We start from the raw sequence: 70,888 nt of genomic DNA, 5'->3' as shown, positions 1-70,888 counted from the left end.
TGTCGACGCAAAATGTTGTTGTTTAGTCGTTTAGTCGTGTCCGACTAAACAACAACATTTTGCGTCGACATGCAATTTGTTAGTATGTATGTCGACGCAAAATAAGAATGGATAAATATGAAGAAATCTGGAACAAATATTTAAGCGGTAAGGCGGATAGTGGTGAGAAGTAGGGGAAGGAAAGAGAGGTGGGAAAATATTGTTTAAAAAGGTGTAGTCATAGGTATATCAGTTTATTCAAATCTGAATTGTCAAATTGTGTTATTATTGTTGTTATGGTTTTTGTTGTATGTGTTTTTTGCAGTTGTTGTTTGTATCAAAAAATGATCAAATAAAAAAAAAAAACAAGACAGAGATTGGAACACAGTGGCCCTTCAAGATTTGCACATTCAGAAGCAATACATGAACCAAAACACAGCCATCCTTCAAAAGTCACATTTCTCTTAATTTTGCAGCACAGTTCTCCAACCAAAGAGGTTGTACAAAAATGCATGTGACTGGGTAAAGTGTGCACAGAAGTACATAAATTAGTGTGATGTCTACAGTCTTGGAGACATCTGCACACCTCCCCTGTTTATGCACCCATTCCAGCCGTCTTCCCCAACCTAATCCAGCTTTTCTGCAAATATGAATTTAACAGTGACACAAAGATTTCAGGCTCAAAAGGCAAGAGACGTTCAGAGTGATGCGTAACTCACTTGTGCTTCATGTCTTCAACGTTCAGGTGATTGTTGTCAATCTTGATAATTATACTGTTGTTCTCCACCGTTGTACATACAATCTGGGTTGGGGTGGGAGAAAGAAATGGAATTTGTTAATTTCTCCTGATCTATACAAAGACTAAAGAATGAAGTCCAGAGCTGAATGATGAAAAAGCTGGTTTGGGTAGATGGCTTTCTTTGCCTACAACACAAGAACTACAATGCACACACTGGCCTGGTTCACACAATGGGGTAAGCCAAAGAATGGCTCACCGGGATAGCAAGAAGGGGTGGGATTCCCCAGAGCCGCTAACAACCATTTTGTTCCTCCCCAGTCTTTTTTGCTCTCATGACATACTGGGCTAAGCCATGGTTAAGAACTGTCCTCACCAACCACGAGCTGTAGCCAAGAATGTGGTTAGTGAGAACAAGGGATGGGGCAGCAAGTTGATTAGGTTCCCTTTTTAACCCAAGCCTACCTCATTTCCACTTTCTGAAACAACACAAGAACCAAAGCACAGCCATCCTTCAAAATTCGCAGCTCTCTGAACTTTGCAGTGCAGTTTTCCAGCCAAGTGATGGGTCTTAAAATCCATACACTGGGGTCAAGTGTCCACAGAAATGCATATACAGTGGTGCCCCGCAAGACGAATGCCTCGCAAGACGGAAAACCCGCTAGACGAAAGGGTTTTCCATTTTGGAGGTGCTTCGCAAAACGAATTTCATATGGGCTTGCTTCGCAAGACAAAAATGTCTTGCGAGTTGCTGCGATTTTTTTTCGCTCCCCACCCCCTTTTTCTAAGGCACTAAACTGCTAATAGCCTTTTAGCAGCTAATCCACTAATCCCTTAAGCCTTTAATAGCCGCTAATAGCCGCTAAACCGCTAATAGCGCTAATCCGCTAATCCGCTAATGGGGTTGCTTCGCAAGACGAAAAAACCGCTAGACGAAGAGACTCACGGAACAGATTCTTTTCGTCTTGCGAGGCACCACTGTATTGCTAAAAATAACATACTGAAAAGCATTATTTTCAGAGAAATTGCTTTACAAAAATGTGTGTATTTGACAGAATAACACACACAAACGTGTATATTGGGAAAATTTACGTTAAAATGCTGCTCGGTTTTCACAAGGGCGTTTTATTTATTTATTTAAATCACAGACCGATATGGAAATGTGAAGAACTGAGATTAAGACTGGGGAAATGAGCAACAGAGAGAAGCTGAACTTGACAGATTTGGCCATCCCTGGTGAGGAAGGAGCTTAGCCACAAGTCCCCGTTTGTACCACATGCTAAGTCAGGCATAGGCAAACTCCAGCCTTCCAGATGTTTGGGACTACAACTCCCATCATCCCTAGCTAACAGGACCAGTGGTCAGGGATAATGGGGATTTTAGTCCCAAACATCTGGAGGGCCAGAGTTTGCCTATGCCTGTGCTAAGTCAATCCTTGGCTTAGCTCAGCACAGCACCACAAATGACTGTGGAGAAGCAAAGAGTCCCTCTCTAGGCATCCACACATCCACATGACCCCAGCAAGCCATCATTGGGCTTATCATGTCATGTAAACCAGGCCACCAGGAATGCTTTGAGTGTTCCTGAGAGATGACATTCCTACCTGGTTTTGAAGCTCCTCAATCTGCTGGTAATAGTGGCTGTAGTCCTTCGGTTCACCAGCCAACTTGATCTTGGCATGGAAATCACTGATCTTGGACTGAAGCTCAGCATTTTCAGCCTCCAGGCATCGCACTTGGTCTATATAACTGGCCAAGCGGTCATTGAGGTCCTGCATGACCGCCTTTCCATCAGTAGAAGAAAAGACAATGCCACAAGCTTCGGGATCACCGCCCATCCCACCAGTTCCATCGCTGGCTCCATCAGACCTGACTTCAGCTAGCCCATCCCCATATCCAAATGGAGGGTAACCGCCATGGTTACCACCGGGGCAGCTTCCTGTACTCATTCTCCTCCTATGGCCACCCCTGATAAATGCACCACTACAACCGCTTTTCAGAAGGTTGCTTTGGCCAATTCCATAGTCATAGGTGGAACGACCTTCAAAGCGGGAGGAATTGCCTCTGGCACTACCAAGCCCACAAGAGGTGTGATAGCTGGAAGAGACAGAGGAAAACCTGGACTTCCCATTCGAGCCAACACTTGCGCTATTTCTTCCCACGATTACTGGACTGTGCATGGCGCTACTTCTCATAGCGAGAGCAACTTGGAGATCCAACCCAAAGCAGAAGCCAGCGCTCAAGGTTTGACACTCAGTAAGAGTGTTCCGCGTTTATCCTGCAGGTCTCGATTTATACCTTTTGCTAAGGGTGTCACCATTGGGAAGGAGGGTTGATTTGTCTTTTCGCAGGTTTGCTGCTGGCTTCTCCTTCGTCCCACTGGCAATTTGCCTCCAGATACCCCACCAAATAGGCAGTTTCTTCACACATCAACTGCTCGTTTTAAACAAGGTTACCACACCAGATGTTATTAAAGTTGTAAAGAATCATCAAAAGTTTGCCTTGTTTTTCTTAAGGAGAGGAAACGGCAATTCCTTGAAGCAACTGGGGGGGGGGAAGCCTTTTGTTGTCCATATTATGAGACGGAATCGATGCTGGCCAAAGACATTTCACTACCTTGGGGGTACTGCTGGATCCATTGCTGATAATAATGATGATGATAATAATAATAATAATAATAATAATAATAATAATAATAATAATAATAATAATAATAATTTATTACTAATACCCCGCCCATCTGGCCGGGCCTCCCCAGCCGCTCTGGATGGGTCCCAACAGAATATTAAAAACACAATAAAACATCAAACATTAAAAACTTCCCTAAACAAGGCTGCCTTCAGATGTTTTCTAAAAGTCAGGTGGTTGAGGCTCACATGGCCTGGCTGTTTCAGAGGGCCTTCCATCAGCTTCAGCTGGTGGCACAGTTGATTACTGTAGTGTGTTATACATGGGGCTACGTTTAAAGATGTTTCAGGAACTTCAGCTAGTGCAAAATCCAGCAGCCAGGTTGCTTACCAGGACAAGATGGTTTGAGCATATAACACCAATCTTGCCCCAACTGCACTGGCTGCCAATCAGTTTCTGGGCCCAATTCAAATGGCTGGTTTTGACCTATAAAGCCTTAAATGGCTCAGGACCACAATACCTCAAGGAACCAATCTGGACCCTGTGATCATATCTAAGGCACTTTTTCAGTGCCCTGTCAATAGAGGGTCCAGAGGGTGGAAACATGACAACAGGTCTTTTCTACAGTGGCTCCCCACTTATGGAATGCTCTCCCCTGAGAGCTTGCCTTCATTACTTATCTTTAGGTGCCAGGCAAAAACATGCCTCTTCTTCAAGGGCTTTGACTAATTAAACAATATATGAGCTTTTAAAGTGGGGGAGATGTATTGTATTGTTTGTTATTGTGTGTTTTTATTATTTTTCTATAGTAAAATACCTTGTGATTCTCAAGTGAAAGGCAGTGTAGCAAATAAATAAGTAAAGGCGCTTCCACCAACCTTGCTCAGGCCAATACCTTAAAATGTCTTGCTTTACCATTAAGGATTGGAAAGTACATTAATTTCAGTTTCTCATTTTCCCGATCTCAAGTTCGCTTCTCCACATTTGCATGCCAATTTGTGACACAATTATTTAAGCCTTCATGAAAATTCATCAGCATTTTAGTGCAAATTTCTCCCAATAAGCATGTTTTTGCAAAGCAGTTTTTGCCTAATACAATGCACCTTTGCATATTATTGTCACTGATAGATGCATTTATGTGCACGCTTTCCCACAGTGTGTCCATTTTCATATGCATCACTCGGCTGAGGGATTCTGTGTGAAATTCAGAGAAGCATGAATTTCAAAGGATGGCTATGTTTCAGTTTGTGTATTGTTTCAGAAAGTGTGGAACTGGTGAGTTGGTCTTCAGATGCAAACTGAATTACATTTCTCCCACACCCCTATGCACCCTGGGGAATGCACCCTGATTATGTGATGAGACGGACAAAAGGGGAAGCAGCAATGTTCTCCAATGGGATTGTGGGTGGGGAGGGAGAGACAATTCTGGGAACAGACTCAACTCTGTGGGAGGGGGAATGTTGCACTGCTCAAGGCCACACACCAGTTCTTCAGTTCTCCTTGCAATTCTTGTTCCTTATTCCATGCTATCTTGAAATACAAATGAGAGAGCCCAGTTCTTCCCCCATCTCCTTGCCTTGCCCTACTAAACAACTCAACTTCCCCAACGGGAAAACAGCATCCCAGCTTCTCCCTAAATGCAAGTCAGCAAAGACTCAAAGACCCAGCTCAAAAGCCCCTCTGGGCAAGGAGGCAGACCTATTACTTTAATTGCAGCTTATACAGAATGCTTGTTTTCTTTAAAACATAAGATAATATTATTCATCATGGGATTTTACTCACACTGTTCCTTCAGGACACTTGTACAACTTTTATTTCAAGGTAGGGATCGGGGGGGGGGGGGAGTTCGCTTTGAAAGGCAAACCTGACAATTCCACGCTTTCCGAAGCATTATGTGAACACAGCCATCCTTTGAAATTCCCACTGCTCTGAATTTTGCAACGCAGTTCTCCAGTGAAGTAGTGTGCACAAATATGCATATACTAGGGTAAAGAGGACATAAAAATGCATATATATTTGTGAAAATATTGTTTAAAATTTGTTACATTAGGGCAGGCATGGTCAAACTTGACCCTCCAGATGTTTTGGGACTACAACTCCCATCATCCCTAGCTAACAGGACCAGTGGTCAGGGATGATGGAGATTGTAGTCCCAAAACATCTGGAGGGCCAAGTTTGGGGATGCCTGCATTAGAGGAAATTGCTTTGCAGAAATGTGTACCTTGGGCTAAATTGCACAGAAAAATGTGTTCATTCAGAGAAATTTGCACTAAAATGCTGGTGAATATTCATGGGGATTTTGTTTTAGAAAAATCATAAATGGTTGCAGAAATACGGAGGACTGAATTTAAGACTGGGGAAATGAGAAACCAAGAGAACTGAAATTGACAGATCCCTCCCTCCCTACTGAAGGAGGCCTGTGAATTCCAGAAACATCCAGTTGTCCACTGTGGCACACAAGACCTCAAGCTCTGATGGGCTTTGAGACCAGCCTTTCCCACGTTGTGGCAAACGCATCTCCAGCTTGAGATCATATGCTGCAGAGTATAGAAAGAGCAGGCGCAGGGAAATCATCCAACAATTAAGAGGGCTTCATTTGCTGATCACATCGTCTTCACTGGCTTCACTGCCCCATGAACCACGAGTCACTTTCCTTATCCTTGTCACAAAAGTCTGATCTTTGGGGGAAGTGTGTTTGTGGTACAAGACCACCCAATCCACTGTAGTTGGACAACCTGAACCGACCAGTATGTGACTGAATCACACCTGAAAACACTGACCATCTGGCACTGTCCTTTGTCTCTCTCTCTCCCACCCCCTTTTACATTCACATATTCACACTTTCCTCCTGTTCATTCACACATTCTTCTGGAGTGCTTAAGAATTCAAAATTCCGTGACTCACTTGGCTGTCACAATCGGAGTATGTTACACAAATTGTGTGGTTTGCATCCTTGATTCTGGGTGCAAGGTTTTGACAGTCCCTGGTGCAGAATTTGGACGGGGAAGCACATTCTCCTGCATCACCATCAATGAAGCTATGCTGTTTCCATATATGGGGCCACCTCAACTAATGGCTAGATGGTACATTTGTCCTGGAGAGGACAACCAGCTACCCAATGCCCTTGCTTTGAGGCAAAAAAAAGAGACAGAGGAAAAAGCAGCCCAGTTGTAAGATATGGACCTCATCTCAGGTGCTCTGAAGCCCAAGAATTGTGCTCTCTGCAAGATCTCCCCCACCTTTCTTTGCCAAGCTGAGGTAGCAGTCATGGTAGGTAAAGGGGACCCTGACCATTAGGTTCAGTCATGGCCGTCTCTGGGGTTGCAGTGCTCATCTCGCTTTATTGGCCGAGGGAGCCGGCGTACAGCATGGGGCCAGCATGACTAAGCCGCTTCTGGCGAACCAGAGCAGCGCACGGAAACGCTGTTTACCTTCCTGCTGGAGCAGTACCTATCTACTTGCACTTTGATGTGCTTCTGAACTGCTAGGTTGGCAGGAGCAGGGACGTTTAGCTATTCTTCCCATTATATATATTTTTTAAAAAGCAATCAGCCAAGCCCAGCAAAATATCCTAGCTGCACGTGTGAACATCTCCACGTTGTATGTTTGTGAGCATTGCTTTTGACCAAGATGCTAATGAGAATGTCTCATAGCTAATTCCACACTTATTGGCAACCAAGCTGATTCCTCCAGGAAGCGCACAATAGGAGTGATGGTTATCTGATGTAAGAGAACTTGTGGTGACCCCGGGAGTGCATCACACAGAGCTGGATTGTAATCCTTTAAGAGTATCAGACATTCTTAGTACAAATACCTGCATCCTCCAACTGGCATTCCTCCAACCCAAGCAGTCACGGCAGACTCGCCCTACTGTTAAATAATCTCCATGACAGAATAGAAAAGTCTCGTGTTAGCAGAGGGGCGGTAAAGTGGAGGTTCTTTAGAGGAATGCAGGGCTGAGATATGAGACGATTCCACAGTTTACAAATGTCTGTTTATAGCAAGGGTGGGTAACTTCAGACCTGGGGGTCAAATGCGGCCTTCTAGGCCTGATCCCAGGCTGCACACCCTTCTCTAGCCCTGCTTCACCACACCCTGCTTTAGATCTTTCCCCTGCCTGGCCTATGTCCTTCAGGTGTCCTAAGGCCTCTTGCTCGCCTGCATGGAGAGATTCAAGTGTAGAAACTTCTGGCTTCCATGTGGTGGCTGGCCCACGGCCCACTGTACAGAGATAAGGGCTGTGTACACATTATACCTTCAAAGCACATTTCCCCGCTTAAAGAATTCTGGCCACTGTCATATGTTTTTGGTTCCTGGGAACAGTAACTCTGTGAGTGGTAAACTACAATGCCTAGAATTACTGAGGTTTAAAGATATGGTGCTTATCCCTCAACTGTCCCAGTAAAACCTGGACATCCTGGGGGGTTTTTTCCCTCACAAGAGCATGGTGGCCATTTTGGGCACCATGATCTCGCACGATTTTGTGCCCATGAAATATGTGCTTTTCTTCAGGGCTGCTATCTTGCCTGGTACTCCCAAAATGCCTGTTTTGGGGCACCATGCACAAAAATGCTTTTTCCAGGGCTGTGGTCTCGTGCAGGTCACATGACTTGCATGGGAGCGGGGTCCTAGAAGATGGTGTCCATGTTTTTCGTCGCAACATGTTGGAGGGTATGGTAGTGTGTACGCAGCCAATAATTAAATGAGTAGCTTTGCACACTGCTTGCCTCTGGCCAATGCCATCCCTGGGCAGACAGCCCCTTGAAGACTGTCTGTGACACAATGTGGGCCCTGGAGAAGCTTCTCTGTTCTTGGTGTATAAGTATCATAAATGGATAGGATGGAGATGTGGCAACAACAAAAATGGGCATATGTTGACATCCGAAGAAAAACAAGAAATCTGGTTACTTGGCATTTCAAGAGATCACTTTTGATGAGCTCTTCCTTAAACGTAACTTGGAAGCTAGCAAGATGCCTCTTTTAGGGATACTGAGAGTTGGTTCACAAGACAGTATTTATCACATGGTAGGGTGAGGGCTCTTCCAGAGTATTCATAAACTAGCCATTGCTCAGTTATTGTGAAGGATCGAGTACCTTTCATCCAAGTAGCACTGTTGACACATTTTGCAAAGATATCTGAGAGCTTGCATGACTAAGACAGAGCCTGAACTGTCAATCTGGAAGCCCCTTCCAATCAAATCATTGTTGTGCACATGCTGGACGAGATGTCTGAGATCCAGCCAGGCTCTTCTGGAGGATAAATTGAAGGATTTCCTTGGAAGAAAAGGAACATCTCAATCTGAGTGCCTGATACTTGTATGAGAAGAAGCACTCATGGGAGCTTGGAAAATTCATAAGCTTCTCAGTGAGGAATGAGACAATTAGTCACTCTCTCTTAGAAATTCTGAAGTCTGCCTGATCTGTTTTGGGAGGTCTATCTTGCTTCCAGCTGGAAGCTGAACCAGCTAATGTAGGGGCAGTGTGTTGTTGTAGCACACCTACACTCAGGGACGGACATACACATGCCTGTGCAGTCATACACACATGCTTCCATTAACACACAAGCATGCCTATTTATACACATTCAAAAACACACACTTGACTTCGTACCATTTGAGACAGCGATAACTTTAGTCCAAGTGATGAATGTGAAGAATATGGTGACTTAATGTGACTGCTGCCTGCATATGTTGTCTAAGAATGTAAGAAGAGCATTGCTGGATCAGACCAATGGGCTATCTCAGGTGTGGAGAACCTTCCCCCCCTGATGTTGCTGAGCTACAAATCCCATAAGCCCTAGCCAACAAGACCAATGGGTAGGGATGATGGGAGTTGTAGTTCAGCAACATATGGATGACTACAAGTTCACCACACCTTACCTATCTAGTTCAGCATTCTGTTCTTGCAGTGACCAACCAGATGACTCTCGGAAGCCCAGAAGGAGGACATGAGCACAGTAGCCTCTCCCCACTCTTTCCCCCAACACTGTATTCAGCAGCATCCTGCCCCCCATAGTAGAAATAACATATACCCATCATGACTAATAGCTAGGGATGGTCTTATCTTCCATGAATTTGTCTAATTCATCCAAGCTGGAGGCCATCAGTACATCCTGTGGTGGCAAATTCTGAAGCTTTTGTGAACTGTGTGAAGAACGTACTTTTGTGTGTCCTGAATCTCCCACCAGACAGCATTAACTGTGTTAGTCTCTTGCCGTAATGATTTCGTTAGTCTCTAAGGTGTTGTTTCCCCTCCCATTCAGCTTGACCTTTCACTGTCATGAGGAAGAGAGAACACCTCCCCATCTACTTTCTCCACACCGTGGATAATTTAATATATTAGCGGGGAGGGCTCAGCATTCTCCATATGATTTTTAAAAATGTTTGGATAAGAAGAAAAACAACAACAATTTTGTACGCAGAGGCCTTGGGTGGCATCAAGAGAAAAGCAAGGGGTTTATTTATTTTTTTGGACTTCTTTTGTTTTCGGTGGTCAGCAGGTTGCCAACCACGGCACTGATGCATGATGGGTGAGAAACAAGAGTCTGGGCAAATGGCATGCTGCAAAATAATGGGGAAGTAGCATGGGAGACAGTGAAGTAGGGCATCTGATCAGCTTTGAAGGATACCGCTGGGCAGATGGACCAACAACAGCTTGGATGAACTACTTCTTGCAGGTAGCATGCTCTCTGCCCATTCTCTGGCAGTTTTCTAGAAAAGATAAGGAAAAACAAGATTGAATTACTGTGGCAAAAAAAGCATCAATGGTGCTGTCCATTACCATTCCATTCAACAGAAAACATTTTAAGTTCATGTACACGTAAGACATTTTAGATTATTGCATCATTCAGCAAATCAGAGATCCATTACTATCCAGTTGTAGGTATTGTAAAATAGTTCATAGCATGCCCATCTGTGACCAGGCAGTTCACCCATGTGGTTCTTGCTATGTCCCCATCACCACTATCTCTAAGACACACATAACTATCTTGGAAAATAAAATAACTGCACAGATTTGCAATAAGCTCAAGGTGTAGTTGTGCGAGTTCGAATAATTTTCTTCTCCTAGTCCCTTATTCTCAAAAACGGCTCTGCTCTATAAAGCCCAGAAACTCAAAAACTCTCGAAACAATGATTGGCCCATTTAGAGATAGTGTGTTTTTATAACTCTGAATGCAAATGGGAAAAAATGCATATGGAAACTAGGCTTTAGAGGAGCAGATCCTAGACATTATCCAGTGGACCAGGAATTGTTACTCTAAGGAAACCACGCGACTCAGTCAGTTGAGAAACTATCACTCAGTGGTTCAAGTATGTCAGCTCCTAGGTTTCTATAACTGCATATGTGAGATTGGGACTCCAGGGCTCCCTTCACCAGCTTTGGGCCTGAATTTGCTTATCTTCCTCTTTCCTTCCCATCCATTTTTCCTTCCTTGACATACTTTTTTAATTGCAAGCCCATAGTCAGGGCTTAAGACATTTTACATACTTGCCGTAAATAATAAAACATACTCAAGACATCATAGCTCTGCTCTTCGGCCTGTTCTTACACCACCATCTGCTTGAGCCTCAGTCAGAATTTCAACTCAATCCAGAATCAACGGCCTTCCAGATGTTGTTGGACTCTAACCCCCATTGGCCCCCAGCCAGGTTCCCCACTCCTGATTTAAGTGCTCTTGGAGGACCTGCTTCTGCCCCAGGCACCGCCTTTGTGCCAGCACATGACACAGGGACCAAATGCTGCAGAGTTCCCCCACCCCCGCCCCCATTTCCTTATAGGTGTTGGGGTTGCAAATGCTAGGACAGAATGGGGGACATTTCTTACCTTATGCGTTCCGTTACTGCAATCTAGTGGTGTAAATGGCCCCCGTGGTGGGCATGACCTGCGGAATGGGTCACATAAGTGTGGGATGTCCGGGCTTCGCCAGATCTTCCACCTGAAGTGCTGCTGGCTCTAGCCGCTCCTCCCCCTCCACCACTGCAGAGAAAGAAGAAGAGTCTTGATCAGCGAGGCTACAAATCAGTTCTGACAAAATACAGCAGCAGGGAGGCCCCAGCCCCGTGCATTGGCCATCAGCTGCTGTTCTATCTAAGCTGAATATTTCCTTATAAGCTGGAGAAGATTGTGTGGGTGTAAGAATCACTTGCACCTGCACTTAGAATCGTAGAATCGGAAGGGACCCTGAGAGTCATCTAGTCCAACCTCCTGCAATGCCAGAATCATCACTAAAGCATCCATGAAAGTTCTCAACATCCACTTCTCAACATCTGATGGGAGATCTGATGCTTAGGGAACAGCTTATTTGTGTTTTTTTATTAACTTGCTTACATGTATTTTCTATCTTTTTTCCATTGTAGAATCCAAGGCAGTATGTGTGTATCTCCTCAGGGGTCCCCCATTCAGGCACTGACCAGACTCAGACCTGCTTAGCTTTAGCAAGGAGGTGGCGAAATGTGTCTTAAGACCACAGGCGACACAGTCCTGAAACTATTATGTAAGTCGCCTGGATGAAAGACTTCCTGGAAACCTGATGCAAAGCACTCTGAGTTTGTCAAGGGGACCGCAGGCTATCTATGAAACAAATAAGATATTAAATCTAGCATCTGAAGAGTATCCTGGAGAAGGGGCACATTCGTGTCCTAAAATGGACTGTGCAGCATATGGACTTGATTGCAGCTTATTACCTCCCATGACTTGGATACATGATGCTAAATCCTATATTCAATAATTAGGCAGCAACCCTAATCGATACCACGCTGTGCGGTGAAAAATGAGGTCCCTTTTTCACTGTGCGGCATGAAAGCATAGCAAACTGTCCATTGAAAAAGAGTGTGATCCTTTAATCCCTTTCTCCAAAGGCAGCATGGCAGTCGGACTTAGTCATGCTCCCTCTTCCTCACAGCTGAGCTGCAATCTGAAAATAATTGGGCAGTGCATGCTATTCATCCTATTATAGATTAAGCTCAGCAGTGGGAGAAAGGAAGCCAAGGAAAGTGGGCCTGGGGAGAGATTGATGGGCCGAAAGAGGAGGACCTGTGAACTGTTCCACACCCTAGTATGATCCTTCTCATAGAGGTGACATAGGTGCCCTGAAACTAATCAGCTTATAAGTGGCGAGGATTAATGCTTAACTCTTTATTAAGTGCTTGCTGTTCCTTCAAGGAGTTTAGGGCAGTGCTTTTGCCTTCACACACACACAAAACCAGTGAGTTGGGTTTGACTTAAGAAGGAACGGCTCACCCAAGATTACCCAAACTGCTTCAGAGCAGAGCAAGGATTTGACTCTTGAGTTCCCACATCCAAAAGAACTAGATGCTTTAATAAAAATAAGCACTTAGCATTTTGTGTGTGTGAGAGAGAGCACACATTTCTATAGACATTACTCAGTATACCTGAAGGAGCATCTCCACCCTGATCGTTCAGCCCGGACACTGAAGTCCAGCTCCGAGGGCCTTCTGGCAGTTCCCTCACTGCGAGAAGTGAAGTTACAGGGAATCAGGCAGAGGGCCTTCTCGGTAGTGGCGCCCGCCCTGTGGAATGCCCTCCCATCAGATGTTTATTTCCTTGACAACTACCTGACTTTTAGAGGACATCTGAAGGCAGCTCTGTTTAGGGAAGTTTTTTATGCTTGATGTTTTATCGTGTTTTTAGTACTGTATTATGTTGGGAGCTGCCCAGAGTGGCTGGGGAAACCAGCCAGATGGGCAGGGTATAAATAATAGATTGTTGTTGCTGTTGTTGTTGTTGTTACTCGACTGAAGAATTGCACTGCAAAATCAGCAAAGTGCAAATTTTGGAAAATGCCAGTGTTTCAGTTTTGAGAAGTGTGGATTGGGTAGGTTTGTCTTTAAGCACACGCTGGCCTGAATTACTCCCCCATCCTTTAAAAAGTCCCTTTTGGAAAAGTGCATTTGTTAAGCTGCGTTAATCAGCTTCAACTGCACGAAACTACATTTCCAGTAGGCGCTTGAATCCTACCAGCAAAACATTGATGGTCTGGAGGTGACTGACGTCTCTGCACACTACTTACACTATATCATGCTGCCCGCCCTCCAGCAAGCAGCGGTATGTAGCGATCTCCTGCTCCAGCCGGCTTTTGACATCCAGGAGCTCCATGTATTCATGGTTCTGGCACTCCATTTCTGAGCGCAGCTCTGCCAGCTGCTGCTCCAGGCAGGAGATGCGCTCCTGAAGCTCGCCCAGGTGGTTGTTGTAGCGGTGCTCCGTTTCAGCCAGAGAGGCTTCCAGGGTGTCCCTCTGGGAAACAAAACAGAACCCACCATTTCTCTTTTAGAACAGGAGTACAGTTGTGGAAGATAAGCATAACCATTGTGTTAATTAATGCAAAATAAAAAGGGTTTAATTTCACTCAGCAAGGGTGTTGTGGGGATTAAATGAGGGGGTAACTGTGTACACCATTTTCAGCTCATTGGGGCGAAAGATATAAGTGGAATGAATGAATGTTGCTTTTAGGCCCCATCTGCACTATACATTTAAAGCAATATCACACCTAAGAATTATGGGAAGTGTAGTTTGTTGTAGGTGCTGAGAGTTGCTAAGAGACCCCTAGTCCCCTCCCAGAGCTGCAGTTGCCACAGTGCTTTAACTATCAACCCCTCTTCACAGGAGAGGGGAACTATGCGAGGGGAATGGGGAGGCGCGGTCTCCTAACAATTCTCAGAACTCACAACAAACTACAGCTCCCAGAATCCTTTGGGGGAAGCCATGGCTGTTTACATAGAGTGGAATCATAGTGCTTTAAATGTATGGCATGAATGGGGCTATAGTTGGCAAAAGGGAGGCAGGAGGGAGGGACACAGGCTAGCGTCAGAAATATTCCCTTGAAAGATGTTCTTTTTCTTTCATTGGATTTACACTGTCAGTAAAAATCCATAAGTGAGCTGGGCTGTGAACATGGTTTTCCCCAGGCATGGGAAACTGGTTGCCAACCTGTCCATCACCTGATGTCACAGCTGATCACTGGGGCTTGCAAAGCCACATGCACTGCATGTCACAATGATTAGCATAGTGTTGGGGCTACACTTCCTTGCACAGAGAGATGCAAGCTTGCATCGGGTTGCCCTGTTCAATCTCAGCCACTAAAGCACAATGGCAAGGAGAGGGGTGGAGGAAGAGCAGGTGAAGGTGGATTAAAGCCTTCTCCAGGAATTCTGAAACTAGAGTCTAGAGCAGCCTTTCTCAACCTGTGGGTCCCCAGATGTTGTTGAACTACAACTCCCATCACCCCTAGCTAGCAAGGCCAGAGCTCAGGGTTGATGGGAGTTGTAGTCTAACAACATCTGGGGACCCACAGGTTGAGAACCGCTGGTCTAGAGTAAAACCCAAGAGGGGAGAGCAGAGATGAGAACACCAGCTCCCCATCATCATTGTTCTCATTGCCCTTCTCCAGTCGTGGCTTGTGCCAGTTCATTGCATGAAGGCATGTTGCTGCCTGCTGTAGTTTATCTCTCCCTGCCACCCCAACAGCATGCAGCTCCAACGATGCCAAGGGAAGCGCTTGCTCTCTCTTTTACCAGGCTGCACTGGGCATCATAGTCGATCTCCAGGGCTTGCAGTTGGCGTCTCAGTTCCGTGACCTTGTTGTTGCTTTCTTCGATCTCCTGGCTGCTGGTGCAGACATCACGATTCACCTCCTCGATCTGTAATGTGTGGAATTAGGGAAAGGATGAAGCTCAGCTTTTCACGCAAAAGGTGATCCCTGACATCTCAGAGCCTGAAGTCTCGGAAGAGCTATTGTCAGTCAGGCTAGACAGCGCTAAGCTAGACAAGACAGGTGGTCTGACTAAGTGTACAGCAGCTTCCTATGTTTCTCCCCACTGAGGGTATCTCTGGGGCTTCCTTCTAAATATGTGACAATGCAAAGGGGAAAGTACTCATGGAAGTGTCCCAATGAATGGGATCCTTTTTGGCAGCATCAATTGCAGATGCAGAGATCCCTAAGCCCCACCCCTGAATTAGACTCCTGATCTGGACAGAGATTCCCATGCTGGCTATTTGTCCAAAAAGCACCTTCCCTTAAGAGTAGACCTGCTTGACCAACATGATATGGTGGAGCAGTCTATAGAGGATGCATAATATCTCTAGTAATGTAAGAGATCATGAGAGTGCCTCTGAGCATATTCAGAGTATTTCCCCCCAATGTGTAACTAAGCAAGCAGCCTATATGCAACTAGAAATAGGTGTAAATAGTTTCTCCATGTCTAGAGGTTGACATCCAAGCAGGCTTGAAATATTTGGAATTAACCACTGACTGTATCCATTGCACTTTTCAATTCTTCTTGAATTCTTTTACAGTCCCCGTTGTACCTTTGCTTTATGTATTATGGACTTGGAGGTGTACAGCTTACCTTGGATCCATACCATGCTTCGACCTCCTTGCGGTTGCCGTCTATCATTGCCTCATACTTGCACCTCATCTCTTCCAGGATCTTCCTCAGATCCGGTCCAGGGCAAGCATTGACTTCCACATTGACATCGCCGGTTGACTGGCTCTTCAGGCAGGTGACTTCCTGCAAAAAAAAAGATTGCAAGCCAAATGAAACCTCTGCCCACCCCCATGGCAGATTCTCACCTCCCATTTTCTACTATCCATTCTACCCCCAATGAACTCTCTAATGAGAACTATCATCATAATAGAAGTCAATGAAGGCTCAAAGCAGCAGATCTGTCTCAAGGAGACAAGATGGATCCTCTGGACCAACAGTGATTGGCAGTGCCATTCTGGGGCTGTGCCACTTCAAAATGCATGTGACTGAATACCCCTTAATATAAAAAGGCTCCTGCATTCTAGCGATATGTTAACTATGCAAGTGAAAGGAAGAGTCCCTAGGCCAGAGGTGGTCAGGCTGTGGCCCTCCAGTTTCCATTGGACTCCAACTCCCATCAGCCCCTGTCAGCATGTCCTGATAGCTGGGGATGATAGGAGTTGTAGTGTAACAACCACTGAAGGGTCATAGCTTGCCCAGTCCTGCTCTGGGCAGTTTTGCTAGTGACTGATGCTCTGCCACTTAATAGATCAAAGTTTCTTCAGTGGCTGTAAATGCACTCAGCTATCCACATCTTAGATCCAATCTACTCATTTTATAAAGCTGTGCCCTGTTCAAAAATGCCCTTGGGATCAAGAAAGCATCATTCCACATGTTCCATTTTGACTTCATTAAAGGAGAAGATGGTGTCCCTCACCTCCTCATGGTTCTTCTTCAGGCAACACAGCTCATCCTGCAAGTTCTCACACTGCACTTCCAGGTCAGACCTGCAGGCAGTCAGCTGATCCAGGATTTGATGCAGGCCATTGATGTCAGCCTCCACATTCTGACGGAGGCAGCATTCCGTCTCATACCTAAGCCGCAAAGAGCAGAGCATGAGAATTCCATTATTCGTTGCTGGATTATTCTTTTGGTCCCTCCGCAGGGAAGGCCAACTGGGATCATCACTCTTACAGCCTAGCCCTTCAGGAGGGCTGCTAGCTCTGATAGGCTTTCCCACATTGTGGGAAGCGCATCTCCAACTTGAGATTGTATGCCACGGAGTATAGAAAGAGGAAACGCAGGTAAATATCCAACAAACAAGGTGATTTTGTTTGCTGATCACATTGTCAAGACTTGGCTTTGCTGCCCCAGGAAACATGTCACAGTCCCCCTCATGTGTCTTATAGCTGGAATGGAGAAACTGTAGACTTCCACAAGTTGATGGACTCCAACTCCCATCAGTCCCAGCTAGAATAGCTAATAATAAGAGGTAGGGGACCTGTAGCCCAGAAACTTCTGAAGGGCCAAAGGTTCCCCACCCAAGAGCATAAATGGCATTCAGTTCTGAGGAACACCCTGTATTCCCACAGGGAATTAGATGGCTGGAAGGACAAACACCCCCATCTTCAGACAGTCCCAACAGCAGACAACCTGAGCCACTGAGAATATTCCCTCACTCAAACAATGGGACCCCATCTAACGCACATAGATTTGTTCCATATGCCCCCTTGTTTACTGAGAAGTACTCACTTGGTTCTGAAGTCATCAGCAGTCAGCTTGCTGTTATCAATGCACAGCAGGAGTTTGTTGTTCTCCACACTTGTACAAATGAGCTGGGTACAGAAAAAGTTAACAAGAGACCAGTTACCACCCCTGCATGTGAAGATCTAGTATTAAGATTTAGAGTGCATCAATCCACACCAGATGTTTATCAGCCTTACTCTATCTTCATGCCAGTCTTTATACATTGCATGCAACTGATCCATAGCAGTTCCATATCTACACACAGGTGAACCACAAGTCAGCAAGCCAGCATGATCACAAGTGGGTAGGAATTAATACCTTGTAGCCATTTTCTCTTCAGGAGTTGTGTCAGCACTGGATTCTCCCCCTCTCCAGCCTTGCACATGTTAAGCGTTCCCAGCACTCCACAACCCTCCCTTCTGCTTCCTTTTGGGCTGGGGTGCCAAGAAGCATGGAGACCACTTAAATTCCTACTTGTAGAAGCCATTTCCACATAGTACGCCGTTTACGTGTATACATGGCAGTAGCAGACAGCATGGTGAGGCAGCAGTGCACACTTGACCTCCCAACAGATGAGTTACTGCTGATTGACAGGAAGGGGAGGGAAAGGAGAGACACGGTGGGGAGGTCACTGTGATGGAAGCACATCTACAAAGCCAATCCACACTCCTGACAGTGCATTTGTGTCATGCCAACTTCCCTGGCACATCATCCCACCTCCACTCCTTCCAAATAAGCAGCAGCGACTCCACTTTCAGGAGGACAGGTAAGCACTGATGCCCTACCACACAGTCTGCTACTGCACTGTGGGCCTAGCAAAATGCCATCCATGCAACCACAAACCACCCAAACTATACACAGGCTCCCACACAGTTGGAATGATAGCAGTAGAAATTGCAGTGGAACATCATAGGTGGTACACCAATATGAAATGAAGATAATCATCTTGTAGGATTTTTTCTTTAAGTCTTGCTGATCACAGTTCTAGTTTTGTACAGTCCACATCACACATCTGAACAAACCTTTCAACATTGAAAAATAGCAATACTGAGTTTTAAGGAAACAGAGTATCTACTGAATGAGTTTGGGAATTCCAAGAACAAGCTTAAGAGAATTTCACGTCTTTCATGAATTGACGTCACACCACTGCCATTTCAGATCTGAGCTTAAGCCAAGGCCTGCTGTCTGTAGTCAGTTCAAAGGAAAGCGTGCAAGAATGACTAAAAGTTGGCTGTCAACTGGCACCCTACCTGGTTCTTATAATCTTCAATTTGTTGGTGGTAATGGCTGTAGTCCTTCGGTTCACAGAGCGGGCCTTGCTTGGCATAAAATTCCCGGATCCGACACTCCAGCTCCGCATTCTCCTCCTCCAAGCACCGGACTTTGTCCAGGTAACTAGCCAGGCGGTCGTTGAGGTTCTGCATGGTCATTTTCCCATCAAGGTTAGAGAACATGCCTCCGCAGAAAGGTTCGCTGACCATTCCGCCAACTACTGTAGGACCACCCATGCCACCAACCATGCCAGCAGGAACGCCTCCAACCACGCCACCCATGGCACCAACCATGCCAGGATGGGGGCCTCCAACCACACCACCCATGCCACCAACCATGCCAGCAGGAACACCTCCAACCACACCACCCATGCCACCAACCATGCCAGCATGCCCACCACCAGCGCCACCAACTGCACCGCTCCTAGCAGCAACGCTCCCAGCATGAGAGCCGGCACTTCCCCCAAGATGTCCGCCACCAACAAAGGCCCCGCTGCAACTTCCGCTTGAGAACTGGCTTCTTCCTGCTCCGTAGGCACAAGTGGAGCCTCCTCCGACATGGCTCCGGCCAGAGAAGTTGGCTCTCCCGTTGCCTAGCCCACAGGAAGTGTACCGTCCAGAGGAGACCGAGGAGACCCCCACCCTCCCACCACCAAGGTTGCAGCTGCCACTGCTGCTTCTTCCAGCTGTTAAGACGGTGTGCCTTGCGCTACAGCTCATTGTGACGGTGATGGAGGATCTCTAGTGCTAAGCAGGAAGCAAGAGGCACTGCTGGATGTAAAGTAAGACTGCTAGGCTCCGGGCCCCACCAGGTCTCTATTTATACTTTCTGCAGAGGGTGTCGCCAGTACTGGTTGAGCTCCTTTCTTGCTTTGTGTGTGAGGTGGTTCCCCCCCCCCTTCCTTCTAAACTCGTAGCATTGGATACTGTAATTATCTGTGCCACAGATCTCCCAAAGGCAAAGATATAATGGGATCTGAAGAAGATGCTGCGCGTGTCAGCAGCTCTTTGGGAGGGGGAAAAAACCCAACGAGGAGTAAAATGTTGTGTTGTTTGTGAGACACACTTGGCAAACAAATTGTGGCACAGCAGTGCATAATAGCCTCTTTTGCCTACAGGATAAAACACAGCTTTCCTGAGCCAGCCTAATTTTGCTCCACAGCTGGAATGCAATCTCGTCAATTTAAGGATGAGGCAAAACAACTCAGTTTTCGAACTTTGATTGATTGAGTGTTGAAAAGCGCCTCCTTTTCGCCAACGACATTGACACTTCTTGAGAAATAGCTGCCTGACTTGATCTTCTTTGAAACGGATTTCGTCTGCCCTCAGTGATGTCATCAAGTTGACAAATTTGATTGACTGTGTGGTATTGGTGGTGTCGCTCTCTTCATTCCGTGATCCCTGATTGGCTGGGCTCACCTATTTCCCAGAAGCATTGTCCTCATTCTCAGCCTCCATGATTTGCCCCAGTAACTTTATTCTGTAGTCAGATATGATTTGCATATATCACGTCGTTGCGTCATTGTATTCATCAAAGGACTCCTGCTTTGCTGGGGGGGGGTCACTCTTACGACCCATTTAGGAAGCAGAAAGAAGCTGAGACTGGGAGGGGGCGGCTGGTACCAAAGCTCCTGTAGCTAAGAAGGAACAATGTCACTGAATGGGGGGAAGGGAAGTAGCACATTTCTGTTTTCCACCGAAAAATCAAAATCTAAGGATATTCTGCACACAACACTAGTAGAATTGAAACATGACCCATTTTAAGCACGAAAACGGTTATGTTTCCCAATTCAATATATAGCTGAAAATTATCACTCAGATGCTGAATGAATATTCACAAATAATCAAAGGTTGAATGTGAATTTTTTACTCAAAATTTAAGCCAGTGTGGTGGATTGGTTAGAGCAGCCTTCCCTAAACTGATGCCCTCCAGGTTTTTTGGACTGTAACATCCATCATCCCTGACCATTATCCATGTTGCTTAGGGCTGCTGGGAGATTTAGTCCAAAACCTCTAAAGGTCTCTAGTTTGGCTAATGCTGCTCTAACCACTCAACAACCCTGGCTTAAATTTAGTGTAATAGCTCTGAATTAAGTCTGGCCATATAACAATACAGAGGCTCTACATTTTACAGCCTGAAATTTAATATTGATGCCTGCTATTATAACTGGGGTGGGGAGGTGGGATCATTGCCTTTTGGCAAATGCAAATGTCAGTGGAATTTTGAACAATCTGGTGACTTTTCAGTATATATTAAGCATCAATATGTGCAGCAAATAATTTTGTGAAGCAAATTCATTTTGCTGGGTTGTGGGGGGGGTATAATAAGTTGCTATGGCATTAGCCAATGTCCTCTCAAAGAAGCCCCCCACCCCACCTTGAGTGGGACTGCATTATTTCCCATTTCAGTCCCAACCTTAGCTTTAGCCTTGCTGGTTCGCTGCGTTTTTTGGTTCTCCATTTTCTCACTCGACAAACATCCAGTCAACATTTTTCTTGTGGTACTTCTCGAGAAGGGTGTTGCCTGTCCAACGATGTTTGACTTCAAAAGTGTCTCTTATTTATTTGCTTGCTGGATTTGGGGCTAGCTAATTACTCTGGTTATTAAATCTCATTCTCTCTACTGGCATAATAGCCCAAAGGGGCTGCTGATTATACATCTTCTGAGTCCTTTGTGGTACTGACAAATGTTTGCTCTTAATGAAATTGGAATGTCTGCCATACTTAAGTTTACCGCCTACTTTCTGCACTTCAGGCCCAACACCACTAAGAGTTTAAATAGTGAAAGTTGAGGGCTCCACCAGTCTCACCACCCTCCTAACACTGCTGCCCATCCACCTGAAAGGCAAAAGTCAAGGAATAAACAGCTATTCCATTCACTTAGACATATTTTAGAATGGGAGGAAATTAGGGTTCACTGGTGTGGCCCTTATTTTGTTTTTGTTTTTTGTTTTTTTAAGTTAAAAATGGTTTACTTACAAACTCTCTCTATTTTTTTAAATATAATTTTTATTAACAGGCCAATCAAATCACATTAGTTCCAAATCACATTAGTTCCAAATTATACAGCCAGATTTTTAAATTTTTATTGGGGGTACCCATACTTCAAGCTCCGAAAGGGGTCCAAACATCACTCATGTTGCTGCTTTAATTAAACAGTTCTATCCAGTTCTGTCCAGATAGTCTCTTTGTTACTCTCCTCATCTTCTTGTTGTTATCATATATTCCTTTCTTTGCGATCTCTGATCATCTTCACAAGCGGGTTGAAAACAAACATCCTCTGTGTGGGTTTTACACTCTCCAAAAATCATATCACATAAAGGACAGACGCCATTTCCACACCTCCGTAAAGAACTTTCTCTCAGTCTGTCGGTTGATTTCCCCAGGCTTGCCAAACATATCTCAGGGGGCTCTGCCAGGTCAAGATCACATTCCGATAACCATTCACATTCCGATGACCCTGGTCCTCCTCCCCCTCCCCCTTCTTAGGCAAGCCTGTCTTAGCGAGACGCCATTTGAAACTGCATCATAAAACTTTCCTCCATTCCCCAATATTTCTACCAGTCCTCTCTTTGATCAATAATTCATTCCACACAGTTCTTGAACTCCTGCTTGTGATTAATAAATTGCAACGATTCTTCTTTCTGGAGGGGAGGGTTATTAATACTCACATAAGGCAAAAAAAAGAAAAGTTTTTTCCTCCCCCCCCTTTCCGTTTCATTTCAACATACCAGTCTTCTAATGGTGATTCATCACTTGATTTATTTGTCCAGCCCGTCGCTCCGCTCACAGAGATCCATTAATCAGCAGTCTTTACTCCCGATCTTTACTTGATGTATGTGCATTAGCTTCTTTCCAATTATATCTTTCCAATTATATCTTTTGAGCTAATGCAAACCAGTGCGCAAATTGGAGACAGCGTCAGGAAGAGCCGGGCTCACTCGAGGGCTTCGTGCCAAGTGCCCACACCCCCTTCTTTTGATTCCGGGGGTGAATTATGGACACAGCTGGCAAGGCAGTCCCCCCCCCCATCTCCTTGGGGGGGGTAAGGGAGGCTGCATACTCCCCATATCAGCCTCGTAATTACCTCGTGTGTGTCGGAGAGATGTTATTGTCGGCCATGTTCCAATGTGCCCCCTGGTGGCCCCCCGGTGTGGCCCTTATTTTGAGAACTAGATGAAATTATACATCTGGTTTCCCATAGTCCAATGGTACCAGAGCCTTCTAAGCTGAAGTGGACATTTTAAAGATTTTTTGGGTTTTTTGGCATTCTGGTAACATTTTCAGTAGAAATAAAACCTAATTTTTGAACAATCCAGTCTTGAAAGATGCTTTTTCTTAGGAAGACGTTTTGGTCTTTTCTCACTTTGTAATGAAGCTGGACAAATATGAATGGGGACAGATTTGATTCAGCCAACAACAACAACAACCCCCAGGAACTTGCTGTATTGCACAAGAGAAATTGTCAGAGAAAATGTTCAGCCATTACTTTTTCATTATATGTTTTAAGTAACAATAGAAAACAACAACAATATTGCCAAGATATAGTAAAGACAGTGTTTACACCCATGTTGAGGACGCTGTTGAAAGAGTCTACAGCTGGAAAAGGAACAGGAAAGTCTAGCAAATAGCTTGTTGCTTGGAATCGCAGGTGGGGAGAATCAGCAGGGGTTTTTTAAGCAGATTTTCCATCTGCACAAATTCCCTGCCAGACTTTTTGAAAAGCCAGATTAACACAAAGCGTATTTCGCTTCTTGCTTACACCTTCTACCAGTGGTGGCTTGTCCTGTGCTTAGAAAGCTTTGATTCAAGAGGTTTTCCTATTTCCCCATGCTTTCTAGGCAGGGGCCCAAGCAGTTTGCCCCATCGCTGTCTGTGGGAGGAAAACCCTCTTTACTGCTTAATCAGAGCAAATGAAAACTCAATGGACCTTTGCTCTGATTCAGTGGTAACGAATGGGTTTCTCCCAAGGGGAAGCGATGGGGCAAAGAGAAGTGTGGACAAGCCCTCTGTTTATTAGAACTGAGTTCACACCATTGTTTTAGGTGCAACCAACCAGTTTGTTAACCTTTCTTCATTAGGACAACAGTGTCTGTTGGAAACCCCCAAAGCTAGCACACAGTTACTGCCCAGGCAGATGGTTTAGCTGGTTGACTCATCCGAGGCTAAAGCTACTGTAAACTGAGTTAATTACCTCAAGCCTTGCTCATAGAAATGGCCCAGAAGCCTGGGGTTTATTTCCAAGTAATGATAAACTTCCATCCCAAATCCCTTTTAATATACTCCTACGAAGTCAGTCTATCTCTCTATGCTTTCCCCCCAGCCGGTGCAGAAGGAAATTAAAACTTAAATGCCAGCTTCAAAGGAACTGGGTGCCTCAGCGAGAAACCCTCGGGTCACATCCTCAACCGGCTGAAACTCTTAACTTCATGGCATTTCCTGGTTTGGAACACGTTCCCAGCTCTGGAGGGGACATTTGGGTTGATGAGATTCTCAAAATGTGGGGTTTGCCTTGGCACAAGTGACAAAAAGGCAAAAATATGTGTTTTTAAAATATATACAGTGGTACCTCAGGTTAAGAACTTAATCCATTCTGGAGGGCCATTCTTAACCTGAAACTGTTCTTAACCTGAAGCACCACTTTAGCCAATGGGGCCTCCTGTTGCCGCCGGGCCACCAGCACGCAATTTCTGTTTTCATCCTGAGGTAAAGTTCTTAACCCGAGATACTATTTCTGGGTTAGCAGAGTCTGTAACCTGAAGCGTCTGTATCTCGAGGTACCACTGTATTTAAAAATGGGCTCATGGCACTTTTTTTGAAAAAATAACTCCTGAACCCCCCGCACCCCCCCTTCCTACACCACTGGTAGCTAGGTGAGGCAGGGGGCATTGGGTGCCACACTGCGGGGACTGCAGCATGCCTGAGCCACGCGTCTCTCCTGAGGGGGAGGTGGCAGGCGGACTGCCTGCAAGCTCCATGCTTCTTTTTTGAGCAGTGTGGGGCTTGTGTCTGGCTGCAGGACACGCAAGCCACACCAGGCACCTGGGCAGCTAGCTACGCCACAGCCTCCATGGTGCTCAACTTAAACCCAGAGCCTTTCTGTGTTCATAAAAACCACCTAGAAACCACCTAGTGGTGGGGTGACCCTTATTTAAGACTGGTGTAAGATTAAAAAAATTCTCAAGGGGAATAGTAGGGAAAAGAGAAGTGTACATCAGAGTGGCAGAGAATGGTTGAGGAAAAAAGCACGAGACACTTCCAGCTGAGCATTAGATCTGATCCGTTTGCAGGGAGTTTGGATGATGCTGACTGTTTATTGAATATTTCTTCTGATTTGTTTGTGGGGAAGTTAGATGCCATTGCGTCAAACAAGTCTCATCCCACACTTTCCAGTGCATTCCCTGTCACTTTCCTAGCTGAAAAAAGACTGATCTTTGGGGGAAGAGGGTTCCTTGTGCAAGAGCTCACAATTAACTTTCATGGTTCCACCTGAATTTGCCAGTATATGATTGAATCTCACTCAGAAATTGTAGCAATGCCCTAAGAAGTCTTTCATTGTTTCATCACAATTTCTCTCCTCCTCCCCACTTCCACTTCATTTTAGAGCACTTTTATTATCCTTGTGTGTTAGGTTTTTGAGCATCGTCGCTTCAACACAATGGCAATCATTGTAACTCAAGCAAGGAATAACACAAATACTCCTTTTCCTTCCGCAAAGAATAAAAAGCAGCATTTCTTATCTTTCTACATGCTTAAAAGGAGATATGGAATTTATGACACACAAGCCTTTCTCAGTCTCTTGTTTTCTGACTTGATGAGAGATTAACGTTAATTACTGCTTTGCTAAATAACAGAGTCCAGGAAAAGAGGTGTGTAATTTTTTGGAAGAATTATCTTCCTAAAGCTCATTGCCCATGGTTTCCTGCTGAATCAGGAATTTTTAGTTCAGCACTAACATAGATTTTCTGATAATTGATTTTCTAGATAAACGAGAGAAACAAAAATGCTGTCACAAGCACTGTTAGTAATACTCAACAGTAAATCCACCAAAAGCAATGAACTTCTCCATTGATTCTAATGCATCTCCTCTGAATATGACTGAGGGATTGTCCATATTTCCTGTTGCCCCATGCCTAGAAAGTGAAGGTCTGAGAGGTTTTCAGCTTGTCCCGTGCTTTCTAGGCACAAGTCCAAGCAGTTTTGACTTTGCTCAGGTGCTTCACTCCAGAAAACCTGCTCTTCAGTGCTAAATCGGAACAAACAACAATCCACACAAAACCTGGTTGCTGTTTGCTCTGATTCTGTGCTAAACCATGGTTTTCCCAGGGTACAACTGCGAGGCAAATGGAAGTGTGGATGAACCCTTAGTTGTCTATCACCTGTTTACCTTCAAACCCTTGAACATGGGGTGGGAAAGCTGTGGCTTGCCAGATGTTGTTGGACTCCAGCTCCCATGAGCCCCAGCCAGCATGGCCAGTGGGCAGGGATGGTGGCAGTTTCCAGCAACATCTGGAAGGCCACAGGTTCCCCATCCCTGTTCGAAAGATTCAGTTCACTTGCTTCAGTTGTTCTTCAGTTCTGATAGTTATAGCTTGTCTTGTTGTGGACTTAATGCCTTCGGAACCACAGGAGACAAGAAGTAGCAGAGCTTTGCCCTGGTGAGCCTTCCTAAGTAATCAAAACAACTTCTCAAGCCATCTCGAACAGAAGGTATTAACTTGCAACGGTGATGCTTTTTGCAGCTTAAGGGCAAGTTGATGAATAGAAAAGGGAAAGGAGTGGGGTTACGTTTATTCGCTGTTGGTCGCGTGTAGCTTTCCTTTGCAAAAATAAATAAAAACTGACTTGCAGCTGAGCTCTAAAACAAACATGTATGTGAATGGTTGTGCTGGACTGTGAGAAAAGAAAATTGCAGTGTATGTGTGCCATTCATCCAGAAATTCCTGGGTTGAACCCAAGCATTAAGCACATAATTTGCTCTAGATGAGCTCTGGATGTACCACTGGAATTATAATATTGCTAATGACACTTTTTCCTAGGGAGAGGGCAAGGTGTAACAGTTCAGCTGGTAGGCAGGCAGTCAACTGCAGATGTGAAGGCTCCATAGCAAGTAGGCCAGTCCAGATTCCGGTTGGAAACTGTGGAGAACCACTGTGAGTAACTGAGGAGAAAATACTGAGCTGGGTGGGCCAGTGGTCTGACTCACTATGAGGTACCTTCCTGTGGGCAGCAGTGCCAATGGAGCAGGACAGCAGAGCTGGCTTAATACATTTTGGAGTGACGTTCATAAGGAGTTAAGAATTGTTCTGCTGGTTCATGGCCCATCTACATGCCAATGGCCCAACTATATGCCTGTGGGAAGCCCACAGGGAGGACTCAAGCACAAGAACACAATGTGTAATAATGCCCATTACCATACAAAGGGAGGGAATGGCATTTAAAGCATGGGTAGGCAAACTAGGGCCTGGGGGCTAGATCTGGCCCAATCGCCTTCTAAATCCGGCCTGCGGACAGTCCAGGAATCAGCGTGTTTTTACATGAGTAGAATGTGTCCTTTTATTTAAAATGCATCTCTCGGTTATTTGTGGGGCATAGGAATTCGTTCATCCCCCCCCCCAATATAGTCCGGCCCCCCACAAGGTCTGAGGGACAGTGGACCGGCCCCCTGCTGAAAAAGTTTGCTGACCCCTGATTTAAAGTAAGTGAAGTGACATCTGTAGAGAGGGACTCTGTCAGACAAGAACTTCAAAGTACCACTGCCTATTGGTCCACAACGGAGGTATTTAGGGACATAACAATACATTCAAATCTAGAAAGATCTGGGGGGGGACTGTGAGGCATCAGGGAAACAGCTTCCTTCCCCCGCCCTTTGGCCGTGCATCAGGAGAACGAAGTAATTAGAATCGCTTACCAGTTAAGAGTGTTTAATGATCAGAGAAAAAGAACAAAGCAGCCATTCTCGGAGTGAAGATGCTCCCAATTAGGTTTTCCCCCTACTTCCTGCCCAAGTCCTCCCCGTCACTTCCCCTTCTCACAACCTGATCTTGCAACCACTGAGCCTTCTGCGTAGCAACCTTATCAGCTCTCCTTGCCCTTGGAGAGAGAGGCGAGACCCTTTCCAGCGAAGGGGAGTCAGTTATCTCTTTCTCTTACCTGTTCTGCTTCTCTTAGCTGTTCCCCATTCAGCTCTGCCCAGCTGTGGTTTTCCAAACTATGTCCCTCTGCAAGCCAAGTCTCTAAATCTATACAGCGGTACCTCGTGTTGTGTAACCTCCAGGTTACAGAATCTTTGGGTTACGGATGCGGCAGCCCAGAAGTGTATATTTCCGGGTTTCATCGCTCACGCATGTGCAGAGGCACTCTGCACGCCATGCGCATGCACAGAAGTGTTCTGCATGCCGCCTGCATGCGTAAAAGTACTCTATCACACCGCACACATGTGCAGAAGCAGCACCTCTAGTTATGGACTTTTTGGGGTGCGCACGGCCCCCCAAAATGAATTAAGTCTGTAACCAGAGGTACCACTGGACTGCTTCACTGTTCCTGGGCAGCTTCAGGATCCTGGTCAGGAGGAGGAAGAGGGGGAGGTTCCCACCATTCCTCATCAGAGCTGTAATCCTCAGTCTGGTCCCTGACAGGGACACATTTAAAGGGGGAAAGATCCAGGACAACTGTGAGAGGGAAGAGTTTCTCTCCTACATCGATGGGGGACAGGCCAGTGCAGATCCACATTTTGTTCTGGTGTGGATAAGCCACTGGTTGGCCACTGTGGATCTGTTTCACCTTAAGTGAAGAAAGAAAGAAAGAAGATTCCACCTAAACATTAGGAAGAACTTCCTGACAGTAAGAGCTGTTCGACAGTGGAATTTGCTGCCAAGGAGTGTGGTGGAGTCTCCTTCTTTGGACGTCTTTAAGCAGAGGCTTGACAGCCATATGTCAGGAGTGCTCTGATGGTGTTTCCTGCTTGGCAGGGGGTTGGACTCGATGACCCTTGTGGTCTCTTCCAACTCTATGATTCTATGATTCTATGATTCTAAGTTCTTGATTAAGCCTAGTTGCCTTAGCAACTGCAGCACTTTACCCTTTCATCTTGGCCACCTGCCTCCTTTGAAGCAGTTTCCACAAGTTGTGGTGCAATGCAAAAAAAACCCAAAATGCTGACTCGCAGGGCTTGTTTTGCCATGGGTGAAAATGTTCAGGAAGCACCACTTCATTCCTGTTTCAGCTCTGCACTTAATCTGATCTTTTAGAACATCCCAGATGTAGCATGGCAACATCCTTAGATTTTCCAGATCACATCACTGCCCCAGAGAATCAGAGGCTTGCAGCTTCCAGTCCCTCCTATCCTTCACTGGAACCACCTCAATACCCCCTAATTGTACACAATTTTTGTGTCACTATCGTCACTTCTCCCATGGATAGCTGATGCACTGGTGACAGAGGAAACACCCTCTAATTGTTTTGCTGTTCTTGTCCAGCTGGCTTTCTAATCTCAAGCTCACCCACTCAGAAAATGTGTTAGGAGGAGGATTTTAGTCTCTGATAAACAGAGTTTCTGGCTCCAATGACACTGGTAGCTTTTAACCTGATCCGCATGGTTCAGAGAGCAGAGAGGCCTTGTTGGCAAGCCTAACAGGACCCAATGGGAGGCCCCATGAGATCTCAAGATACTGTGTGCAAAAGAATGATTGCCTAAAGCTCACCCTTACTAGTTCTGGTACTCAAAAAAAGTGGGGGGGTGCTCAAATTAGGGAGGGATGAACTTGCCAGCCTCTACCCCATGTTCCCACAGGTACTGGTTGTACCCATTCTGCCCCCAGCAGTGAGCAAGAAGGCCTTCAGTTGTGTGTCCTTAGGAACCTCCTTCTGTCATGGCTGTGGACCACCTCTCCTCTGGTAACCGCAGTTCTGAAAAGGAGGGGGAGGAGAACCCACCCCCAGGTCTTTCCTGTTTGGGACTGTTATCCCTGGAGCCTGCCTCCCCTTCCCTGAGACTGAAGGAAACACTGCTAGCAGATGTTGATGGTTGGTCTACAGACTCCTCAGGGGATCAAGCAATCCCACGGCTGGAAAGTCCATTACCCCAAAAGGAGCTAAGAGGAGTGGCCCTTTAAATAGTCAGGAGGCTATTGACTCACTGGGTGGGGCCTCCAGTCAACGGCTCCCTTGCGCTGCTATAAAACTCAGCCAGGTCTTTGTTGAGACACTTGGATGGTTGGCCTCAGCTCTCGGAGAGCTATCTGTGGTGCTGAACCCAGACCTTAATCTCCCTCCAAGGGGCTAACCTTTGCCTTGCTCCTCTGCTGGACAATCAGCAATGTCTGACCTCTCCTTGTTTAGCCGATCACCCTCCTGAGTGGTGGAGGTCCCTGTGGACTGTGACTGATCAACATGGGACAGTTGAGGAGGTCAAATGGGGGTGCCTGGTGTGTTCACCTCCTGCTCAGTTTGAGCTCCATGAATTATTTTTGAAGGCCTGAAGGGGCCTGCTCTATCACTGTTAACTGCCCCACGGCATCAGAATGAAGCCAGCTGAGTCAGGGCAGTTTCTTGGTGACATTTCATTGAATAATTGTTCCCTTTTTATGAGGTCTTGTTAATGCCATGATTGGCGTGAAGTGTATAACAGAACATGACCTTAAGAGAGATCTTTTAATGGGTTTTTCCGCAGGCTGGAGGGTACTACATATGAGACGCAAAGGCTATGGGCTTTTCCACAATGGTTGCAGTTAATAGATTGCAGGGCCATGGACCTATTCACCTCGTTAGGGAGGATAATAAAGGCAGGCTTCCATTTTACTGGCCTTGGGCTTGTTCTCTGCTGTTCTTCAGTTTTGTCAAGGACATAGACTGAAACGATTTACCTTGTTTAGTGTTTCTTTTCCCGACTGTCAAAAACTGCCTTCCATTTTTTGGCACCACTGATGTTGTCTTTGGGCTGCCTTTGTTCCCCCATTGCTATTTCCCTTTATGGTTCTTTTCCTTCATTATATCTCATCTTCCTTCACTGCTGGTGTATTGGCTGTGACAACCCATGTGATTTTGTTGATGATGTTACAGAGTGGATGGCAACTAAGGTCAAGGGCAGTGAGGGAGAAGAAGAAGAAGAAGAAGAAGAAGAAGAAGAAGAAGAAGAAGAAGAAGAAGAAGAAGAAGAAGAAGAAGAAGGGAAATTGTACCAAGAAGCAATAGGCAGGGGGATAAGCAATGCATTGAAACAATGTGAATCTGAAGAGCAATTCAAGTTGAATAATTTCACTTTTTTGTTAAAAAATGAAATGCCGGTTCTCATATATTTATAGAAGTGTTGTGGGTGCCAGCTCAAAAGTTCCAGTACTCCATACTGGGGAGTCCTGTCACAAAAAAACCCCTGACTTCCCCATTTTTGGGTGGATTTTTTCCTGCCCCTGGAGAAATTCAGTGGAAATGGCCAGTGCACTTTCTCTACCCACCAACATGTTTTGAGAGGCCATTTTTGCTGACCTCTCTAAAAGATCCTGCTTCTGCTACCCATCTCTTGCTTCCTGCACCATGGAGGCCTCCAGCTCTGCCATTTCGCTGTCCTCTACTGCACTTTCCCCAGTTATCTTCAGTAATGTGAGCTATGCATTGTGGGGAAAGTTCTGTCTCCACCACCTCGTTCCTTGTTACTTCCTTTGATGTCCAGGCTTACCTGCCTGCATTGTTCATATCGAGGGCACTGTTTCACCTGCAGCAAGGCAATCATCATCATCTTAATCACCATTTCTAATGAACCTCAAGCTCCTCTGCAGTACTCCAGCCCTTCAAAGCATTGCTTAGTACAAATGATGGTTAACCACAGGGTTTTGATGTTCTCGTTCTTATGCCCTTGCACTTTCTCCTGACCACCACATAGTTGCACACACAAGCAAGTAGCTCGCTTTCATCAAAAGGCTCCATCAGTCGATTTGGCTCAGCAAGCTGTCATTCAAAAGTCCTTAGCGTGATGTTGGCAATACTTGTGAGGTTGAATTTGAGGAATGTTGCTTGTGGAAGCTTGGGATTCTGATTCTGGCAAGACGCCCATGGTGGTGAAGTGAGGTGTGGCAAGACAAATTATCACAGCAAAAAAAACCACACAAAAAAACCAACCATGCACTGAACAGCCAAGGGAAGCATCCAGTTATGCCAACCCAAAGTGGCAGGAAACTGTCACATGAATCCTCCCAGCCAATCAGGAGTCTAAGGAGGCAATGCTAATATTTCTCTGCTGTTCTCACCTCCGCCAGCAAGGGGTCAGTGCTAACGTGCTGTATTGTAGAGGATTGTACGTGCTGTATTGTAGAGGAGACCCTGGTTCATATCCTGCTACCAGACAAAAAAAGTGCTCAAGGTCAATCACCAGGCAGCACAGCCAATCCATGATTAGTGGTCTTTTTTAAAGGATTGTGCTATTTTAGGGATTGTATGTATCTTATGTTATTTTATTTGCTGTTTTAATGTGTTGTAAACCACTTTGAGATTTATTTTTTCTTAATAATGTAAAGTGGAGTAGAAACGAAAATCATCATCTTTATCTATTTGATGTTGTTGTAAGCAGACCTGTTGCTTGTGCAAAGGGCAGTATATAAATATTCTAAATAAGTAAATAAACATGGAAATGGGGAGGGGTGTAGGGGGAGATTACCGGTCCTCCATACAGCCGTAGCCATTCTTTGTCACCTAAAGCTGCCCAACCCTGGTTACAGTTGTAGAGGTTCCATAGCTGAAGTGAAGGGTGGTGCTCATTAGGACTGGTAGGGTGGAATTCAGGGAGGTTGACAGTAGGGGGAGCCAGAGCAAGCTACTAGCCAGTGAGGCAGAGCCAACTAATCTTGTTTTTGTCCCCAACCTCCTCCCTCCTGGCCCTTCTGCCTGTTTGCCTCTCCTCTCTGAGCCTACAAGCAGTGACAAGGGTTGTGTCATCCGTTCCAGGCAGTTCTACATACTGGGGTAGGAGGTAGAGCAAAGGAATGGGTAGCTGGGAGAGAATCAAGGAGCGGGTAGTCCCACTGGGGGTATTTTGCTCAGATGGGACCCCACAAAATCCAGATGTGGTCCTGTGTTGCCTTCCTGTTCACCACAAGTTTGAGCTTTTGAGATGTTCTTTAGCAAAACCCAGTAGTTCCAGAAGGAGGTGGGAGGAGACAGAGAAGAATGAAAGGGTAAGTCGATAACTGAGAATGTGGCTGGAGGATATCCATTAAGCTCCCTTTGAGGATTGGAATCTCTTTCTGTGGATGAAAGGGTAGATAGAAAAAGATGTAGGAAAAAAAGATTCCAAGCCGAAAAGCCTAGGTCTCAAATGTTATTACAAGAAAATTCTTGGAATGTAACTGCAAGGTGAGCTGGAAGCTCAAAAGCTGAAGTAACGCCTTTGTTTTCTGGGAAATAGCCTGGCTAAATTCCATATCTGCAGCCCTATAAACCTGTGTAAAAATGCCTGATTTCTTTAGAGGAACCAACCTAAGTTGAGGGACTCTCAGCTGGGTTTTCTACCTGCTCCTTTCAGCAATACACACAGGTCCTGCTAGCCAAATGCTCAGTATATGAAAATTCACTTATCCAAACATGAGCAATTAGTACTCAAACCTCGCTATACACACTGCAGATTCAGATACCCAAACATCTAGACCTGCACATAGTACTGTAAACAGATTATCAGCGTTAAACAAGCCTTACTTTTTTGTGTCTTTAGCTGGCCTGCGGCTTTCATTTCATCAAAAACCATGATGAGAGGGAGCAGGGAGGGAGAGGGATTGCACAAATATGAGAGCATTTTCCCGCTTACTTTTTTGCCTTCTGCAAGGTTTCAGAGGGGTTTCCCCAGGTTTTTTCATCATTTGGGGATCAAAATTCCTTGGTTGGGAATGCATTAAAAAAATTCCAATAGGAACTAATGGAAATCATCAAGTCGTTATACAAACACTCACCTAACAAACAATTTCCTGAGAAATTGTGTTTGGAAAAAGCAGTGAAAGTTGGAAGGAATTTGCTGACTGGATTAATAACTGGAATACAAAGAGGGAGGTGGGAGGAGGCTGAGGAACCAAGTTAAGAAAGAAGGAATTTGAAAAATGAAATTTTTCTTTGTTTTGTTTGAGTGTTTCTGTTTTTGTTTTTTGAAAACTTTTGTGTTGGTGGGGTGGGGAAGAGGGTTCTTTTTATATGTACTTTTTTGGGTTTTTGTATTTTTTCTTTCTCTTTTTATTTTTTATTCTCTTTTCTCTTTTGTATACGTTTTGTTTTGTAGTTATGTTATTGGAAAAATCAATAAATATCATTTTTTTAAAAAAGAGAGAATTTGTGTTTGGATAGCAGGACCTGTGTGTAAATTGCTTTAAATAAAGACAGATCTTTGTACCCCCAAAATAATTATTGAAATCTGGTTTTTCTCTACAATAAAAAACACTGGTTCTTTCCCAATTTTATCCTTTCTCGTGGAATCCCACAATGATTACATTTTTGAGAACCCTAAATATACACCCATGAAACGATCTCGTGTTTTATAGGAAATAATGCTTTATTAGCTATTAGCAAGCAAGGCAGTTGACTGTAAAGGTCACCTAACAGTGTGCTTTTTCTTCCTTATGCAAAGGAAGCTGCACACACATAGATAACAGAAAATATGTGTTGTTTTTGTTAATTTGGAAAACTTGCTGATAACTATTTTTTTTAATTAAAAAAAGGAAGGCATATTGCAGAACGCATGAAGATTCTGTGATGTTAAACTCTCTCAGTTGTATCCACAGAACTATAGTCTTGGGGCACTATTGATGGCAGGTTCTTTTCAATAGCTGGACTGTTTGACCTGCTCACGAGAAGAGACGACCTTTCCATCTTCAACCTCCTCGACAATCATGCGGACTTGACGTGAGGTCTTTGTCACTGCAAGAGAAGAATTGGAGAGAGGGTTTATTTCCCCTTCAGATGTTTCATAACTTCACCAGATAACTCCATCTCAAAAACATAATAATCAGGAGGTGAGAGGACCTGAGAAGCTTATATAGGGTCCTCAGCCAACTGGGAGGCTGAGCTGGGAGCCAATCAGGCCTTGAGGGAAGGACTAAGGAATGCTGGAAGGCTTCTGTTGCTTTCTAGGCCTGTGAGCAGACTGGTTAATGTTTCCATTTCCACATACAGAAGACCCCAGGAAGTTGCTCCTGATATTATTTCATAACTTGTCTCACACACCACTTGATTGTAAAAAAACACAACAACCTCAAAGCAGTTTGCAAAATATATGTAGTTGAGAGACAAAAGTAGGATGTCTTACAGGGATGGGAAACCTGTGGGTCACCCCCAAATGTTGCTGAACACCTGTCAGCCTTGACCATTGGCCATCCTGACTGGGGCTGATGGGAGTTGGAGTCCAACAACACCTGGAAGAGCACCCACTCCCCGTCTGTGCCCTGTCAGAATAGCAGAGATGAGTACCTCATCTACTTTCCTCTTATCTACTTGGAATTGTTGGGGAAAACAGGAATTGTGTGGGCTGGGATGTCATTAATAGCGCAGTCCTAGGCATGTTTGCTCAGAGTTCAGTGAGTTCAGCGTGACTATGGCTGCACACACTTTATACATTTGAAGCACATTCTCTCCTCGAAGAATTCTGGGCACTGTAGTTCGTTAAGTGGTTGCTAGGGATTGCAATTCAATGGGGGTAAACTAGAGTGCCCAGAACTTTTTGAGGGAAAGAATGATTTTCAAATGTGCTTTAAATGTATAATGTGTGCACAGCTTTACTCCCAGTAAGTGCGTTTAGGAAAGCATCATAATGTTTTTCAGAAATCTGAAATCTGCTCAGGATTCTGGCCAAGGGTGATAGTAACACTGCAATCCAAGATGGTGATGTCGGTGAACAGCATTCTTTGATGCACAGAGATACCTTCATCCTGACTCACTTAGCAGTGGCAGCAGCTAACATCACACAAGATGAAGGGTCGCAGTGTTCAGATTATCTCCTTGCCATCTCCTTACCATTTGTGGTGGTCCATCAGCTACTGTTTTTAGAAGGCTACTGGGTTTGGCTAAAAATGGGACAAGTCAGGGCCTCTTGAAAGGTTCTCCTATATTTCCCCCAGAATCTGAGAATTGAACTTTTTTTAGTTGGCATGCTTTCTTACCATCTCTTGCAGACACAGCTGCATTGTACTGGGAACTGATGCTGTAAGAAAAGGAGAAACATGGCCAAGTTAGAAATGCAGACTGCTTTTCTAGAATACATAATGAAATTTCAATGTGGAAAAAAAAGAGAAATCCTAAAAATAGCTCTTAAATATGGAAACAGGGCTGCGTACCAATTACAGTGTTGTTCGTTGATTAGATAATCAAATAATGAATGGATCTATTTATGCCAGCACCACCAAAATCTGGATAAAATTGCCTTTTAAGATATTGAAGGAACCTCCCTGTTTTGCTCCATGTGAGCTGTTTTAGAACTCCCTTCTTGCTATCCCTCCCAGCAGCGCCATCCCAGCCCATCTTTATACATACTGGGCTTCCTCTCCCTCCAACAGGCGGCGATAGGTGGCGATCTCCTGTTCCAGGCGGGTCTTGACATCGAGAAGGATCTTGTATTCGTGGTTCTGGCGCTCCATGTCGCACCTCAGCTCAGCCAGCTGCTCCTCCATGCTGCTGATCATAACCTGCATCTGGGCAAGCTGGGAGCCATAGCGAGACTCTGTATCTGCCAGGGTGGCTTCCAGTGCTGCTTTCTGGGGGGAAGAGAATTGAGAGGAGGGTCACATTCATTGCTTTGAGAACTTTGGAAGATTATCAGGTATCTAACAATGACAGTAGTGGGCTGCACGCTGGTTTTGTTATGTACTGAAGTTCTCACCCTGGGCCAGCAGGGGGATAGTGTAGATAGTTATGCAAATAAGGGGTCGAAAGTTACGTTCAGTGATTGGATAGTTTTAGAAAATTGTTACAGTTACGTTGTAATGGAGCTCTATATAAGCAGGCTGACTGAACCCTTCAGTTCAGTTCTGTTCTGGCCTGTGAATAAACAAGAGCTGTTTGAAGAATCGCTGTGTCGTCTGATATGTTCACCCACAACTTAACAGGTTTCATGAAATATTTCAAGGAGGGATGGAGGGAAATTGATTTTGGTTTGCAAACCAAAACACAACTATCCTTCAAAATTTGCACTTTTCTAAATTTTGTGGTGCAGCTTCCTAACCAAATAATATGCATATATTAGAGGAAATTTCCGTAAAATTCATTATGTTGAAGGATGTTGCTTGTAAAAAAAAAAAAGTCCATATAAAAATGTGTTTATCAGGAAGAATTAAAATGAAAATTCTAAAACCCCGGCACATTACTACTGAGATGTGGAGAACTGGATTTAAGATTGGAAAAATGAGAAAGTGACAGAAACTAACATTGTCAGATTTGTCAAATCAGGAATAACATCTAAAGTCCTTAGATAAATGCAGGTGTCCAATCAGCAAATAGCTTTGGGTTATGGAGCCTGCTGGATCAGGCCAAAGGTCTCTCTGTTCCAACATCCTGCTATCACAGTGGCCAACCAGATGCATGTCCACAAATGCTTATGCCGTGATAAAAATTTGTTAGTCTTTAAGGTGCCACAAGAATCTAGGTTGTTGTTTTTTTGCACAAGAGTTACCCAGCTACCACTCTGGAAATAGATACACAACTTGTTGTTGCATTCATATTTCACCCAAGAAGTTTAAAGTAGCTTCACTCACTCACTCACTCAATCACACATTTCATCCTCGTGAAATACAGTGGGATAAGAGATGGTGACTGGTCCAAGGTCACCTAGTGAACTTCATGACCGCATGGGGATCTGGTCTCCCTGGTCCGAGTCTGACAAACTAGCCACGAAACCACATTTTAATCATCCCATGTTAAATTTTTGCAGAGCCTCTAGGCTATGAGACAAGAGCAGCAGGACAGCTTGCTCCATCGCTTCTCAGTGCCACACCTCTGACTTTCTCACCCAAGGAACGCAAAGACTGCAATCTGATACAGTGTAGTGTATATAGGCTGCACACTTCAAGTCCTATTTAATTTAATGGGCTCAATAGACATATGTAGGATTGCACCATTTGTCACCACCAACCTATCCCATTGAGTTCAATGGGATTTAAGCACAGTTCACTTTTGAGCCCTGTGTGTCTCAGTCAAAAGCAAAATCGCACTCTAATGATATTGTCCAAAAGAGGGGAGGTGGGCATTGTTACGCAATGGCCAGAAACACACTGCAAATCATTCAAATGAAAAGGTCCTACTTCTTGGACTGTGTCACCAAGATAGAGCCAAGGGGACTTTCAGAGACTCATCATCCTCCCCAGTTCCACGTTCCCCCTTACCGTGCTGAGTTGAGTCTGCAGCTCTATCTCCAAGCTTTGGACACTCCGCCTCAGTTCTGTGATCTCCGACTTGCCGCTCTGCAGCTGCTCTGTGTGGATGGCAACTTCGCGGTTCAGCTCTTCGGTCTGCAAGCAAAAGGAGAACACATGTTGCTCACATGAAACTCAGAGCACCGAGTATCCATTTGAGAACCTGTGGCACTCTTTTTTTTCCTGAGAGGAAGTCCCACCTTGCTGAAGAACCACTGCTCAGCATCCTTGCGGTTCTTCTCTGCCAGGTGCTCGTACTGCTCACGCATCTCCGCCAGGATCTTGGTCAGATCCACTCCAGGAGCAGCGTCCATTTCCACTGAGATCTCACCACCCATCTGGCTTCGGAGGACAGCCATTTCCTGGAAAGAGAGGGAAACATGGAAAGTTTATTTGCTTTGTTTCTGTTTTGTTTTTTGTCCTCTACTCTGGGTTAAGGAGGGAATTGCACGCAGATGAAGCTGATGGATGATTGGTGAAGGACCCTGTGTGAGATGCAGGGAAGGGAAGTTCTCCCAGGGTGGGAGGTTGGGAGAAGAAAAGGAAGGTCCCAGGTGAGAGCTGAGAGGGTTCACCTTTTTCTGTATGGGACAAGAGTTAAGATCTACCTGTGAGAGGACTCTGCATTCTATTTTTACTTTCTTTTTTTAAAAATTGTTTAGATCAGTTTGTTTTTTATTGTAATGTATTCTGAACATTCTTAATAAAAAAGAAAGAATGTTTATTTGCTTATCTGTTCCAGCTGTGGCATGGGAGTCCAAAACCACATAGAAAAGTGCCTTATGGCAGATTAGCCTACTTGTCCAAATTGTCCATTTCTCCCAAAACAACTGGAAGCAGCTCTCCTGGGTTTAGCAGGGCACCTTTTGAATGCAAAGCATATACTCCACCACTGAACAGAGCCATGGTCCTTTAAAGACAGACTCTGTCTTGGTGGCTAGCAAGCAGGCTTTGACCAGCTGATCGACTGCTATGAATTAGACTTTCTGCACACCATCAAAGGCCACCCTAAATGAGGGTTTGTCCTGGCAGTCCAAAGACCAGATCTTGAGCATGGCAGTACAGGCACATGACTGGTTGGTTATGGGACTGAAGCCAGCAAGCGTAGGATGCTTTACTTGCCGCTGGCCATGCGATACAGGTTCATGGCAGCTTTGCCTCTTACCTCTTCATGGTTCTTCCTGAGATAAGCCAGCTCCTCCTTCAGGTTCTCAATCTGCATCTCCAGGTCTGCCCTGGACAGGGTAAGCTCATCCAAGACTCTGCGCAGCCCATTGATGTCAGCCTCCACGTTCATGCGCATAGCTTGCTCTGTCTCAAACCTGGAAGCAGAAAAAAGGACAAATAAAAGATATGCCCTTTTCATATTTTTTGTTTTGTTTTGTTCCACATAGTTTTGCTTACTGTATTTTTCCATGTATTAGACAAGGTTTTTTGGCTCAAAAATCATGTCAGAAAACTGGGGTCATCCTATACACGGATAGTGGGGGGGGGAGCTGTACGCCACCAGCCAGCTGGTTGGTGGACACGCAACTCCCCCACATGCCGCTGAGGGAGGTGCACGGTCTAGGGAGCATCATGGGGGGGAGCGGCTGCCCCCTTTGCCAACCCCCAGCAACGGCCCCTCTGGGGTGATGGAGTGCAATTCCCCCTAAAAAAGCTCAACAACCTTGGGCCATCTCCCCTCATTTTCTTTAAATTTAGTCCCCCAAAATAGGGGACGTCTTATACACAGAAAAATACGGTATTTGCTTTTTCAGACTAGTTGTTCATGACAGGCCTTCAGTTAAGTTTCCTGATATATGAGATGTCAGATTATCCAGCCTTGTTTGTTGGCTTCCTAATCCAGCCTGCTAATTACACCTTGCTTGTGTTCTGGACCAAACTCTGTGTTTCTAAACCTAATTTTTCTTTCCTTGCTCCAACTTGTTGAGTGGTTTTTAGATCTGCCTTGGAATCTGTTGGCCAATTTGAATCCTAGCGCCAGTGCTTAATATGGATGAAGCAACTTCATCAGTCCAGGGAGCCATAGATTGGAGACCGTTCTCCAAATGAAATGTTTATTCCACCTGCTCATGGTTCATACATATTCTGCGGAAGCACAACTTACTTGGTTCTGAAGTCATCGGCTGCCAGGCGGGCATTGTCAATCTGCAGGACGATGCCAGCATTGTCAACAGTGGCAGCCAATATCTGGGGAAAGAACAAGTAGTCTTAAAGAGAAGTCTTAAAGAGGCTTGTCTGAATTATGTACTCTCTTAAGTATACAGGACGAGAGCAGGCATTAAGTGATGGCTAGGGTGGCAGTTAGAATGGCAGTTCATGGCACCAAGTTAACATGCATCAGGTCAGCCTGGATAGCTCAGCTGGCTGGAGTGGGGTGCTGATAATGTCAAGGTTGCAGGTTCTATCTGCATATGGGACAGCTTGCAGGGGGTTGGACTGGATGATCCTCAGGGTCCCATCCAACCCTACAATTCTATGATTCTATGATCTATCCAACAGGCTTACTCTACCCACCACTGCCACTATTGGGTTGACCATATTAATAGCAATCCCTACTAATCCCTGTGGAACACCCTCCCATCAGATGTCAAGGAAATAAACAACCAGCTGACTTTTAGAAGACATCTGAAGGCAACCCTGTTTAGGGAAGTTTTTAATATTTGATGTTTTATTGCCTGGTTAGTATTATTATTATTATTATTATTATTATTATTATTATTATTATGTTGGGAGCCACCCAGAGTGGCTGGGGAAACCCAACCAGATGGGTGGGGTGTAAATTATTATTATTATTGTTATTATTATTATTATTATTATTATTATTATTATTATTACCCAAATGGATTATGATAAACATGAGGAAACTGGAAATCAGCCCTTGCCAACCTGCTGCTTGCCAACTGTTATGAACTACAACTCCCATCAGCCCTAGATAGCAGAGTCATGATGTCTGGAAATTGCCAGATTGGCAAAATCTGCTGCCAAGCAAGGAAGGCACTTGTTCTCTTATGTTGTTATCCATCGGCTGCTCCTTATTAGGTGCCATTTTCAAGGAAAGACATCAGTAGATCAAGCAATGGATAGATAGATGATAGATAGATAGATGATAGATAGATAATTGATAGATAGATAGTAGATACCATAGATAGATAGATGATAGTTGATAGATAGATTAGATAGATAGATGATGATAGATAGATAGATAGATAGATAGATAGATAGATAGATAGATGATAGATAGATGATAGAGATAGATGATAGATAGATAGATAGAGATAGATGATAGATAGATAGATGATATAGATAGATAGATAGATAGATAGATAGATAGATGATAGATAGATAGATAGATAGATAGATAGATAGATAGATGATAGACAGACACACACAAAACATTTTCACCATGCCCTTCAAATCAAATAATTACATTGTTTCCTGAGTTAATTCCCACCCTCAGTTGACTTCTCCACAGTGTTTTTCCTCAAACCTTTTCTACTGAATTATATCTTTTCTGCTGCATTACATCTTTTTTACAAAAAGGTCCTCTGTTACAATTGTTTAGGTGAGGCCTCTTTCAAACTCAGGCTGCATTTGGATACTCATTTGCACAAGGGTAAGTGCCACTGAACTCAATGGGATGTACTTCTGAGTAGAAGCATATAGGATTGTGCTGTCAGCTCCTCATCTGTAAAATGCAGGGTGGGCAGATAGAAAGGGGGCAGGATACTCATGCAGAAGAGGAAGTCTCAGCTGGTGTAGCTGGCATGGCAGCACAGAACTGCTGAAGTTCCACACATCATCTATTTTATTACGTTTATATCCCATCTTTTTTTTTTCCTCCAAGGAACTCAAGGTAGCTCACATGGTTCCCCTCTTCACTTAACCCCCACAACATCCCTGTGAGGTAGATTTGGCTGAAAGGCAGTGACTGGTCCAAGCTTCATTACCAAGTGGGGATTTGAACCCTAGTTTCCCAGGTCCTGGTCCTGGCCCCCCTGGTGAAATGCAGCTTACTTGACAGGGTCGTTGTGGAAGGTGGAAATGAGCAGGCTTGCATTTGTTTTATTTAGCCAGTTTGCTCTTCAAAGAGCTCTCCTAATCTCTCGTTTCGGTCCAGTGAAAAACCGTTGCTCCTGCGCCTTCTCATCGCCCTGTTACTGCGACACTAGACAAAAGGGTGAGCTGCGTCAGAGAGCTCTCCTCTCCCTGCCCCGGGGTGCTTCCAGCCCCTCCATTATCTGAGCAACTTGGCAGAGGGAGCGCATACTTGGAACGCAAGTCATATCCGCCGCGCATCCACAAGCCCAGGGTCCTGTCATCACAGACATCACTCACGGCCCTTGTATTCCTTTTGGGTGCACCTGAAGTGGTGCCCTGCAGCCATGCGCTCTAGCTGGTAGCTTTCTCTTGCGGTTGTCATCCTCCTAGGGATTAGCTCAACTGGAAATTAATCCAGTTCCATCCCTCCATCAGTCCACGCCCTTCACTCTTAAAATAATTAGAGACCAAGGGTTTTAGAAACTGTGGGTCCACACCAGAGATGTAAAGCACACCCAACTTGCCCCAAGGAATCCTGGAAATTGTTAAGGGAACTAGGAATCATGGAGAAACTACAGTTCCCAGGATTCTTTGGGGAAAGCCGTGTGCTTTAAATGGACCTTGGGTGTACTTTACATGTCAGGTGTGCACCTGTCTCACAGCCGGTTTTTCTAAAGCAGCTGAGCAGCACTTCAAGTACCTAATGGGTTGATACATAGATGAGGGCGAAGAAGAAGAAGAAGAAGAAGAAGAAGTTGTTATCTGCTTCTTTAAAAGGAAGAACTAGATCTAATGGTTTTAAGCCGCAAGAGCATAGATCTCAGTTGACCATTAGGAGAAACCTCTTGAAGTTACAAGCAGTTAGACTATGGTGCTGTTTACCCAGGACAGGGATAGCCAACATTGTGTCCTCTGGACATTGCTGGACTCCAGCTCCCATCCACTCCCCCACCCAGCCAGCATGGCCCTTGGTCAGGATGATGGGAGTTGGAGTCCAACCACATCTGGAAGGTCACCTCATTGGTGCCCTGGACTTAGGAGTGGGTAGGCTTGAAGCAGAGGTTGGAGAACAGCCATCTGTTGGGGATGCACTAACTGGATTTCCTGCATCAAGAAGGGGGTTGGACTAGATGGCCTACAAGACCTCTTCCAGCTTGGTCGTTCTGTGAACTTTCATTTCCCTGAAGGTTATATGGGGTTGTTGTTTTAATCAGAATCTTAATCAAAAGGATTAGATATGATGTGTTCTGGAGGAAACCTCTCAGCTGTTGGTTCATTTGAGTTGACTCTACAAATGTCTCACTGGCAGACCAGAAATCAGGATGCCCTTCTTGCCCCTCCCCATGATGGGCAGGAAAATGGGGAAGGGCCATAGCTCAGTGGGTAGAGCATCTGCTTTGCATGCAGAAGGTCCCAGGTTCAATCACCAACATCTCCAGGTAGGGCTATGAAAGACTCCCCACCAAATCCCGTAGAGTGTTACTGCCAGTCAGTGAAGACAATACTGAGCTAGATGGACCAATGGTCTGACTTGGTATAAGGCATCTTCCTACATTCCTCTGTGCCCTACATTTAGAAGGCTTATACCACTATCTAACTTAGGTAACATATCTCAATTGCACGACATAGCTTAAGTTCAGGAGATCCACACCTCTGAGTAAGAATCCATTTGTACCCCTAAGATTATTTAAGCATGCAATAATTTTTAAAAATGTAGTGTGTAAATGAGAGAAGGATATATATGGAAACATGAGCATTATTTGGGGCAGATGACAGGATAAGGATTTGTTGCAGCTTCCTAAGAAGCATCCGGATGATAACACACTTGGCCACATAATGTGTGAGAAGCCCTAAAATGTGAGCACTCTAGAGATCTGAACCCCCACTTCCCACAGCAAGCAGAAAACTCTCCATTGCACCCCAGTTTCATACAGGAATTGCAGATAGCTGTTCTTCTTATGTGCAAGGCGAATGGTCGTAGCTGCATTGTCACAAGTCGTTCTGGGCTCTGTAACAGCGACACATGCATACGGGCTTAAGCCAGAAACTAGTGGAAAGGGTTCAAATGCCTTAATAGCCATGCTTAGGTTTGCAACCCAGCAGCGTGGGAAGCCCTTATTGTTGGGCTCAAGGATCCCTTGAGCATCCATTCTTTTTTCAGCTACCTTACTCTTCTTTTCTTAACTGTTTTTACACCATTGCATTGCTCTAGACGACCCAACTCTACAATTCAATGGTTCTAAAGGCTCTCTGGTTTGCCATTTACCTTGCTCCGCAGATCCTCGATGGTCCTGAAGTATGGGCTGTAGTCACGCTCTGGACCTGGTCCCTGCTTCATGTGCCACTCCTTGATCTTGACCTCCAGCTCGGTGTTGGCTTCCTCCAGCGCCCGCACCTTGTCCAGGTAGTTAGCCAGGCGGTCGTTCAGGTTCTGCATGGTTTCCTTCTCGCCTCCACCCAGAAGGACATCGCCGCCGCCAGCGACAAAGCTTCCACCATAGCCTCCACCAAAGCCACCACCAAGGCTGCTGCTGCAGAAGCTGCCCCCATAGCCGCCACCAAGGGCACTGCCTACCCCATAGCCACCACCGAGGGCACTGCCTACCCCAGAGACATAGCGAGAGGAAGAGATGGAGATGCCACCAGCTCCGCCATGGATGCTCGGGGCTCTGTATCCTCCGCCCATATGGATGGAGGAAAGCCGGGAGGAACCCCCAGCAAAGGAAGACCCCTTCATCGAGGAGGAAGAGGTGTATTGCCTGTAGGCGGTGGCCATGGCTGCCAGGAAATGGAGACACCCAAGAGAAATGTTCTGACTACGTTCTAAAAGGCTGGAGAGAGCTTGTCTGTATTCTCCTCTTATATCTGAGATGGAGGCGTTGCCACAAGGAGTGGCGTGGGTGGGTGGGGGTTGCTCTCCTCTCTTTTCCATTCCCTGAAGGTTTCATCACCCCGGGCATCCAAGCCAACTTCCCAAACAATCCTTTTCCTCCCTGCGTTTATTCATGCCTATGTCACATTCCAGAGGGAGGACTTTTCTTTTTATTGAACCGTTCCTTCTTTTGTTTCCGAAAAGAAATTGTCAGCTGTTACTCAGCCAAGGTGGCTCTTCCACCCAAGGCTATATCTTTTTTTAAAAGGGTTTCAGTACCAGGAAGGCTATGGAATGCAAGTAAGAAAGAATAAAGTATTTGGAGACTCCGCCCTGATGTCTTTCTGAAAAGTCAGGGCATTCTGCCTTTCTCGTGTTTTTCTTGGCTCCCTCTACTGAGTCTTTCCTAAGCACCCATATCCTTCAGCACCTTCTGGAATGTGGAGTGTGTGGACTCTGTCTATAAAGCAGGGTTCAGCCAAAGACTCTTAAGAGCGTATAACCAATGACCAAGTGGAAGGATAGGTCTGCTGGCAAGACTTCGCTTGGCCGGGAACTGAAAATCTCAGGGCTAGACAGCAAACAAAGCTTATCTTCCATCACAGCGTCCTTGTTGCAGAGGTTTAGTTACATGCAGGCATCAACAGAGGACACCCCCAGAACCTCTACTTCAGGGTTTTCCAGACATGGGTCTCCAGTTGTTTTTGGACTACAACTCCCATCATCCCTAGCTAACAAGACCTGTGGTCAGGGATGATGGGAACTGTAGTCCAAAAACAGCTGAAGACCCAAATTTGTAAACGCTGCTCTAGTGGATCATCATCATCATTTCTAACCCACCTTTCTTTCCCCAAGGAGCTCACGGTACTTGGTTCTCCCCCATCTTATGTAAGACACACACACCCAACAATCCTGCAAAGTTAGGGCTCCCAGATGTGTGTTTGTCATTTGAAGGGAGTATAGAAAAGAATGACTTGGAGGGTAAGGTTTAAGTACCCTCCCATCTGCCCTCTCTTTCTTGCAGATTGCCCCCGGCCCTGTAGGGATAGCAGAATCTGCCAGTATTGGTTCTCTTGGTTTCTCATTTTTCCAGTCTTAATTTTTTGCAGCAAATATATATCTTAGTGCAAATTTCATATGCAGTTTTGACTAATCGACACATTTTTATGCACACTTTCCCCCAAAAGCTGCATATTTGTGAACATAGGTTGGAGAACTACACCACAGACTTTGGATAAGCGCAAATTTTGAAAGATGGCTGTTTAGGTTCTTATATTCGTTCAGAAAGTGCAAATTTGATAAATTCAGTTTTAAATGTGAACTGCATCAAATTTCTGCCCCCACCATTTTGCTCTGGAGAGGTGACACCCTTCCACCTTCTAAATATTGCTGGACCACAAATGCCATCATCCCTGACCATTGGCCATGCTGGCTTGCGAGAGGTAGAGTTCAACGACATCTGAAGAGAACAGGTTGCCCATCCATGTTTAGCCCTGTCTGAGTTTGGAACTCTCCCACCCCCCCCTGGTTCTCCAGATGCCACAGCATCCAGCATTAGCTTGGCCCAGATCAATAAATAGGTCTCAGCCCCAGTGAGCTTACAAACTAAATGCTAGGATAAGGTTACCAGGTGTCGCCGTTTCCCGGGGACAGTCCCCGGATTTACAAATCAGTCCCCATACAAAATCCATTGAAGTTGAAAAGTGTCCCTGGATTCATTGGAAAAAATATGGTAACCTTAAGCTAGGAGCATGGAGAGAATAGAGAGAAATTAAGTTGCTCTGAACTTATGTTTCTCCCGTCCGCCCGCTCTCCCTCTCTTTCTTTCTTTAGTCCTAGTGATACCAATATATTCCTGAGAGCCATTTCACACACTGTGCAGCAGTAAACCTACATTTGCAACCAAGTGTCCCCTAGACCAGAGGTTTTAAACCTTTTTGAGTCCACAGCTCCCTTGACCAACTATCTTCTTTCTGAGGCACCCCTGTGGGGTTCAGGGACCCAGTTATGTCACCCCTTGCCTTCAGAGCCAGCAGCCCCTCTCCCCTTTTTGAACACCCTCCATTGTGGAGTGTGTTCCCTCATCTTCCTCTCCGCTCCCCTCTCCTTGGGAGTCCTCTGGGCAGCCACTGCTGCCATCCCTGGTCTCTGAGCTGCCCCACCCCCTGCCCCAAAGAAAGGAGCCTCATCCTGCTGCCCCACAGGGGCCTGGGCAGAGGATGCCCCCCAGCCTTAGTGGCCCATGTTTTGTCAGCTCAAAAATGGAAAACAAATGAGTTCCCAACTTAAACTGATAGGATATGCGCAGCTTGCAGATCTAACATATAGAATAAGAGAACAAGAACATAACATTTAAAGAAAACTGGACAATGTTTATTGAATATATGGGGGGGGACTGTGTACACTTGAAAACGTTGGCTGCATTAAGATAAATTCAACAGCATAAGTTTTGATGGATGTAATAATGAACTACTGAATGGCTTGGTTTATTTAAAATATGCAGGGATTGATGTTATGCAAAATGAACCATGGAAGGAGAAGAAAGGAAGTCTTGGTTAAATGAATATTTTAAATTATAAAACAGAAAACTTAAGAAAAATTTTATATATATAAAAAGGTACCACTTTAGCTAATGGGGCCTCCCATGGTATCACTAAGTTTCTTGATGATTAATTTGAAGTTCTAGGAGCATTAATATGTCCAGCTTCATGAGGGTAAAAACGTCTTTAAAAGGTTGCACAAGCGTCAGGCTTCAGGGAATTCTATCCCTCCCACGGTATCAGCAAAGAAGCAGAGCAAAACAAAGAAGAGTTTTTACCAGTTAGTTTATTCAATAATCACAGCGAGAGACAAAGAAATGCAGTCTCTCTCTCTATACAGAGGTACCTCAGGTTAAGAACTTAATTCGTTCTGGAGGTCCGTTCATAACCTGAAACTGTTCTTAACCTGAGGTACCACTTTAGCTAATGGGGCCTCCCGCTGCCGCCGCACCATCAGAGCACAATTTCTGTTCTCATCCTGAAGCAAAGTTTTTAACCCGAGGTACTATTTCTGGGTTAGCAGAGTCTGTAACCTGAAGTGTATGTAACCCGAGGTACCACTGTAATGGCGTTGCTCTACATTGTCCCTATTCTATCAGCTAATCTGGACCTTCTGCCTCTGAGCTCTCTGTTCTAATACCCTCAATCCCTGCCTGGTCCTGGGAGAGGGGGGGGTCCGGAATGCTTTCGAAGGACACTGAGTCTGTCAGCTGTCTCTCCCCTGGTGCTTCTTCTTCTTCTTCCTCTCCCAATATTTCCCAGCTTCTCCCCTCTGCAGCCTCTGAACTATGTCCTTCTGCAAACCACTGTTCTAAATCTATACGGTCCTCCTGTTCTCAGGAAGGTTCAGGAGAAGGGGGAGGCGGTACCCACCATTCCTCCTCAGTCCAGCCCTGACAATAAGTGAACTGCAATGGCTATGATCTCACACACACAAATCTCAAGTCTGGGGCTACCCAGTGGATATGAATGATCTTGCAAGCTGCTGCTTGTTGTGCAAATCCACTGCTGAATTAGCCGCATCCAGTTATGTCATTCCACTGGAACGGCCAATTGCATGTACGCACAATGAAAGTACACATCATACCGTTGGATTGCTATGACTCTAACCGTGCTCCACCTTAAGCATCTATTTGCCAGCTCAGAGCTCTGCAAGAAGATAAAGGGGGAAAACAGGGATGGGCAGATCAGTCTATTTCAGGTCCGGGTCAGTTTCACATGCAATTCATTCATAAATCTGTTCCATCCTGTTTCCACAGCAATCTATGTATTGGGGGGGGGGTTAAGAATGCACATGGACATTCATGTTCAAACTCTAATTACGTATTTTGTACTAAAAATACATTTAGACAGATATTTCATGTATGCTTTTATAAATATATATTTATCCTTAAATATGCAGTTTGGTACCTTTTACTTTTAAAAAAAATATTTTATTTTTCATTTTTTAAAAAACAATATTATTATCCATTTAAAACATTTTAAATTTCTAGACATCTAGGATTACTTTGACCCCCAGACTCCCCCCACTGTATCTAATTACATTTTTCTAATCCATTTTATCTCCTTTTTTTACCTTAAATCATTATAAGTGTTATAACAATCCTGCTAACATTTTTAAATATCTACAGTGGTCTTTAAGGTATTCTATAATTTTTCCCCCCACTCTTGGCTAGCTAATTTTTTTTTTTATCATCTTGATGTTTGGTGCCTTTTCCAAGCTGCAAACTGTATTGCAAAATTCAGCAAAGGGCCGAATAATCCGTGAAGTCGTTGTTCAAAGAAACCAAAACAGTGCAGGCCTAGTGATCACAGCAACTCTTGCAGTAGGCCTTGCACCAATGAGGCGCTTGCAAGGACTGAAGGCCCCCATCGTCCAGCTGCTCTCTAAAACTCCTCCCCCAGGTCACTGTCCAGCAGCCTAAGGCTTCCTTGTCCTGTCTCTCTTTGGTCTGCCCTCTTCATTTTTCTGTGTGTTCTTCGAGACCAGAAGGAAAGGGAACAGGTCACAGCAGGAGGAAGAGTTTCCCTGGCTTCTTCAGCAGCCTGACTCATTGCTGTCTCTGAGTCTAGACTGCTCTCTAGACTGCTCTCTGCCACAGCCTCTTCCTGCTCACTAAACCCTGTTACCTCTTCAGCTTCTGACACCTCCTCCTGCCCATTCGCTCCATCTTTGCCCTCTGGCCATTTATAGTCATCCTACCTACCACCAAACCACTGACTCTGAGCCTTCTTCTGGGAAGAACCCTGGGGGTTCCCTTGGGGTACCCCAGCTATTGCCTCCCACTCCTCTGCCAGTCCATGACAACCACTGATTAGACCTTATTTTGTGCTGTCTCGAGGCGAGGGGTGTGGGAAGCTGCCTTATTGTTGAATTTTCCAACTTTCAAGTTCCCAAAATGAGCAGGTGCTAAAAAGTTGTAACAAAAGTTGCCCTGTTTAGGGGCGCTTTTAAGGTTTGTTCTGTTTTTAATGTTCTGTTGAAAGCCGCCCTGCAGCCAATCAGAAGCCGTGCTTCGGTTTCCAAATATTTTGGAACTCGAACAGACTTCCCGAACAGATTCCGTTCGACCTCCAAGGTACAACTGTATTGGAGAGATGGGTTGAACCTAACCTTCTCCCCAATTGCTAGATTTTTATGTGCAGGAGCTATTTCCTTAAATTGGTGATGCATTTGGCTCAGCACGCACTGTCAGCTTAACTGTGAATTTCTCATGGATCCATTTCCTGTCTCAGCAAATCCCTTGAGAGTCCAGGAAGGGGGTGAGACATAGAAGAGGAAACCAGGAGACGTTTTAAAACAGAGGTGGGGAGCCTTCAGCCTGTGGGCCAGATTTGGCCCACAAGGCTTTTTCATTTGACCTCGGGTTACATACGCTTCAGGTTACAGACGCTTCAGGTTACAGACTCTGCTAACCCAGAAATAGTACCTCGGATTAAGAACTTTACCTCAGGATGAGAACAGAAATTGCACGGTAGCAGCGGGAGGCCCCATTAGCCAAAGTGGTACCTCAGGTTAAGAACAGTTTCAGGTTAAGAACAGACCTGTGGAATGAATTAAGTTCTTAACCCGAGGTACCACTGTATTTGGTGCCGGTATAGAGCAGGCAAGTTAGGGCTTCAAAAGAACAATTGCAGGCTTAAAGTGATTTTAAAGCAGTTTATGGAGGTTCAAAGAATCATGGATTGGCCGGATGCAGAAGAATGGTGCGAGGTACCTGTTAATCCCAGGGTCGTGTGTTGGGTGCAAGATTTCTGCATTGTAGGGGGTTGGACTAGATGACCACGGGGGTCCCTTCCAACTCTACAACTCTATGATTCTAAAATATTGTGGCTGCACAATGAAAAGGACCTCTGGAGGGGCCTAAGTCATGGCATTCTTTGCAGTTTTCCAGATACTGCACCTGAAGTCCTATTTCATCCCCCACAATTTGATCGCACACACACACACACACACACACTCTCTAAGGGCAGTGCAAGGTGTGTCAGAAACAGCATTCCCTTAAATGTCCTGCCAACTGTTTTACTGTCTTCAAAGGCAGGTCCTAACAATTCCATCCCAGCAACTGCAATGAACATGTTTTGCGAACAGGCTGCCTCAAAGGGAGACGAAAGACGACAGCCCTGCGAGACATGGAAAGGCTTCCGCTTGTAAAAACCTCCCCCAACAGCTGGGCAAGGGCACCTCAGAGAGCCTAGAGGCTTCCTTCAAAATGATGCAGAGAAATGATGGAACTCAGCAAGCCTTTACAATATTTTGTTGGCTCCTTTTGGACAAATAATTGTGAGGATCATCTGCTCAGCACCATAATTAACCTTAAGCTGAGTTTTTGGGGGTTGTTTTTTTTAAATCAGAATTGGTGGTTTGAAACCCTATAAAACTCACTTCCAAAAAGTTAATTGCTGCACGGTGAGTGAGCCAGGTTGGAATGAGATCATGTTCTTAGTTTAATCCCCAACAGAAATCACTTTTAACTGCCATGGCTACGCTCCTGGGATTCTGCTTTCAGCAAGTGTATGCAGAAAGGAGCTTGGGATCTAGTGGAAGATTGTGAGGTGATTTGCCGGAGATCAACACAAGTTTCCAAGTCCCGATGCTTTAACAGAAGCAACAACAGAAATCTACATCCCCCCCAAAAAAAGAAAAAAAAGCTTGGGGAATCAGGAGTAAATTCACATGGGAAAAGATTTGTGTGCAAGCTTCATTTAAGATTGTAAGAAGATCCGTGCTGGTTCAGTGGCCCATCTAGACCATGGGACGCAGGTGGAGCTGTGGTCTAAACCACTGAGCCTCTTGGGCTTGCCAATCAGAAGGTTGGTGGTCCTGGCCAGGCCTCCATCTATTCCACAAAAGGTTTACAAAGTTCAGTTATTGCAAAGGTTATCTTATGTCCTTTGGAGGAGAAATTGTGAATTGCAGAATTTTAAATACCCGTCATCATCCTTGCCTTCACTCAATTTTGTTTAAGCCACTTCCGCCTTAAGGAGGAGGTGGGGTTGTGGGCTTCACGGCCCCTCCACGCGGACGGCGGGTGGAGGCCAGCCCCACGCGATTGGGGGGATTCTCAGCCACGTGACCCCCTGGCCGGCCAATCGGCTGGCTCGGGGACATGGCCTGCCCTATAAAGGCAGGACGAGGCCGGGGATCTCCCTCTTCGCTGCCCGCCAGCTGTTCCTGTTTTTCCCACCCTGCTGCCCTATAAGGTTTTTGTTCCTTGACCTTGCTATGGGCCTTGGTTGGTCACCGTTAAGGGGCCTGGTAGGAACTGTTCCACTTGGCAAATTGGCACCAGCCACTTGGTTTTCGCCTACCTTATAGCAATACTTTCTGGGTATTGGGGGTTAGGCAGCGGTATTGTTCTGTAGATGGAAGAGGGGAGGTAGCGCCATCACCTGCCCCACATATTGAAGGGTAGTCCGTTAAAGGATTCCGGGGAGCGTGGCCCTGTCCAAAGCCTAGGGAGTTGAGGGCCTAAGACACGCCCCTAGCAGTGACCCCGGGGGAGTTCCTAGTTGAGGTGCATCAGCAGGACTCCCCCTACTGGTGGTTAACCCTTCCTGGACTTCAAACAGACAAGCTGAAGTCAGATATAGTCAGTTAGGACCAATGCCTAAGCCAATACTGCTCATCACCTGCAACCAATAAAGTTGTGGCCTTTTTCAGCCCATTAACCTTAATAATTGTGTCATGTGTCTTTATTTCCTCCTGGGGGGGGGCGGGAACTCGCCGCGTGATAAGACTCTTCCATTTTCTTCTAGTTGTGAGGGTGGGGGATGAGGAGGGGCCTCACAAGTAGAGCAGCCTAGGGCCTCTCTTCATCTAAATCCAGCCCTGCCCATAGTCACCTTTGACCAGTGGCATAGCGTGGGGGGTGCAGGGGGGCCGGCCACACTGGGTGCAACATCTGGGGGGGGCACTCGCACTCGAGTGCTAAAATCCATGGGTTAGGGGGCGCAAATTACTTGCCTTGCCCCGGGTGCTGACAACCCACGCTACGCCACTGCCTTTGACTGGATTTTTTAACCCATCTAGACCAGCATCCTGTTCTCACATTGGCCAACCAGAGGATTGTGGGAAACCTGCCAGCAGGATTTGAGCACAAAAGCATTCTCCCCTCTTGTGGCTTCCAGCAGCTGGTCTTCAAAAACAACTGTTGGGGCTGAGCACAGCCCTTATGGCTTGAAGCCATCATTGATAGCTTTATCCTCCATGAATCTTTTAAATCCTTCTGAGTTGGTGCCCAGCACCGCCTCCTATGAAAGTGAGTTCCATAGTTATTATTATTTTTGAAAAGCCAGCAACTGCAGCAAAGGAAAACTTCAGGCTTTTTCCGCAGACAGCGAAAGGGCATGTTTTTGACCAAGTAACTACAGCAGAGTTTCATTTAAGCCCTGAACCAAGTCTGTACAAGCAAGGCTTTTAACACGGCATCTGCAGAGAGCAGGCAAAGGGGCCATCTATCAGGAGAACAGACTGTATCTAAACAACCTACAAATACCAGTTTGAGTGTACAGTGGTACCTCAGGTTAAGAACTTAATTCGTTCTGGATGTCCATTCTTAACCTGAAACTGTTCTTAACCTGAGACACCACTTTAGCTAATGGGGCCTCCTGCTGCCACACGGTTTCTGTTCTCATCCTGAAGCAAAGTTCTTAACCCAAGGTACTATTTCTGGGTTAGCAGAGTCTGTAACCTGAAGTGTCTGTAACCCGAGGTACCACTGTAGACTAAAGGGGGCAATGATGTGTGGATAAAAGCAATATATGTGTGTCCCGCAACATCCAGCAGCAGTGACCGTGTTAGAATGTTGGCTACCTTCTTAGACTTGCACAAAGGCCTACGGGCTTTCTATGGGATGCTGGAGAATTCCGACAAAAACAGAAATGAGAGCAAAGTCGTGAATGCTTCCTTATTCTTCCTGTGTAGAAGAAGGGAATCAATCCAGCAAATGTGATCGGTATTTGCTGCTGCTGTTGCTTCCAGGCGGCATCCACAAGGCAGTTTATTCTGTTTTCGGGACTTTTCCCTAACTCTTAAGTTCTGCATTAGATTTGAGTCTCCTCTGAACTATAGTGCAAGTTTGGTGCTCATTTCCATGTTATTTGCTTCCAGGGCGAGAGGATGGGAACAGTTTGCAAATAATGTGAAAATGAGTGCTAAACTTGTGCTATATATTCCACTTATTTCCAGAAGTAGCTTTTGCATCATGCCAAAGCTCAGATACATGTACAATGTGGAAATTAACTGTTAGGGGAATATTGTGAAAATGGATGTGACTCTTCAATTCTGTTTCTGATTATGAGGCCGCCTGGCAGATAATGCTAGCACATTATTGGAGCCTCATTGGTGGAGGAGTCTGGAGCACTGGTGACGAGTAGGAGTAGGGGGGTGGGAGGCCAGAGCTCCCCCAAAATGTTCAATGAAGGGGCCAGGGGGCCCTCAAAATTCTGCAGTGGCCAAATATGCAGGCCATGGGGTGTCCGCAAGACTCGTCAGCATGCCTCACAGTGTGCCCAAGTGATGTCAGCACATTGCAAGCACACCGCGGAGCATGCTGACATCATGCATGCATGCCTCAGGGCATGCATGTACAGTGTGATGATGCCACATGGTCCCAGACCCTCTCAATTGTGGGGGCAAGGGGGTACGTGTGGTCTGGAGGCCTGGTCTAAGTGCATTTTCCAGCCATGGGTGGTGAAACTTTGGCCCTCCAGATGCTGCTGAACTACATTTCCCAACAACCACAGCCAGCGTGGCCAATGATCAGGGATGATGGGCATTGTATTCCTGGAAAGGCAAAGATTCCCCAACCATTTTAAGCCCATTGATTTCCATTAGAGAGAAGGCCTGTTGTTTAGTGGTGAAGCAACGCCTTTGCACACAGAAGGTCTCTGGTTCAGATAGGGCTGGGAACAGCTCCTTCCTAAAGCCCTTGAAATTTGCTGGTAGTCCCCCAATCTGGTACCCTCCAGATTTTTGGGGGACAGCAACTGGTATCATCCCCAGCTAGCATGGCCAATGGATGGGCATGATGGGAATTGTAGTCCAAAAAATTGGAAGGACACCAAGCTGGGGGAGGCTAGTATAGACAATATAGAGCAAGACAAACCAATGACTTATACCAAGTCAGACTATTAGTTTATCTAGCTCAGTATTGTCCTACTGTGCTCCTAGACTATTGGGAGGCAGCTTAAGACGTTTTCACAAGGACCTCTCCCACACGGCATATTCGGCCACTGAGAGCAGCATGGGAAACAATGTTTTGGAAGGTTTGATCCTTCTGAATGAGGTGCGCTTTGATACTGCAATATTGAGACTCAAACGATCAAGTCTAATCTCACATATCTATCTATCATCTATCTATCTATCTATCTATCTATCAATCTATCATCTATCTATCTATCTATCTATCTATCTATCATCTATCTATCTATCTATCTATCTATCTATCATCTATCTATCTATCAATCTATCAATCTATCATCTATCTATCTATCTATCTATCTATCTATCTATCTATCATCTATCTATCTATCTATCTATCTATCTATCTATCTATGAAATTATTTTGAAAAGGCATGTCTTCTTTCCATCTAGGAAGGCTGAAGGTTGTAGGGTTAAGAGCAATGAAGCCATTCTCTTGAACTGACCACAGAAAACTCCTGATTTGCTGGAATGAACACACTTTATTAGAGCCTTGGGTATGCAGCCGTACAAGAACTCAAACTGTGGCTGGTAAGAAGAAAAGCAGGAAAGGAAAAATCAGAGCAGTATCTCAAATGAGAAGGCAAGGCTGATGTGTTCAAGGTGCAGACTTAACGGCCAGAGACGTGGACCTGTTCGCGAGATGAGATCACTTTTCCGTCTTGGACCTCCTCGACAATTGTGCGGACTTGGCGGGTGGTTGAGGGTCCTACAAGGAGACAGAAGGGAGGGGGGATGTTATTTGCAGGAAAGTGATTCAGCCTCCACCATTTGCTGACCTGCCTCTCTGTGTCCTACACATCAGCCCAAGCTCACTGTTAGAAGGAACTGGATTTTAACATCTTCCATGAAACCTCAGAATGTGTTTCTTTACCAAACCATGGGAATGCAGAGCAAGCTTTGCAGGACTGGCATTTAAAGGGCTTCTTGTGCTTTGATCAACATCTGCAGAACGTTTCTTCAACCTTTACAGACCTGGGGCCAATATTTAACTCCGACCAGCCACTTTCTATTTGTAACGTGGCACCCACTTTTATTTCATACTGTATGTGTCTTTCTCATTTCCCTTCTCCCTCTCTCCTACACACACACACACACACACACACACTATCCCCTCTTCCATCTTTCTCCTCTCCAGCTTGCCCCTTCTTTTTAAAAAAAAAAATGAAACAAAGAAAAAAAATAGTGGCACGACCCCCTTAAGACTTAACTGGCATGACCTGCTTAAGAATAACTTTACTGAATCACACTAGAGGTCTGTCTAAGGCAGCATCCTATATCTACAGGGCTGAACCAGATGCCTCTGGGAAACCCACAACAGCCAGCAACTGATATTCGGGGACATACCACCTTTGACACTGAAGGCGATAAAGCTCTGATGCCTGACAACCATTGATAGCCTTCTCCTCCATGACTTTGTATATTCCCCTTTTAAAGTTGTTCAGGTTGGTGACCAACACTACATCTTTCCATGGCTTAACTATGGGCTGCACTACAAGTTTTCTTTTCTATTTTGCATCTCCTACCACTCCTCTTCAAAAGGAAAAGGCCATAGTTCAGTGGCAGAACTTATGCTTTGCATGCAGAAGGACTGAAAGCCAAGCCCCAGCATCTTCAAGTAGGGCTGGGATAGACCCCAGTCTGAGTCTTTGGAGAGCTGCTGTCGGTCAGTGTAGACAATACTGAGCTAGATGGACTAATGGTCTGACTTAACCTAAGGCAGCTTCCTGTGTTCCTATAGGATAACCCATAGCTCGATCCAGGTTGAGTTACAACCCGGCTGTTGACTATGACTCATTCATTGAAGGCCAGTGCCTTAATCCAATTAGTTTCCTGTGTTATCAAGTAACTACATGCATTGACTAATACAGATGACGTAGACGGCTTTGTTGAAACATGGCACCCTTTTATGAAATACTTCACTTATAATCACGAAGAATGGCAACTGCCAAAATCACAGACTGGACTTTGGCAAACTTAACTAGATCGATCCCTACTGGATGGTAAAATATAGAAGCAGCTACCATCTTGAATGGCTAGGCCTATTTGTTGACAGCATACTGATGAATGTCTAATCCTGTCTGTCTGTCTGCATGCTTCAATATTCTCAGCTTTTATAAAACAAAGAGAACTTCTGAAAAGCAAAAGGAAGAGCAACGGCCCAACAGATCCTTACCACTAGAAATTGCCGACGAATACTGGGAAGAAATGCTGCAAGGGGAGAAAAAACAAGACTAGATTAGAGAAACATGAAGAGTTCATTTTCAGCTGCAGTGCAGCAGGTGCAGAAATGGTAATCAAATGCGCTAAAAGGAAAGGCACAACAACACAACTTTGTGCCCAGTTAATTTCGTGATTGCTGTAAAATAAAGGAACCCCAGAGGAAGCCCTGGAACATTTCCATTTGCTACATTTTCTCCTCTGGCCCAATACTATCGGCTTCTTCACACATTACAGCAAACACAGCTACGAGTGTTTGTGTGGGGAAATGTACCTGTATTGATTCATACAGATCAGCTGCTGTGTACACAGAGTGTATCCTAGTTGGGTGACACATGTGAATAACTGTATGAGCATGCAAGCACAACTCTTTGTATTCACAAGTATGCAGGTTGTACACTCATTGTATGTAATGTGTGAAAGGCCCTTATAACATTATGTAATGAGCCAATGGGGGCAGAGGACTGGATATAGGACTCCTGTGCCTTTAGAAATGTACCAGGTTTGCAAGCCCACACAAGACGTTGCTCAAGGGTAGCATGGTGTGTTGACACTATTGCACCAAAAGCACCCACAACAGCTGGACCTAGTGTGCCAATGGCACATGATGTGCTTAACATACATCAGAAATAATGGGATGGGAGGACAGGCCTAGAACAGCCAGCAACCCTAAATAATTACTTGGCAATTGAAAGGCATCCTCTGTGATGGACTGGTTTGGATGCAAAGGAATGCTGGGAGGAACCAGCTGGGGAACCACCAGGGGAAGAAGGCTCAGAGCTTGGGGAGTGGTGGTGGGACATTGTTGAGTGGTCAGAGGGAAAAGACTGGGAAGAGGAAGGGTTGGAAACTGAAGAGGTAACAGGGCTTAGTGAGCTGGGAGAGTCTGTGACAGAGAGAAGTCCAGAATCAGAGGCAGAGACTAAAGCAGGAGAATGGGATGAGGAAGGCCAAGAGGCAGAGACGAGTCCAGCTGGTGCAAAGGCATGGGTGTCTTCTCCTGCTGCGACAAGCTTCCCTCCCCACTGGTCTCCCAGAACCAGAAGAGGCGTGAAAAGGGCAGAGGAAAGGTTGGCTGCACTTAGGCACAGTCTCCGATTGCTTGGAGAGGAGTGGGCTGTGACAAGGTGGGGACTTTCAGTCTCAGCAACTGATCTATGGGGCAAGACCTACCAGGGATGAGCTGCCAGGTTCATTAGGCCCGACACTCCACCAAGTCTGTGCAGATCATGTTCTTGCTAACAAAGAGTTAGCTCCAACTTGCACAGTGTGATTTACTGCCAGCTCACTCCTGACATCCTCCTGTTTCAGCCTATTGACTCCTTATCCAACATTAGAAAACAGCCCTCCTCTTTATACATACTGGGCTTCCTCTCCCTCCAGCAGGCGGCGGTAGGTGGCGATCTCCTGTTCCAGGCGGGTCTTGGTATCAAGGAGGATCTTGTATTCGTGGTTCTGGCGCTCCATGTCGCACCTCAGATCAGCCAGCTGCTCCTCCACACTGGTGATCATAACCTGGATCTGGGCGAGCTGGGAGCCATAGCGGGACTCTGTCTCTGCCAAGCTGCCTTCCAGTGCTGCTTTCTGGGGGAAGAGAATTGAGAGAGAGGAAATCAGAGTTAGCTTCTGAGGGAACCTGCACAGCAACCTTTAATGTTGGAGTCCTCCAGCGGTGGCTGGTAGGACAGAAGGAAGGGAGCCCAACAGTAGGTGGCACCAATGAGCCAAAGACAGACACAGCCACCCTCTGACTGGTCAGAAGCAAGAAAGCAGGCAGGTGGCATCTCGTTGAGGACAGACTGATGTTGGCGGGCAGCACCCCATTCACCCTAATAGACCTTCACTGGATTCCTCCCCGTAATTGGGAATCCTGTGCAATCAGATTCCCTAATTGAAGGGAAACACAGGGGCTCTTTGTCCATGCATATTAAGAACATAAGAAGAGCCTTTCTGAGTCAAGCCAGTGGCCCATCTAGTCCAGACTCCTGTTCTTCCAGTGACCAACTAGATGCCTGGGGGAAGCCTACAAGCAAAATCTGAATGCAACAGCACTCTCTCTACTTGAGACTCCCAGCAGCTAGCATTCTGACTGTGTGTCAGGATGTTGTCAGTGACTCCCGGCTGGTTGCCCAGGAAAGCATAAAGACAAGGAAAAGTTTCTTACTGTCCCTTTTTTATTTCAATCTTTACAGAGAGAGGCTATAGAACTCAGACTCTTGGATAATGGCATTGTCCCAAATGACTCTCCATCCCCATCCCTGTCTCTCCCACTTCCTCATTCATGACTTCTACAGGTGCTGCTACATGCCCTCTGTCTTTGAGCTCTTTGCTCTCCTACTTTTAAGGCTCGCCAGGCTCTGGGAGATGGAGGGTCTGGAATGCTTTCTAACGACAACGTGTCAGCCAGGCGTTGTCCTGGCTCTCCCATGATTTCCCGGCTTTTCCTCTCATCTGCCTCTGAGCTGCAGCTTCCTTCAAACCCCTGTTGAAAATCTATACTGTCTTCCTCTTCCTCCTCCCTGGAAAGGTCAGTCCCTGACACTGTGGAGGTAGACTACAGCCATCATGACTTGTAGCCATTGATAACTCCATGAATTTGTCTAACCCTCGTTTACACCCTCCAAGCTGATGGCCATTACAACACCTTCTGGAAGCAAATTCTAATATTTGCTTCCTCAGAGAAGGTAGAAAGTCATTCTAGGAATTCCCAGCAAGTCAGGTCTGGTGGTGGGGTGCGACATTGTGCAACCGTTTCGCTGATTAAGGGCAGAGAGAAGATTGCCTGAACACCGTACCGTGCTAAGCTGGGACTGCAGCTCTATTTCCAGGCCTTGGAGGGTTCGTCTCAGTTCCGTGATTTCCGACTTGCCGCTGTGCAGCTGCTCTGTGTTCATGGCAACTTCGCGGTTCAGCTCTTCGGTCTACAAGGAAATGGGGAGACAGCACCATAGTGACCTCACTGATCAAAACGCCCAGTATTCTATTCTTGTTTCTCCCCCCCCCGCCCCCCAAGAAAGTGCATTCACCCCAAAGGAAGACCCACCTTGCTGAAGAACCACTGCTCAGCATCCTTCCGGTTCTGCTCCGCCAATGTCTCGTACTGCTCACGCATCTCCGCCAGGATCTTGGTCAGATCCACCCCAGGAGCAGCATCCATTTCCACAGAGATCTCACCACGGATTTGGCTTCGGAGAACAGTCATTTCCTGTGATAGAGGTACATGGAGCAAGGTTATTCGTAATTAAGATTCTATCATGTTGTTGATTTTATTGTACACCACTATCATATATTTTTTTTAAGTGTTGGCAATTTAGAAATATTCTTATAAATAAATCAGATGCAACTTCTTTGGGGAAAATTCCACCAACCTGAAAAATATAGGTTGTTTTTAAACCTATATTGCACTTAGATTGCAAACCCTAATGAAAGTGTCTTTCATAATGTGCTTCTGTTTCATGTAAGGATGCTTCTGAAAGCATGAGGCTGATGTTGTCAAGAGTCAGCTATCCTGGATCAGTACCAAATTTCTCCGTGTATAACACGACCCCTATTTTTTGGGACTCCAAATAAAAAAATCCCCCATATGCACCAAATGTGTATAAGACGACCACCAATTTTAAACCTGAAAAATTAGGGGGAAATATAGTCTTATAGATGGGAAAATATGGTATTTACCATACTTGCCAGTAAACTAATTGAAGATGTACTAGAGAATGACTGGTAAGGGTATCAGCAGGTGCATGCGGTCATTTGATCTTGACAGCCTAATTCTCACACAATGAATTATTTTGAGCCATGGCCCCAAGGATTTCGTTCTTCTGCACGTTGCTCTGGATACAATGAGCTTAGGTTGGAGGCAACCATTGCCACAGTCTGGCTTTGTGGAGACTGGTTTTTATCTCATTACTGTTGCAATTAATTGTAGTCATTGCTACTACTCCGTTTTGGGGGGGGGTGCAGTGTGGTTTTGATTTGGATGACTATTGTTGTTGTTGTTGTTGTTGTTGTTGTTGTTGTGATTATTATAATTATTATTTCTTTTCAGCCAGAGCTTGCCAGAGCTCAGTTCTGGCACCTCTCAGGTGGGCGCCATTGCCATTCTAAGAGAACAAGGAAGAAGTTCATGGTGAACTCTGGCATCTCTTTTTCTAGAAAAATAGGACTGATTTTTTATATTTTATTAGTAGTAGTAATATGTGTTTATGGAATCTTGTACATCTTTTTAAAGGCCGATTCTGCCCTAAAAGGCACACTGGAGCAGATCTAGGCTAGATTCTCACAGCTGTACTTGACATGCAGAACTCAGCCTGTTCGCTTTTCCAATGGACCTTTAAGGGCTGGTTCATTCATGCATCTTCAACACTTGATGGCTGCAGTATCTAAGAGTGACTTGCACTTATGAATGGGCCTTTACAGACAGAACAGTCAGAACCTCTTTAAACGCAATGCTTTCCAATGGAGTCCATTCCTAGACTTGACGTCTGTGATCAATGGTATGTTCATGGGTAAATCGGCCCAGGTTTATAGTTACACGAATTGTTAGGTAAGTATCTAGATCACAGCCCAAGAGGTCTGTTTCCTGCCCATTTTTCCAATGATATTTCAAAGACATTTCATTGTGGCACAGCCTGTTGTGCTGGGCCATTCAGAAGATGCTTGTAGCATGTGCAACCACATTGGACAAAAAGAACGTGCGTTGGGTTCATCAGACATAAACCAGTTGAATGCTGGTGTCCTCCCCTCCCCTTTAAAATGTGCACCCCTCTGTGACATTGCCCATTGGGCATCCTTACCTCCTCATGGTTCTTGTGCAGATAAGCCAATTCCTCCTTTAGATTTTCCAGCTGCATCTCCAGGTCAGATCTGGACAGTGTTAGATCATCCAAGACTCTGCGTAGACCATTGATGTCAGATTCAACACTCATGCGCAGGGCCTGCTCTGTCTCAAACCTGCATCCACAAAGAATTGAGAGGAAGAGGGAAGGGGAAAGGGGTAAGAGGTTGTCCCACAAAATGTTTATCATACAGCTCCCAGCCATGGTGCTGGCTTTGAAACCAACCCAACCACTGGGATGTGTGTGTGTTTTTAACAATTAAACCTACTTGGTTCTGAAGTCATCAGCGGTCAACTTCGCATTGTCAATCTGCAGGAGGATGCTGGCATTCTGAACACTGGCAGCAAGAATCTGCAAGGGAAGTAGGGAATGGGTGGTTTAAAATGGTAAAAAATCTGGGCAAGTTTTATTTTATTTTTAGGGAACCCTCGACGACGGGCATTTCATTCGGGGCCTAGCCTTGTGCTACGTGAAAGCTCTGGGATGCTCTTTCTAATTTACTTAACAGAAAGCCATTTCAAGGGCAGGAAATCATAGAGGAATCACAGAATTCCGGAGTTGGAAGGGACTCTGAGGACCATCTGGGCCAACCCTCTGCAATGCAGGAATATTCAGCTGTCCCATTCAGGGATCGAACCTGCAACCTTGGTGTTATCAGCACTGTGCTCTAACGAGCTGAGCTCTCCAGGAGAAGCATGGCGTGCACCAAATTATCATTATTATTATTTTTTAAAATGTGACATCTTCATCCTTCAGCATTCCAGATGTATTTTTACTAGGGCTTGTACCGGGGAACATCCCAGTAGATAGCGCCCCATATTAATTAGTGGGGACACCATTTAGAGTACAGGGTCTAAGCTACAGCTGTCCAGAATTTGCCCTGGCCACTGGCATTGCTGGCTGGGGCTGATTGGAATTAGAGTCCCACAACATTTGGAGAAGAACAGGTTAGTCACCCTCTGGATTAGACTTCAGGAACAAAAATGTCATGGGCTGGCTCCAGTTTTAAGGGATCCAAGTGGGCAAAATAAATTAACTTCCGGCACTAGGGAAATCCTAGTTAATTTTACTACAGAAGAGGCTTTGGTTTGGCTGATGGCATTCCTCCACAGCCTCCATTGCCCAACAGTTAATCATTGTACCTCCCAACTAGGAGATTGTGTTGGACCTTGGGCTACTTCACATGGGTCCTTGGTCTTGTGTAAGGGGAAAGTGTACACCTTCAGGAAGGGTGTACACTAGGAGCATCCCAGACCCTGAGATTTCAGGGCCCAAACCTTAGACTTAGGGGCATCCCCTGGTGATGTCACAGAGGTGGGCCCTGGCCATTCTTCCTCTGCACTCCCTCCCACCTCTGAGCCTTGGAGATGGAAGTTAATTGGAAGAGGGAGTCTCTGCAATAATCTGCAGCTGGCTCCCACCAGGCTGCAGCTTGCAGGCTGTATGCACAGTCTTCTCAATAAAATAAAGTAAAGGCACAAAAGAAAGTAGTATACCACTAATAGTACCACAATAGTAGTGCAGTAGTAGCGGTAATGGTACTTCTGGACGACAACTGGGCTAGTTGCAGCTATTCAGCCAAGAGTGCTGTGGTGGCATTTAACTAAAGAAAGCTATGTACTTAATACCCAATGGCTATGAAATGTAAGAGACAGGGGTAATTCAATGGCATTTCTATGCAGGGCCAAATCAATGGCAAGATAAGATCTGTCACACGTTCACAGCACTAGCAAGCACTATCTTGAAAATCTTTGCTTTACAAATTTAACAGCTATAGTGGGAAAGAAACCCACAGTTCTAATTAAGTCTAAATTCAAGGGGGGGATCAAATGTGCTGATCAATTTTATCTCAGCAGGTTCATGTTGGAACTTCCCTTTAATATTATTTTCTGATTGTGGTTAATATTATTCTGACATCATCAGCTAAGTGTTCTTGGATTTAAAAAATCCTTGGCTTAATGCCTTCTTACATGTTACACTGACTAAAAGAATTGGATTTGAGGTCTTTGGGTGTTAAGCAGATTAAAAAAGGGGGGGGTTCTCCCCAAACCATTCAAACTTTCCTCATGGGCTTGTTAAGAGCCAGTTTGCTACAGTTTTCCATCCTAGAATTGTAGAGCTGGGAGGCACCCTGGGGATCATCTAGTCCACCCCCCTGCAATGCAGGAATCTGCAGCTGTCCCATATGGGGCTCGAACCCTCAACCTTGGCATTATCAGCACCACGCTCTAACCAACTGAGCTATCCAGGCTAAGAAGCTCCCTTAGAGTCACTTCATCATACCTTGCTCCGCAGATCCTCAATGGTCTTGAAATATGGGCTGTAGTCGCGGTCTGGACCAGGTGCTTGCTTCTTGTACCACTCCTTGATCTTAAACTCTAGCTCGGTGTTGGCTTCCTCCAGCGCCCGCACCTTGTCCAGGTAGTTAGCCAGGCGGTCGTTCAGGTTCTGCATGGTCTCCTTCTCGCCCCCGGCCAAAAGGCCTTCTCCACCACCAGCGACAAAGCTTCCACCAAAACTTCCACCATAGCCTCCACCAAACCCACCACCAAACCCACCACCAAGGCCGCCGCTGCTGCAGAAGCTGCCCCCATAGCCACCACCAAGGGTACTGCCTACCCCAGAGACATAGCGAGAGGAAGAGATGGAGACGCCACCAGCTCCGCCATGGATGCTCGGGGCTCTGTATCCTCCACCCATATGGACGGAGGAAAGCCGGGAGGAACCCCCAGCAAAAGAAGGCCCCTTCATCGAGGAGGAAGAGGTGTATTGCCTGTAGGTGGTGGTCATGGTTGCCAGGAAATGGAGGCACTCAAGCCCAGAGAGATGTTCTTGCTGCTTTCTAAACGGCCGAGGGAACTAACGGCTCTCTCATGCCCCATGCTCCTTTTATCTCCAAGGTTGGAGGGGGGCGTTGCTTTGGAAAAGCCCTTCTTCTCTCTCCTTTGCATTCCCCAGAGCTTTCGTCATCACAGACATCAAAAGCCAACATCCACGCTCATCGTTTGTCTCCCCAGGTCTATTCATGCGTGTGTCACATTCCAGCAGATACACCTTGCCCTACAAAGGGCGGTTTTGTGTTTCCCCTTCTGTTCCCAGGTAGCGTGATTCAGAAAGCAGGAGGACTATTGCTCAAGGGTACGGTGTAAGATTGCCACCTCTCTATTTTTTTCCCCTGAACGAACAGCATGCCCAGGTAGAAACAATGAGCCCTTGAGAGCTGGAAATCTCAGGGAGAGGGGGGAAATCATTACAAAACAAAGGGATATTCATACAGGAGTCCAAGCTCTAAATGCCTTGAACATCTGTTTCTGGCAGGAGATGCAAACCTGAAAGTTCTGGCCAGGGGCTGCTTCAGGGAGTGCAAGTAATGAAGAAAAAGTCCTACACAGAAGAAGATTGCAGGTTCACATTGCATGGATGTGCAGTGGGAGATTTGTCAGTTGATACCCGTGGGAACTTTGATCCCAGCACCAGAAGGGAATTCTCACCAATATCACAGTATGTGATGTCCTTTGACTGAACAAAGATGCAGGGAAAGGAAACTACATCCGTAGACTTTCTGATTGTTTAGCAGTTCTAAATGAAATGAAACAAGGGAAGGCCTGGGACTATTGTTCAAGTTCATGGGAGCTTCAAAATGCCACATATTCTACGTTATTCCAATCATGATCACACCGGGCTCTCATTTCTGGTGCAACTGAGTCACAATTAGAAAGTCAGGCAGTTCCCAGCCTTGTTCACCTCCTTCTGACAACTGCAGAGTGCCACAGTGACAGCAAGAGCTAAGCCTGCTGTGCCCTTGTGCAAGGAGACACACACACACACCTAACTGGAAAAAGGCGCACCCAGTAATCTAGGCCCCTAACTTCCTAATTGCACTGGAATGAATTTGTACCCATGAACATTTTCAGGACAAAGAGTGCATTTCAAGGGCATAAAAAGGTTTTGGTGAGAGCTTGTTTTTTTAAAAAAAATAAACAACCAGTATGAAGTTTCTGTTTTTTCTCCAGTCTGCAACTTCGGTGCTCTTCCTGAGGCTATGTACACACTACACCTTTAAAGCACATTTGAAGCACATCTCCCTCTCCAAAGATTTCTGGGCACTGTAGTTTGCTATGAGCTGGTCAGAACTGTAGGGTGAAGTCCTATGCCCCACTGAAATGGGGAATGCCTAAATGTACTGAAGGCTTTAACATAAGGAAATTCCACTGGAGTATACTAAGTGGTCTCTGAACTCCTTGATGGGTTGATAATTAACTATTGTTGCTTTCTGCTAGCTAAACCATAAGTGTTTAACCTTAGATCAGGTGACAAAGGTATTTGGTCGCAAATCTCCATTTTGAAAGCCCTGTGGCATTTTGTGGCAAAAGTGGGTGTTTGTCACTACAATTTCATCCCACACTGATTTATACCAGAGGTGGGGAACCTGCAGACCTCCAGACTTGTGCTCCCTCCAAAACATCAAAGGCAAAAAGCAGAATACCATCTTCCAGGGTGCCATCTTCCCATTTTTTCTTTCAAAAACATGGCGGCCATTTTGGGTGCCATGATCTCGCATAATTCCTCACTGCAAAAAAAGTCATTTTTCCGGGGGAGTCGTGGCGCAGAATCACACAAGATCACAGTGCCCAAAATAGCCACTGTTCTCTCATACGGAAATAACCCAGATTTCACGGTATTTCTGGGACAGTCGAGGGGTCTGCATCAGGCGCAACCTGCACAGCAAATAGCCAAGGAGTGTGGTGGGAATTGTAACAACATCTGGAGGACTAAGAGTTTCCCCTACCCCAACCTATGTGGAAGTTCTTTAGATCAGTGTTTCTCAACTGGGGGGGCATATGGCCCCCTGGGGCCCCTCAGGATATTCCAAGGCAGCCATAGGTGAAATTATATAATTTGTATAATTATTACAAATATAAAAAAATGTTCTATTTATAAACAAAATACAAAATAGCTACCTTTCTATTGGTAGGAGGAGGGGGCACAGGAAGGAAACAAGGTGGGACCATGGTCGGAAAAAGGTTGAGAAACACTGCTTTATATTCCTGCCAAATTTACTTCCAAATATATGGGCTTGAGAAAGATGGCAGCAGTGAATCTGCTCTATGCAGCCAGGAACCAAAACAAACAAACAAACCCTTATATTAATAATTTAGTGATGTATGGAAGTGAGAGCTGGACCATAAAGAAGGCTGATCGCCAAAGAATTGATGCTTTGAATTCTGGTGCTGGAGGAGACTCTTGAGAGTCCCATGGACTGCAAGAAGATCAAACCTATCCATTCTTAAGGAAATCAGCCCTGAGTGCTCACTGGAAGGACAGATCCTGAAGCTGAGACTCCAATACTTTGGCCACCTCATGAGAAGAGAAGACTCCCTGGAAAAGACCCTGATGCTGGGAAAGATGGAGGGCACAAGGAGAAGGGGACGACAGAGGACGAGATGGTTGGACAGTGTTCTCGAAGCTACCAGCATGAGTTTGACCAAACTGCAGGAGGCAGTGGAAGACAGGAGTGGTCCATGGGGTCACGAAGAGTCGGACACGACTAAATGACTAAACAACAACAACAACATATTAATAATTAGGATGGCCAGGTGGAAAAGAGGAGAGGTCCCTTGCAACTTTAGCAGAGTCATGAAAGAGGGGTTTTCAAGCAGGGATGGTTTGTCACGCAAGTCACAGCTGCTGGCAAGCTACACACTTGCTGAAACTCCCTGTTCTGCTCAAGAAGGAAAAGCGAAGGAGCCCTTTCTTGCTTCTGCTCACCCAGAAGGAGTTTTTGGGCTTTCGTGCTCAGAGAGGAAACCAGGAGCAAAAGGAAGCAGGAACCTGGCTGAGCCAAAAGAAGCTCATCTTATCACCACCCTCTTCCTCCTCACACTTCAAAACAAAACAAACAGAGGGGTCCCATTTAACTCTCATGGTTAACAGCCTATCCTTGGTGAAAATGTGGCACTGGGGGCTGGCGAACCTTTTCCAATCAGCAAGCCAGATCCTGACTTCCCCCAAATTCCCCTTGGTTCCTTTTGACAGATAGGCATCCTGCACCTTTGAAATAAAACCATGCAGGCAAAAGCTCTGGGATTTACAGGCCCTCTGCTTTTTGCAGAGAGAGGCATCTTCACCTGCCCTGCACCTGACAGCATGGGTGACATCAGGCATAGGGCAGTTGAGCGTGGCTAGAGAGAAAACAGCCTGGTGGGCCAAATCAAGACCCCTCCTGGGCCTACGTCCATCGCCACACCTTCTGGCAGTGAATTCTGAAGGCAAATGCCGCTTGGAATGCAGACCTATGGACTTTACTGCATCCCCTAAAGGTAAAGGTAAAGGGACCCCTGACCATTAGGTCCAGTTGTGGCCGACTCTGGGGTTGCGGCGCTCATCTCGCTTCATTGGCCGAGGGAGCCGGCAGACAGCTTCCGGGTCATGTGGCCAGCAGGACTAAGCCGCTTCTGGCAAACCAGAGCAGCGCACGGAGACACCGTTTACCTTCCCGCCAGAGCGGTATCTATTTATCTACTTGCACTTTGACATGTTTTTGAACTGCTAGGTTGGCAGGAGCAGGGACCGAGCAACGGGAGCTCACCCCGTCGCGGGGATTCGAACCACCGACCTTCTGATCGGCAAGTCCTAGGCTCTGTGGTTTAACCCACAGCGCCACCCGCATCCCTACTGCATCCCCTACACACACAAATCTGAAATGACAACCCCTGTCTCTGAGGGAGGGCTATTTCCCTGGATAGCTGCCTGCCTTCCACCCTCCAGTCCAGACAGCATTTGCATCAGAGCCAGAGAGCACTGGCAGTCACTGCCACATCATGCGCAAGAGGACTGCGTGCCAAATGCATGTTGTCACACTGTGACTGGCGCATTCTGTTTCTTCGCTCCTGCGTTTCCCACGCGTTGCCAGCTTTGGCTCTTAACCAAGCTCTAATTATTTCTTTTTTTCCTCTCCTTTTCTTTTCACAGCCCTTCATAAAGGTGGAAACAATTCTGTGTACTCGGGGATCAATAAAACTTGCCCTGGCTTGACTCCTGGCATCCTATTCACCTTGGCGCCTTTTCTTAAGGAATTACGTGGCTTCTGTTGGGTGAATAGCCTCAGGGCAGCAATGCCAACCCTGACTTATACTTTTGGTTTGTGGTGTCTCTCTCTCTTTCATTATGGTTTTATTATTTTTATTTTTACTAGGTAACTGTGCCAGGATTTCTCCTGGCAAGAGCCATCAGTAGATGGATTTTTTAAAATAATAATAATAATAATAATTAGCACTTTATAAATTGCATATTTACCCTGTGTTTTGTTTTGTATTTGTTCCTAATCTTTGTTTTATGTATTCTTTTCTACTACATGTTATTTTAGCTGCCTTGTGGGCCTCAGGCTGAAAAGGCTGGATACATACCGTATTTTTCTGCTGGCTCCTCTGACCAAGTATGCCAACCTATTTGCTAACCCCCTCCCGACACACTTGGCCAACCATGGGGGAGGCCCTTTTCTCGGTCCTGCCACCGTGAGAACGTGGGACGGGGCCTTCTTGGTGGCTGCTCCCAGACTTCGGAACTCCCTCCCTAGAAAAGCTAGACAGGCTCCCTCTTTGTTGTCCTTGAAGACCTTCTTGCATTTGCAGGGGAGAATCAGCAAGCATGATGGCAGTGCTTAACTCTTTTCCAATCCAAGGCCGACACTACCATTAGGCAGAGTGAGGCAGTGACCTCGGGCAGCTGATTTGGTGTCACAAAAGGGCAGCAAATTCTGGTTTGTTTCTTATCATGGTGGGGTTTGTTTTTTTACTGCCAAGGAGAGGAGTTTGGGGGTTTTCTGCCTCATGTGCCAAAACAAATTGCCCAGCCTTAGAAAGGTAGGGAGCAACCTTATTCTGAGTCTGACCATTGGTTCACCAAGACTAGTATCACGTATATTTACTGGCAGCAGCTCTCTAGGGTTTCAGGCTGGGCCTCTCCTTGCCCTACCTGAAGATGTCAGAGATTGGACCTAGGATCTTCTTTGCGCAAATTATTTACTATCTTGATTGGGGGTGGAGAAGGCAAGGGTACAGTTTGGGCTGGATCTAGACACATCAAAAAAACGCGTTGTAAATCTCATGAAGGGAAATCATGTCGCCGAAGGATAGAATTCTACAGTGCCCTCTGGTGACACAGTGTTGTAGTGCATTTAAAACACTTTAAAAGAAAAAAAACCTAATGTAGCTGAGCCCTTGGTTTGAACCCCAGGCCAGCAAAATATCTTAGGATAGCCCTAAGACCAAGTCTTCCCTACAAATGCCTTCATTTTCCTTCTGAATTCATCCTCCAACAAGATCCAAGGACACTTCCAGACAACCTGTTTCCTGAGCATTCAATAGATCTCCCTGTTTGCAGGGAGGCTAGACAACATTGCCTCGAGCAAACCTCACCCCACACTTCGCAATCCGTTTTCCCGTCACCGTCCTTGTTGCAAAATATCTGGTCTTTTGCGAGAAGCGGATGTGTTGCACAAGACATCCCAAGCAGCTGTGGTTCAGCAACCTGAATTTGGGGGCATGTAATTGAATCACACAAAGTCAGCAAAATCAGGGGCAAAAATGACAGAGGCGAGGAATTGGGGGGGGTGGAATTAGTAGGTTTAGTAATTGGTTAAGCACCCCCTTTCACCTGCCACTCCACCCCAGCAAAT

General features: G+C 45.6%; 2 protein-coding genes across 5 annotated transcripts; both read right to left on the bottom strand.

Annotated features, from left to right (window-relative positions):
- Positions 1-9,773: 9,773 nt before the first annotated feature.
- Positions 9,774-19,401, bottom strand: LOC310661947 (keratin, type I cytoskeletal 19-like). 2 transcript variants are annotated; one of them, XM_083408667.1, is made up of 9 exons: positions 19,024-19,401; positions 18,605-18,978; positions 17,361-17,443; positions 16,546-16,702; positions 15,711-15,872; positions 14,877-15,002; positions 13,373-13,599; positions 11,167-11,319; positions 9,774-10,052 (listed from the first exon to the last, which is right to left on the bottom strand). In XM_083408667.1, exons 1-8 carry the CDS (start codon positions 19,343-19,345, stop codon positions 11,190-11,192), a joined length of 1,581 nt encoding a protein of 526 aa, XP_083264793.1. In that variant the 5' UTR covers positions 19,346-19,401; the 3' UTR covers positions 9,774-10,052; positions 11,167-11,189. The 2 variants fall into 2 exon arrangements, with proteins under 2 accessions (XP_083264793.1, XP_083264792.1); XM_083408666.1 differs by having other exon boundaries at positions 18,605-19,401.
- A 14,726-nt stretch (positions 19,402-34,127) lies between these two features.
- Positions 34,128-65,330, bottom strand: LOC310661961 (keratin, type I cytoskeletal 14-like). 3 transcript variants are annotated; one of them, XM_083408698.1, is made up of 9 exons: positions 64,725-65,251; positions 44,306-44,640; positions 40,106-40,188; positions 39,161-39,317; positions 38,196-38,357; positions 37,966-38,091; positions 36,122-36,342; positions 35,752-35,792; positions 34,128-34,513 (listed from the first exon to the last, which is right to left on the bottom strand). In XM_083408698.1, exons 1-9 carry the CDS (start codon positions 64,999-65,001, stop codon positions 34,416-34,418), a joined length of 1,500 nt encoding a protein of 499 aa, XP_083264824.1. In that variant the 5' UTR covers positions 65,002-65,251; the 3' UTR covers positions 34,128-34,415. The 3 variants fall into 3 exon arrangements, with proteins under 3 accessions (XP_083264824.1, XP_083264822.1, XP_083264823.1); XM_083408696.1 differs by lacking the exon at positions 64,725-65,251 and having other exon boundaries at positions 44,306-45,302; XM_083408697.1 differs by lacking the exons at positions 34,128-34,513; positions 35,752-35,792; positions 36,122-36,342; ... (3 more) ...; positions 40,106-40,188; positions 44,306-44,640 and adding exons at positions 55,619-55,865; positions 57,333-57,367; positions 58,740-58,960; ... (2 more) ...; positions 62,170-62,326; positions 62,480-62,562 and having other exon boundaries at positions 64,495-65,330.
- Positions 65,331-70,888: the final 5,558 nt, after the last annotated feature.

Source organism: Podarcis tiliguerta (genome assembly GCF_965153285.1).
Source record: "Podarcis tiliguerta genome assembly, chromosome: 13".
Taxonomy (NCBI): domain Eukaryota; kingdom Metazoa; phylum Chordata; class Lepidosauria; order Squamata; family Lacertidae; genus Podarcis; species Podarcis tiliguerta.
The sequence above is the reverse complement of the archived record's forward strand: the minus strand, read 5'-3'. Positions and strand labels throughout refer to the sequence as shown.

Bases quoted from the DNA above. Each gene is read 5' to 3' on its own strand.
- LOC310661947 (XM_083408666.1), bottom strand. From the start codon at position 19,345: ATGAGCTGTAGCGCAAGGCACACCGTCTTAACAGCTGGAAGAAGCAGC. The intron at 16,703-17,360 runs GTGAGTACTTCT...TTTGCGGCTTAG, and splicing joins GCTGATGACTTCAGAACCAA to GTATGAGACGGAATGCTGCC. The intron at 11,320-13,372 runs GTAAGTAGTGTG...CTTTCTCTGCAG, and splicing joins GGCGGGCAGCATGATATAGT to TGGTGGAGGGGGAGGAGCGG.
- LOC310661961 (XM_083408696.1), bottom strand. From the start codon at position 44,971: ATGGAAAAGAGAGGAGAGCAACCCCCACCCACCCACGCCACTCCTTGT. The intron at 40,189-44,305 runs GTAAATGGCAAA...TTCTTTCCCCAG, and splicing joins TCGAGGATCTGCGGAGCAAG to ATATTGGCTGCCACTGTTGA. The intron at 38,358-39,160 runs GTAAGAGGCAAA...CTCTCTTTCCAG, and splicing joins TCAGGAAGAACCATGAAGAG to GAAATGGCTGTCCTCCGAAG.